The sequence below is a fragment of the Triticum aestivum genome, chromosome 4A (genome assembly GCF_018294505.1).
Source record: "Triticum aestivum cultivar Chinese Spring chromosome 4A, IWGSC CS RefSeq v2.1, whole genome shotgun sequence".
NCBI lineage: Eukaryota > Viridiplantae > Streptophyta > Magnoliopsida > Poales > Poaceae > Triticum > Triticum aestivum.
In genome coordinates this window covers 690,092,153-690,164,241 of record NC_057803.1, presented here as the reverse complement: position 1 = coordinate 690,164,241, position 72,089 = coordinate 690,092,153, and positions in this window count along the sequence as shown.

Below are 72,089 nucleotides of genomic sequence, written 5' to 3'. Positions count from 1 at the left end.
AAGACTTTGGAATTGTCAGATTCCATTAGCACAATACAACGATATTTGCCAAAGACGACAACCATATCAAGATCAGAAAGCATTGAGACACACATGAGGTTGAATCCTAAGGACTCGACAAGCATGACTTTGTCCATGTGCATATCTTTTGAGATTGCAACCCTACCTAGGCCCAATACCTTGCTTTTTCCTTTGTCAGCATAGGTGATATGCTTCAGATGCGATGGAGGTAAAGCAGTGTCCATCAATAAGTTCTTGTCACCAGTCATGTGATTTGTACATCCACTGTCGAGGACCCACTCGGTAGCGTTGGGTTGATCATCCTGCAGATGAATTAGTGCAACTTACGAACCCATATACTTCATCAGTGAAGAATATGACATCAATTTCATGAAGCAGTACAACAGATATATCAGTATGAGGACGTGAGAAATGAGTAATTCATTTCTTCGTGATTAGCTTGCATCCTTTCAAGCATATTCAGGTCTCCAACAAATTCTTCAGACGTTCAAGTTCGTCTGGAGACCTGACCCTGCACAAGAGATTAGTTGTTTTTCTTCACCACCAACATCTTGAGGGATGGCAAAGAGTTCATCATTTTGCGAGCTCCATAAGAGAAAGGTGGCATTGAAGCCAGTGCACTTCGTTTCACAGAAGTGGGGTTAGAGTAAGCATATGAATAAGTGGAGAAATTCTTCGAGGACTTATGAACATAATGATTTGAAGAATAATGCACATATTCATAGACTTTAGATTTTCCCTGCGAAACAGAAGTGTTAGCACTATGATGTTCATATGAGGATTTGGATCCATGTGAGGAATTTGATCCAAATGAAGAATTTTGTCCATCTGAGGACTTGGATCCATATGAAGAATTTGATCTGGGTTCCTATTCTTCACAGGTGGTGTCATGATGACATTCACCTGAATACTTTCAAGGCACCTTTTGGGAACCATGATTTTCTTCATAGGGGGGACGTTCCCGCAGTTAGTTCCAACATATCGAGCAAACACTTCACCATTTTGATTTTTGAACAGTTTATAGTTGGAGTCAAATGACTCATCAGAGGAATATGAAGACTCACAAGTAAAGCCAGATAAAGTGGATGGATCTATGGGAGGTCCTTTCACAGCAACCCATGAGGTTTTGGCATATTGCTTTGGTTTCCAATAGGTCCCATCAGCATTGAGTTTCCTCTCAAAGGCAATACCCTCTTTCCTAGGGTTCCTATTCAAGATATGCTTTTTGAGCACATCGCAAAGAGTCTGATGCCCTTTGAGGCTTTTGTATATGCATGTCACATATAATTCCTTCAACCCTGCATTATCGTCAGTGATACTTGTGGTATCCTCAGATGAGGAATTTGTGACCATAGAGGCAATTGAATAATTTGTAGTAATAGAAGCATTTGAACATCCAGGTGAAGAATTAGCAAATTCTCGCTCAATGCATTTCAAACATGGTGGAATGAATTCTTCCTGAGCGGAACTAATCTGTTAAGCAAGCAATGAATCATTTTCCTTCTGAAGATCTTCATAACTCACCCTTAACTTCTCAAGATCTTGCTTTCTTGGAAGAAATTCATAAGAAAGCTTCTAATGATCGGCTAAGAGAGAGTTATGATGACTCTAAAGATTATGAAACTTAGAGTGAAGTCGCTAAAGATTACTAGTCAGAGTTTGAGTTCGATCCGATTCCTCACCCAACAGGTCATTGCTTTTTTTCTAACATATTTTGAACCTTTTCCAATGCCTTTTGTTGTTTAACGGCAATCTTAGCAAGTTTGGAATAGCTAGGTTTGAGATTTTCATCAGATTCATCCTCACTAGATTCAGAGGTGGAATATTTGAGTACCTCGGCACCTTTTGCCATGAAACAATAGGTGGGAGCATAGTTATCGACGCCGTCCTCAACAGTGTTGGGGAAGTCATTTTCTTCAACATTGAAGATGGACTTGCTGACATAGGCAGTAGCAAGGGCTAGGCTCGGCACACCAGAGTTTGACTCCTCAGGTTCCTCCTCTTCCTCATTTTCCTCAGATTCAGCTTCAGAGTCCATTTCCTTGCTAATAAATGTCCGAGCCTTTTTGTAACTTCTCTTCTTGTGAGATGAAGAATTTGAAGGTTTGGAAGATGAGGACTTTGTAGATTTATTCTTCTTCTTTGAGTCATCAAAACTTTCATCCTTTTACTTCTTCTTCTATGATTCCTTCGCCCATTGAGGACAATCAGTGTTGAAGTGGCCAGGTTTCTTGCATTTGTGGCAAGTCCTTTTCTTGTAATCACATAATGAGGAATCAGATCTCACGTCATCACTTGTTGAAGACTTTCCAAAGCGACCACACCTTGATAACTTCTGGAATTTCCTCGAGCATTGCTAGCTCGTGGCTTAGTTCTTCAGGATCACCAAGGCTACTACCAGAATCTTCACCTTCAGATTCAGAGACTGCCTTGGCCTTCAGAGCGCGTGATCTTCCATAGCTTGGCCCATAGAGGCCTCTCTTCTCAACAAGCTGGAACTCATGAGTATTTAGCCTCTCGAGGATATCAGCAGGATCTAGTGACTTGTAGTTTCCTCGTTCTTGAATCATCAGTGCAAGAGTATCGAATGAGGAATCAAGTGATCGCAACAATTTCTTCACCACCTCATTGTCGGTGATGTCAGTGGCATCAAGTGCTTTAAGCTCATTTGAGATGTCAGTGAGGCGATCGAAGGTTTGCTGAACATTTTCATTGTCGAGTCTTTTGAAGAGGTTGAAGAGATTGCGAAGAACGTCAACTCAGGAGTCACGTTGAGTAGAGACTCTGATATGTCTCCAATGTATCTATAATTTTTTATTGTTCCATGCTATTATATTACCCGTTTTGGATGTTTATGGGCTTTACTTTACACTTTTATATCATTCTTGGGACTAACCTACTAACCAGAGGCCCAACCCGAATTGCTGTTTTTTGCCTATTGCAGTGTTTTGAAGAAAAGGAATATCAAACGGAGTCCAAATGGAATGAAACCTTTGGAAGCGATCTTTTTGGAACAAACGTGATCCAGGGGACTTGGAGTGCAAATCAAGAAACAAGTGAGGCGACCACGAGGGTGGAGGGCACGCCCCCTAGGGCTGGGCGCGCCCCCTGTCTCGTGGGTCCCTCGATCATCCACCGACGTACTTCTTCCTCCTATATAAACCCATGTACTCCGAAACCATAAGGGGATCCACCAAAAAACTATTTCCACCACCGTAACCTTCTATATCCGTGAGATCCCATCTTAGAGCCGTCGCCGGCACTCCGCCGGAGGGGGAATCCACCACGGAGGGCCTCTACATCAACTCCAAGGCCTCTCCGATGAGTTGTGAGTAGTTTACCATAGACCTTCAGGTCTATAGTTATTAGCTAGATGGCTTCTTCTCTCTCTTTGATTCTCAATACAAAGTTCTCCTTCCTCTTCTTGGAGATCTATTCGATGTAACTCTTTTTGCAGTGTGTTTGTCGAGATCCGATGAATTGTGGGTTTATGATCAAGTTTATCTATGAGAAATATTTGAATCTCCTCTGAATTCTTCTATGTGTGATTAAGTTATCTTTGCAAGTCTCTTTGAATTATCGGTTTGGTTTGGCCAACTAGATTGATCTTTCTTGCCATGCAGAAGTGCTTAGCTTTGGGTTCAATCTTGCGGTGTCCTTTCCCAGTGACAGCAGGGGCAACAAGGCATATATTGTATTGTTGCCATCGAGGATAAAAAGATGGGGTTTATATCATATTTCATGAGTTTATCCCTCTACATTATGTCATCTTTCTTAATGTGTTATTCTGTTCTTCATGAACTTCATACTCTAGATGCATGCTGGATAGCGGTCGATGTGTGGAGTAATAGTAGTAGATGCTGGCAGGAGTCGGTCTACTTGTCATGAACGTGATGCCTATATACATGATCATGCCTAGATAATCTCATAATTATTTGCTTTTCTATCAATTGCTCGACAGTAATTTGTTTACCCACCGTAATAATTATGCTATCTTGAGAGAAGCCACATGTGAAATCTATGGCCCCCGGCTCTATCTCTTATCATATAAGCTTTCAATCTACTTTTATTTGCATCTTTAATTTTCCAATCTATATCATAAAATACCAATAATATATTTATCTTATCATATTATCTCTATCAGATCTCACTTTCGCAAGTGGCCGTGAAGGGATTGACAACCCCTTTATTGCGTTGGTTGCGAGTTCTTTGTTTGTTTGTGTAGGTGCGTGGGACTTGTGACGAGCCTCCTACTGGATTGATACCTTGGTTCTCAAAAACTGAAGGAAGTACTTATGCTACTGTGCTACATCAACCTTTCCTCTTCAAGGAAAACGAACGCTAGCAAGAAGGATTTCTGGCGCCGTTGCCGGGGAGGTCTTCGCTCAAGTCAAGACATACCAAGTACCCATCACAAACTCATCTCCCTCGCATTTACATTATTTGCCATTTGCCTCCCGTTTTCCTCTCCCCCACTTCACCCTTGCCGTTTTATTCGCCCTCTCTTTCCCTTTCTCCTCTCTCTTTCGCTTGCCTTTCGTTTGCTTGTGTGTTGGATTGCTTGTCGTGATGGCGCAAGATAATACCAAATTGTGTGATTTTTCCAATACCAATATTAATGATTTCCTTAGTACTCCGATTGCTCCTCTTAATGATGTTGAGTCTTGTGAAATTAATGCTGCTTTGCTAAATCTTGTTATGAAAGATCAATTCTCCGGCCTTCCTAGTGAAGATGCCGCTACCCATCTAAACAACTTTGTTGATTTGTGTGAGATGCAAAAGAAGAAAGATACGGATAACGATATTGTTAAATTGAAGTTATTTCCGTTTTCACTTAGATATCGTGTTAAAATTTGGTTTTCATCTTTGCCTAAAAATATTATTGATTCATGGAATAAGTGCAAAGATGCCTTTATCTCTAAATATTTTCCTCCCGCTAAGATCATCTCTCTTAGGAACGATATTATGAATTTTAAACAACTTGATCATGAGCATGTTTCCCAATCTTGGGAAAGAATGAAATTGATGATTCACAATTGCCCTACTCATGGTTTGAATTTATGGATGATCATACAAATTTTTTTATGCCGGATTGAATTTTGCTTCTAGAAATCTTTTAGATTCGACCGCGGGAGGCACGTTTATGGAAATCACCTTAGGGGAAGCTACTAAACTACTTGATAATATTATGGCTAATTTTTCTCAATGGCACTCCGAAAGATCTACTAGTAAAAAAGTGCATGCTATAGAAGAAATTAATGTTTTGAGTGGAAAGATGGATGAACTTATGAAATTATTTGCTACTAAGAGTGCTCCTATTGATCCCAATGATATGCCTTTGTCTACTTTGATTGAGAATAATAATGAATCTATGGATGTGAATTTTGTTGGTAGGGATAATTTTGGTAACAATGTTTATCGAGGAAACTTTAATTCTAGACCATTCCCTAGTAATTCCTATAATAATTATGGCAATTCCTACAATAATTCTTATGGTAGTTTTAATAAGATGCCTTCTGATTTTGAAAATAGTGTGAAAGAATTTATGGTCTCTCAAAAGAATTTTAATGCTTTGCTTGAAGAAAAATTCCTTAAAGTTGATTATTTGGCTAGGAACATTGATAGACTTTCGCTTGAAGTTGATTCTTTGAAACTTAGATCTACTCCTCCTAAGCATGCTATCAATGAGTCTCTCAAAGCTATGAGAATTTCCATTGATGAGTGCAAGGAAAGAACCGCTAGATTGCGTGCTAAGAAAGATTGCTTTATTAAAGCATGTTCTTCTAGTTTCCATGAAAATAATGATGAAGATCTAAAAGTTATAGATGTCTCCCCTATTAAATCTTTGTTTTGCAATATGAATCTTAGTAATGATGGGACTGGAGATGAGTCAACTTTAGTTAAAAGGCGTCCCAATGATTCGGAGTTTTTAGATCTTGATGCTAAATTTGGTAAAAGTGGGATTGGAGAGGTCAAGACTTTAAATAGCATTGAACCCACTATCTTGGATTTCAAGGAATTTAATTATGATAATTGGTCTTTAGTTGATTGTATTTCCTTGTTGCAATCCATTTTGAATTCTCCTCATGCTTATAGTCAAAATAAAGCCTTTACCAAACATATTCTTGATGCTTTGGTGCAATCTTATGATGAAAAACTTAATTTCGAAGTTTCTATATCTAGAAAATTTAATGATGAGTGGGAACCTACTATAAAGATTAAAACTAAATATTATGAGTGTTATGCTTTGTATGATTTGGGTGCTAGTGTTTCCACAACTCCGAAAACTTTATGTGATATTCTAGGTTTCCATGAACTTGATGATTGCTCTTTAAATTTGCACCTTGCAGATTCCACCATTAAAAAGCCTATGGGAAGGATCAATGATGTTCTTACTATTGCAAATAGGAACTATGTGCCCATAGATTTTATTATTCTTGACATTGATTGCAATCTTTCATGTCCTATTATTCTTGGTAGACCTTTCCTTAGAATGATTGGTGCGATTATTGATATGAAGGAAGGGAACATTAGATTCCAATTTCCATTGAGGAAAGGCATGGAGAACTTTCCAAGAAATAAAGTCAAATTACCTTATGAATCTATCATGCGAGCTACTTATGAATCATGTGCCAAATATGGCACTAGTTAGATCTATCCTCGCTTTTATGCCTAGCTTGGGGAGTTAAACAATAGCGCTAGTTGGGAGGCAACCCAATTTTATTTTAGTTTACTTGTTTTTGCTCCTTTTTAGTAATAAATTTTGAATATATTTTATGTTTAGATGTGTTTTCTTGTTTTAATTAGTGTTTGTGCCAAGTAGAACCTACAGGATAACCTATGGTATGAGTTAATTTGATTCTGCTGAAAAACAGAAACTTTGCGCTCACGAGAAAAAATTCAATAAATCACAGGAACGTTGTTTTGTGTTGATTCTTTTTTCTGTAGATAAATAGACAAATTTCCTAGGACGTCCTATTTTGGTAGAATTTTCGGAGTTCCATAAGTATTCGAAAGTTACAGATTGCCACAGACTGTTCTGTTTTTGACAGATTCTACTTTTCGTGTGTTGTTTGCTTATTTTGATGCATCTATGGCTAGTATGTAGGGGTATGAACCATAGAGAAGTTGGAATACATTAGGTTTAACACCAATATAAACAAATAATGAGTTCATTACAGTACCTTATGTGGTGGTTTTTCTTTCTTGCACTAATGGAGCTTATGAGATTTCCTGTTGAGTTTTGTGTTGTGAAGTTTTTAAGTTTTGGATAAAGATTTGATGGATTATGGAATAAAGGGTGGCAAGAGCCTAAGATTGGGGATGCCCATGGCACCCCAAGGAAATATCAAAGGACAACCAAAATCCTAAGCTTGGGGATGCCCCGGAAGGCATCCCCTCTTTCGTCTTCGTCTATCGGTAACTTTACTTGGAGCTATATTTTTATTCGCCACATGATATGTGTTTTGCTTGGAGCGTCGTGTATGATATTAGTCTTTGATTGTTAGTTTACCACAATCATCCTTTCTGTACACACCTATTGAGAGAGAAATACTTGATTAGAAATTTATTAGAATACTCTATGTGCTTCACTTATATCTTTTGAGCTAGATAATTTTTGCTCTAGTGCTTCACTTATATCTTTTAGAGCACGATGGTGGCTTAATTTTGTAGAAATTGTTGATCTCTCATGCATCACTTATATTATTTCGGGAGTCTTTTAGAACAGCATGGTATTTTCTATGGTTATAAAATTTGTCCTAAAATGGTGGGCATCCAAGTTGGGTATAATAAAAACTATCATAGGAAGTGAATTGGATGCTATGCTCAACTTGATGCTTAATAATTGTTTTGAGATATGAAGGTGGTAATATTAGAGTCATGCTAGTTGATGTAATTGTGAATTTAAGAAATACTTGTGTTGAGGTTTGCAAGTCCCGTAGCATGCACGTATGGTAATCGTTGTGTGACAAATTTGAAGCATGAGGTGTTATTTGATTGTCAACCTTATGTGTGGCAGTCGGGGACGAGTGATGGTATTTTCCTACCAATCTATCCCCCTAGGAGCATGCGTGTAGTGCTTGGTTTTTGATGACTTGTAGATTTTTGCAATAAGTATGTGAGTTCTTTATGACTAATGTTGAGTCCATAGATTATACACACTCTCGCCTTCCATCATTGCTAGCCTCTTCGGTACCGTGCATTGCCCTTTCTCACCTTGAGAGATGGTGCAAACTTCACCGGTGCATCCAAACCCCGTGATATGATACGCTCTATCACACATAAACCTCCTTATATCTTCCTCAAAACAGCCAATATACCTACCTATTATGGCATTTGCATAGCAATTCCGGGATATATTGCCATGCAACTTTCCACTGTTATGTTTATCATGACACGCATCATCATTGTCATATTGCCTTGCATGATCATGTAGTTGACATCGTATTTGTGGTAAAGCCACCATGCATAATTTTTCATACATGTCACTCTTGATTCATTGCCCATCCCGGTACACCGCCGGAGGCATTCATATAGAGTCATACTTTGTTCTAGTATCGAGTTGTAATTCATGAGTTGTAAATAAATAGAAGTGTGATGATCATCATTATTAGAGCATTTTCCCTTAAAAAAGAGAAAGGCCAAATAAAAAAAGAAATGGCCAAAAAAAGAGGACAATGTTACTATCTTTTTCCACACTCGTGCTTCAGAGTAGCACCATGTTCTTCATATATAGAGTCTCATTTGTTGTCTCTTTCATATACTAGTGGGAATTTTTCATTATAGAACTTGGCTTGTATATTCCAACGATGGGCTTCCTCAAAATGCCCTAGGTAGCAAGCAAGTTGGATGCACACCCACTTAGTTTCTTTTGTTGAGCTTTCATACATTTATAGCTCTAGTGCATCCGTTGCATGGCAATCCCACTCCTCGCATTGACATCAATTGATGGGCATCTCCATAGCCCGTTGATTAGCCTCGTCGATGTGATACTTTATCCCTTTTTGTCTTCTCCACATAACCCCTATCATTATATTCTATTCCACCCATGGTGCTATATCCATGGCTCACGCTCATGTATTGGGTGAAGGTTGAAAAAAGTTTGAGATTACTAAAGTATGAAACAATTGCTTGTCTCGTCATCGGGGTTGTGCATGATGAGATCATTCTTGTGTAACAAAAATGAAACATGACCAAACTATATGATTTTGTAGGAATGAACTTTCCTTTGCCATGTTCTTTTGAGAAGACATGATTGCTTAAGTTAGTATGCTTGAAGTGTTATTATTCTTTATGTCAATATGAACTTTTATTTTGAATCATTTGGGTCTGAACATTCATGCCACAATAAAGAGAAATACATTGAGAAATATGCTAGGTAGCATTCCACATCAAAAATTCTGTTTTTATCATTTACCTACTCGAGGATGAGCAGGAATTAAGCTTGGGGATGCTTGATACGTCTCCAACGTATCTATAATTTTTGATTGTTCCATGCTATTATATTACCCGTTTTGGATGTTTATGGGCTTTACTTTACACTTTTATATCATTTTTGGGACTAACCTACTAACCGGAGGCCCAGCCCGAATTGTTATTTTTCCCCCTATTTCAGTGTTTCGAAGAAAAGGAATATCAAATGGAGTCCAAACGGAATGAAACCTTCGGAAGCAATCTTTTTGGAACAAACATAATCGAGGGGACTTGGAGTGCAAGTCAAGAAACAAGCGAGGCGGCCACGAGGGTGGAGGGTGCGCCCCCTTTCTCGTGGGCCCCTCGATCGTCCACCGGCGTACTTCTTCCTCCTATATATACCCATGTACTCCGAAACCATTAGGGGAGCCACCGAAAAACTATTTCCACCACCGTAACCTTCTGTATCCGCGACATCTTATCTTGGAGCCATCGCCGACGCTCCGCCGGAGGGGGAATCCACCATGGAGGGCCTCTACATCAACTCCAGGGCCTCTTCGATGAGTTGTGAGTAGTTTACCACAGAACTTCGGGTCCATAGTTATTAGCTAAATTGCTTCTTCTCTCTCTTTGATTCTCAATACAAAGTTCTCCTTCCTCTTCTTGGAGATCTATTCGATGTAACTCTTTTTGCGATGTGTTTGTCGAGATCTGATGAATTGTGGGTTTATGATCAAGTTTATCTATGAGAAATATTTGAATCTCCTCTAAATTCTTTTATGTGTGATTAAGTTATCTTTGCAAGTCTCTTCGAATTATCGGTTTGGTTTGGCCTACTAGATTGATCTTTCTTGCCATGAGAGAAGTGCTTAGCTTTAGGTTCAATCATGCGGTGTTCTTTCCCAGTGACAGCAGTGGCAGCAAGGCATGTATTGTATTGTTACCATCGAGGATAAAAATATGGGGTTTATATCATATTGCATGAGTTTATCCCTCTACATCATGTCATCTTTCTTAATGCGTTACTCCGTTCTTCATGAACTTAATACTCTAGATGCATGCTGGATAGCGGTCAATGTGTGGAGTAATAGTAGTAGATGTAGGCAGGAGTTGGTCTACTTGTCACAGACGTGATTCCTGTATACATGATCATGCCTAGATAATCTCATAATTATTCACTTTTCTATCAATTGCTCGACAGTAATTTGTCCACCCACCGTAATAATTATGTTATCTTGAGACAAGCCACTAGTGAAACCTATGGCCCCCGGGTCTATCTCTTATCATATAACAATCTACTTCTATTTGCATCTTTACTTTTCCAATCTATATCATAAAATACCAAAAATATATTTATCTTATCATATTATCTCTATCAAATCTCACTTTCGCAAGTGGCCGTGAAGGATTTGCCAACCCCTTTATTGTGTTGGTTGCGAGTTCTTTGTTTGTTTATGTAGGTGCGTGGGACTTGTGAGGAGCCTCCTACTGGATTAATACCTTGGTTCTCAAACACTGAGGGGAATACTTATGCTACTGTTCTGCATCACCATTTCGTCTTCAAGGAAAACCAATGCAAGCTCGAGACGTAGCAGACTCCTTTGTTGACCTTGGACAGCCGTCCCAGATAAGCTTTGATGTTTCCAAAGCACTCACTCTACTGTACTGTCCTTTGCTCATATGGCCACATATGAAATTTTTCGCTTGAAAATCGAGTTGCTTGAATCTCTTCACATCAGCAGCATTCACGGAAGGAGTGATAGAGGGAACACCAGTTTCCACAACATACCAGAGATCTTTGTCAATTGCCTCAAGATGCATGCGCATCTTATTCTTCATGTAGGGGTAGTCCGTCCCATCGAAGGTAGGACACCCAGCTGAGACCTTGATCATTCCTATAGTCGACATAACTAAAACTCTAGGTGGTTAAACCAAAATCACACAGAACAAGGGAGTACCTCGCTCTGATATCAATTGAAAAGTGTGTTATATCGACTAGAGGGGGGTGAATAGGAATTCTTTTACAAATTCGTCACGGAGGAAATTCTAAGTGAGGAATTTCCTAAGCAACGAAACACTAGCAGCAGAATAAGTACTGAGGTACAAGCATAACAGAGCAATAGCATAGTCATCATGATGAAATGAAATATACACAGAGTACAGAAAACGTGAAAAGTAGGATAAGCAGGCTGAAGACAAAGTGACTGAAGAATTATGATTGAGGAAATTGAGGAAGTCTTCAGTCAAAGTCTTCAAACAGTAACGATCAGGTTCATCAACACATGAATGAAGAAATGCAAGGGTTGAGGGGATAGAACTAGTAGCTTGGTGAAGACGATGATTTGGTATACCAATTCCAACTGCTGCAACAGTTGTACATCTGATTGGAGCGGCTGGGTATTTAAACCTAAGGGCACACAGTCCTCATCGTATTCTCCTTGAGTTAAAGTCACACAGACCTCTCCTAATCACTCATGGTAAGTCTTCAGGTGACTTCCAAACCTTCACAGACTTGGTCACTTGGCGATCCACAATTCCTCTTAAACGCTCTAGACCATGAAGCCTAACCGTCTGGAGGATGCACAATCCTCAAAGGTAACAAGCATCGGTTCCACACAGGAACAATCTCTTCAGTGATGCTGAATCACTTTGGGTTGTAGGTGTTTGGGTTTTGGGTTTTCCTCACTTGATGATTTTGCTCAAAGTCCTCGGAGGATGGGATGCTCTCAATAACAAGTGTCAGTTTCTCTCGGAGTAGCCAACCAACTAGTGGTTGTAGGGGCGGCTATTTATAGCCTAGGGAGCAGCCCGACATGATAATACATAAATGCCCTTCAATGATACGGCCGTCAGGTGGGTAGGATACTTTGGACAACTGGCGCGTAGCACAACAGCGGTCTGAAATTTGAGCTCTCAAATTCCTCAGGGCTATCATGTTCCTCACTTGTAGGCAATCCGCACTGGCGAATTCCTAACTCCCCAGTCAGAACAAATTCCTCAGAGAACAGAAGATCTTCGACTCTGTCACTGAAGAAATTGACTGAACTGTATGAGATTTTCAATGGCTTCACTCGAAAGGATTGGGTAGGTGTAGGCTTTGAGATGAGCATCACTTGGAAAGTGTTTCCTTAGCTTTACCTCGCCCCCCTTTAATAGTATGGTGTTTCCTATGACTCAAGAAAGAGAAAATGAAACTATGAAAACAAAAGTCTTAATGCTTCATAGTCCTCGCATGAATATCCAAGTATTCAAGGTCACACCAATTTTCTCACTTTCAAAGTCTTCAGAAAACCAAAGTCTTCAAATGAAGACATTCATTTTGAGTGGTCGATTTTCATCATAAATATCAAACTCCTCATCGACTTATAGAGTCTGTGTACACTCAGAAACACATTAGTCCCTTAACCTACAAGTCTTCAATACATCAAAATCACTAAGGGGCACTAGATGCACTTATAGAGAAAAGCCACGGGTAGATCGCCACCGTGGTTACGGTTTCTAGAGGGGTTGGTAGTGTGAGAACGATGGGTGGAGAGGAGGATGAAGCCAACAATAGTTTGAATTATGGACGTGGAGGCGGAGGGCAAGGGTGGGAGGCGAGGTCCTCACGGTGCAGAGGATCAGGGTGAGCGAGCGAGCACGCTGCCAGGAGGGTGGAAGTACGGGGCTAGGGAGGGGCTGCCCCTTCGTCCTCTTCTCGGGGATCCCTTCATCGCTGTGTTATTGGAGCGACATCACAGATGGGTTGTGCTTGGCTCAATCAACCACGGGAGTCAAAAAATGCCACCGGAGTAGCTGCCCAGCGGACAACAAGCCCAGGTCGACACCAGTTAGCATGAAAGCAGCACCCCACGTGCATCCAATGGACACAAACAGACAGATCATCAAAATGGACGGTCAAAAAGGCGAATCGCTGAGAGGGGTGGGATTAGGCTTAGCTGTACTATCCTAGAGACTGTATTTGGATGTCATCCCCGATTGCCAATGACTCCATCGCTCAGTTCACGAGAAAGCGCCCATATCTGAGGAGTAGCGGCTCATTTGACGTTGGTTGGCTGATTCATGTAGCACAACAAACGAGGGTAACGACGTTGTGCAGGATGACAAAACGATCTGGTGTATTCATGAGCCTGATCAAGAGGTTGAGGGCGTCAAAATGTTGTGGGACGGTTAATTAATTACATTGGTATTTTATTACTCGCAAAAAAATTACATTGGTATTTATGGTGCTATTACTTATAATCTAGACATGACATTATTTTGAAACATCTTTCTTTTAGGAGATTTTTTTGAAACATCTAGACTAGACTCTTGGATAACTGCACTGGTACCGGTCAAAATAATTTATGAGGCTATATGGCCGGGCAATATATAGAGCAGCAACTAGGCGTTTTGCCTGCTAAAGATTGAGTCAAACACACTTGAGAGGGAGCTCGTATTGGGCCGCCCCTATATCTCGCTTCCAGCAAGTCCAGCTTCCGACTCGCTGAAGGAGCACGCAAGATGAGCCGGCCCACACACATGGCAGGCCACACCTCTATTTTTTCTCTTTTTTGCTTATATATATTACAAAAATCACTCTACGAAACACATTTGCAAAATGTTTACAGATATTTAAAAGTATTTGAAAAATGTTAATCCAGCATTCGTAAAATTGTTGGACAAGTATTTCAAAAAGAGAATAAGGCATTTGAAAAATATTAAATGTGTATAGAAAAAAAGTTGACTCCATATTAATAAAATACTGAATTTTTTTTATCATGTATATAAAAATCTTAGTCAAGCATTTAAAAAAATGTTGAACAAGAGTTCAAAAAATGTTAATCAAGCGTTTCGAAAATGTTAAAAGTGTATAGAAAAAATGTGGACCACGTATTAAAAAATGTAAATATTTTAATTTGAAACTGTTAATCAAGCATTCAGAAAGGTTAAAAACGGTTAATATTTTTATAGAAAAATATTGACCAGCTATTAAAAATATTGACCATTTAATAAAAAAGGTTAATATTTTTACTTCAAAACTGATAATCAAGCAAATATATAGACAAATTGTCCACCATATATTAAAAAATGTTAATCTTGTATTTGAAAAATATTAATCAAATATTTGAAAAAGCTTTAAAATGTATTGAAAAAATATGACCACTTTTTACAGAAATGTTTAATTTTTACTGAAAAACGGTAGACGGCTATTGAAAATTAAGTTAACATATACAAAAAGATGTAGAAAAATAACCAAAAGAACAAAGAAAATCGAAAAAAGAAAAAAAGAAAAAGTAAATAAAAAGAAGAAACAAAATGCAAAAGAATGAAAAAAATAAAAAGAGAGAAAAGAACAAAAGAAACTCAAAAAATAAAAATAAAACGAAGGAATACCTGCTCGAACCGCCTCAACTAGGACGCGCCTCTAATACTTACCATGAATTGTACCTGGGAGGAGTGACTTGCAAGGTAAACCTTGAGCGAGAGCTGTTACCATCTCGCTTACTGCAAGACATAATGCTCACACTCATATTGGATGCTCTTTGCGTCCATTAGTGGCACGCCTCAAAGGGCAGCCTGGCTTGAAATCTGAACAAATATAATAATATTTTTTGAGACCATGAAACAAAATTAATTTCTGATTTTTTAAAATTCTAGACTTTTGCTATAAAATAAAACCTTTTCTAAAATCGGAATAAAATTTGAAAAATATGAACTTGTTGAAATTTTCGGTAAAAATAAAATTTGTGATATAATAACTAAAAATAAAATGATAAATAATAGATACTAACAAAAACAAAACAAAAACTGACAAACCATGAAAGAAACAACAAAACGAACTGATTCAGGATGGTGCAGTACGTGTGCTCCTCCTGAAATGGGCTGGCGCGATAGAAACACTCGTGTGTTTCTGCGCCAATTTGACACAGTGCGCCGAATAGAAAATGCCTACTTGAGCGGCATTGGAGGAGCTCCCATCAAATGAATTGTTCGGCTCCATGATGTGTTCACTCCGGGAGGAGTTTTCCAGCAACTCCTTCGGCGAAATCACAAGTTAAGGGCATGTACATTAGTTTAGACACCTGTTGTCTATAATAATCATTCACGTCATATCTCTACTCTTAATATAGCAGTTGAAGAATAGTTCACCGGGTTTTTTTCGCTGGTTTTATTTCGTCTACCCACCCGCCTCTGTCACATCGCTGGTTTTTATTCGTTAATAATCATCCACGTCATATCTCTACTCCTAATATAGCAGCTGGTGAATAGTCCACCGGTTTTTTTCGCTGGTTTTATTTCGTCTACCCACCCGCCTCTGTCGCATCACTGGTTTTTATTCGTCCATCGCCCCACCAACGCGAAAAAAATCCATGCCAAAAAAAACCATATGATTGATGCGTCGTGCCCAGACCAGATCTTCCGCCTCCGCCAACCTCCCCTTCGATAGCCCGATCCACCCCCTCGCCCCCGCCGGACATCCTTACCTTTGCCGCTGCCGATCCCAACTTTCGCCTCCACCGCCCTTCAGCGTTCGGCGCCGTGTTCCCGTTTAGGAGGCGCCGGCGATCACGCACAGGAACCGACGGCGATTCCCTTCTGGACACTACCGGCGCTGATCACTGCCGGCGCTGATCCCAGTTCCTGAGTACGTATTACAACATAGGCGCTTACAGTACCTAATTTCTACAGATCCGCGCATTGTTCATATACATCCATTGTTTCAAATACATCGAATGCATTGACATCCAACTTCCGCTCCTGGAGCATGGGAGGCCAGACACCAGACTGCCTGCCACAAAATATAGACTTGCACTGATTTGCTAAGGAGCTGCTAATTCCATAAATGATCTGCCTGACGAACTGTTTATGCAAGATGCCATACAACTATTCAGCACGTTGTCACCAACTGTAGCATTTTTGCAAAAGTGATTCTGTTGCTTGTACTTACTTGACCTGGTTAGTGTGCTGCTTGTTCTTCTAACTTTTGTACAAGTGTTTTTCTGCATAGAAGAAAGATTCTCTCATTTCACAGAAAATTTTAAATGTCACATATATAAGCTAGCACAAGCAAGCCTGTTATGCAAGCCAGTTTGTCACTCTGTGCAGAACAATCAACTAACAATCGTGCTACAAACAATCATGCTATGCAGGTATATGTTCTAATGGCATGCTGGAAAGCATGTTATTTCTAAAACTTCTTAAATGTTGGCACTGGATGTATAAATGTACAACAAATCAACAAGTTGTGCACCAAAACAGCATAGAGAAAAGATATGCAGCCCTTCATTCCTATTAGCACATAAGTACACGAGCAGATCATTTTTGTTGCCACAGAACCATCAACTACTCAAATGTTTTAATGGCATGCTGGAAAGCTTGTTTTTTCCAACAAGCCTTGAACTCTAAATTTAAAACTGATGGTCTAGATGGGCGAGCAATGTTGATAAATCAACTATGGTAACATGAAAACTTTAAGTGATGTTGCTACAGCTCACTAAAATGAAGGGGAGGTAAATCTTGAGCTCGTCGTTCCTTTCAAATTAGAATAACAAGTCAAATTGTGTTGCTTGTACTTACTTGACCGGGTTAGTGTGCTGCTTGTTCTTCTAACGTTTGTAGTAGTGTTTTTCTGCATAGAAGAAAGATTCTTTCATTTTACAGAAAATTTTAAATGTCACATATATAAGCTAGCACAAGCAAGCCTGTTATGAAAGCCAGTTTGTCACTTTGTGCAGAACAATCAACTAACAATCGTGCTACAAACAATCGTGCTATGCAGGTATATGTTCTAATGGCATGCTGGAAAGCATGTTTTTTCTAAAACTTCTTAAATGTTGGCACTGGATGTATAAATGTACAACAAATCAACAAGTTGTGCACCAAAACAACATAGTGAAAAGATATGCAGCCCTTCATTCCTATTAGCACATAAGTACACGAGCAGATCATTTTTTTTGCCACAGAATTCTTAGATACGATCAAAATCCAAAAATCAATGGAATTACACCGCGCGCTTCTGTCAAAACATTGAACTAGTAAGACATCAAAAGATTTTTTTTATCCACCATGAAAAACACTCAAATGCCAACTACTCAAATGTTTTAATGGCATGCTGGAAAGCTTGTTTTTTCCAACAAGCCTTGAACTCTGAATTTGAAACTGATGGTCTAGATGGGCGAGCAATGTTGATAAATCATATATGGTAACATGAAAACTTTAAGTGATGTTGCTACAGCTCACTAAAATGAAGGGGAGGTAAATCTTGAGCTCGTCGTTCCTTTCAAATTAGAATAACAAGTCAAATTGTGTTGCTTGTACTTACTTGACCTGATTAGTGTGCTGCTTGTTCTTCTAACGTTTGTAGAAGTGTTTTTCTGCATAGAAGAAATATTCTTTCATTTTACAGAAAATTTTAAATGTCACATATATAAGCTAGCACAAGCAATCGTGCTATGCAAGCCACTTTGTCACTTTGTGCATAACAATTAACTACTCAAATGATTATACTGGATGCAGGTATATGTTCTAATGGCATGCTGGAAAGCATTTTTTTTCTATGACTTCTTAAATGTTTATACCGGATGTATAAATGTATTACAAATCAACAAGTTCTGCACCAAAACAGCATAGTGAACAATCAACTACTCAAATTAGCACTAGACCAGACGAGCAGATAATTTTTTTTGCCACAAAACAATCAACTACTAAAATGATTAAACTGGTTGCAGGTATAAGTTTTAACGGCATGCTGGACAGCAAGTTTTTTCCAACAAACGCTAAGTGATGTTGCTACATCTCACTAACATGAACAACATAAAATCTTGAGATCGTCATTCCTTTCAAATTTGAATAAGAAGACAATATTCAGTTGGATCGCAAACCTATTAATATATCACAATCAAGCTTGGTTTAACATCCTTGGTTGCCAGCCCGAATCTAATTGAAATATCTGCAGATCAGGAAGAAAACAAGAAGAAACTTAGCAAAAGTATTTCATAAATTTAGTTCACAAGCCATCGTTAAGAGTACATAATGTGTGTTTACAGGTACGTATGGGGAATCCACAAAGCAAAGCAGCGGAACATATGACATCGTCGGATTTACCTCCAGGTAGATATTTTTCTATAAATCTTGCTATACATGTCAAACTATATCCCGATTGTGATTTCATGTACTGAAGTGGTTGCAGATAAGTTGGATGGGACATATGATGTTGAAAACTACCCAAATACGCCAAGTATGCCAGTTGGAACCACCCCGTAGCCGTTTGTGTCGCATACTGATATTGTGAGTACTGAAGTTGTTGCAAATGACATGGACGGGGCAATGCTTGATGATAAATACCCTATTAGTCAAGGTATGAGTCTGTGCGGAGAGAGTACTCATGATTTTGTTGCCTTAATGTGATTAACTGTATTTCATTCGCTTGTACCAACCAACTTCAGATCGGTCCTCATCAAGTCAGAATGCACAACCGGATGTGCACGGAACCACTGATGGCGATATCACATATATTCAGCAGGCTTCCCACCTAGTCTCAGGTGAGTATTACACATAATTAATAATCGACGATCTTCGGTTAGGAGTAAACTGACTTGTTATGTCCACTATCGGTTATGTTTACAACTAGCAGAGAACCGATCAACCTCCTTCATATTGAATGACGCTTCGTTTGTGCCTCTCAGTTGTCTCTCAGACGCGTCTGACACAGCCATAGCACAAAGTTTAAATGGTATTACATGATTCGTCTTTAGTTGTGAACCTTATCATGGCTGAATAGGTTGTGTTGCATATGTACAATAATCATGTTGCTTTTGTGTTGTTCCAGAGAGTCGTGATGTGTCTCATACAGATGGAATAAGCCAAGTATACATTAATGCAACTGCTCAGGTTTTACCCCCATTCCGATTCAACATGCAAACACATGACTACAAGATCTCTCTTGAATGTCTCCAATCAAAATAAGATTGTTATCTTATCTGACGAGAAAAAGGAGCAGATAAACGCCAAGAGGCGAGCTGCTTATCTGGAAAAAAAAAGTTGAGGAAGCAGACAAACTAGAGCATGAATATCAACCTTCCGTTACAATGTCTGGTATGATTGTTTGATTTTTAATCAATACAAGTAACAATTATTACAATGTTTATTCCTAGGTTCGCTAATCTCACATCTTGATGTTTCAATCAGTATTTGATAAGAGGGAGCTAATAAACGCACGGAGACGGGCATCGTATCGTAAGAAGAAAGAGAATGCTGACGAAAACAAGGAGCCATTTATAGCTCCGAGTCGTGGTGGACATCGAAAGAAAAATGAGGAGCCGCCAACAATCATCTCCATGAACATCTGCCTGCCCTTATCTTAGCAGGTACGAGTATGCTATATTACAGCAGTACGACGAACGTATATACAAAGTTAAACGTTTACGACACCTTCAATGAAAAAGCATGTATGTAAAATGTCCGGCGGAGCGCTCTTGTAAATATCACTATGACATCGTCAGAAGTATCTCCAAGTCAATGTTTTTCCTGAAAAACTAGCTATACATATCTTTTTATATCCCGATTGTGATTTCATTTGGTGAAGTGGTTGTAGATAAGTTGGATGTGACGCTTGATGGTGATAACTACCAAAGGATGACAAGTATGATAGATGGAACAACCCCGCAACCGGTTGTTCCTCAACAAACTGATGTTGATATCACATCTGTTCATGGGCCTTCCCATTTGATCTCAGGTGAGTATTAAACATAATGAAGAATCGACGCTCTACGGTTAGCAGTAAACTGACACATTATGTCCACTACCGGTTATTTTTACATGAAGCAGACAACCCGGCAACCTCATTAGGGGGTAATGACGCTGCGTTTGTGCCTCTCAGTTGTCTCACACACGATTCTGGAGCCGCCATTGTACAAAGTTTGAATGGTATAACCGGTTTCGTATTTAGTTGTGAACCGTATAGTGCTTAAAGATGTTTTGTTGCAGATGTTCATGACTCATATTGTGTTTGTGTTATTCCAGAGGCTCTAGATGTGTCTCCTATAGATGAAAGAGGACACGCGTACATTAATGCAACTGCTCAAGTTTTACCTCAACCCGATGCAACATCCGAGCAGATCACTACAGGATCTGTTGTTAATGTGTGCAAACTAACTAAGAAAGGTATCATGTCTGATGAAAAAGGGAACAGATAAACGCCAAGAGGCGAGCTGCTTATCACAAGAAAAAACAAGAGGAAGCTGAGAAACTCTTGCATGAATATCAACCTTCCCTTACAATGTCTGGTAAGATTGTTTGATTTTTAATCAATCAAATGAACAATTAATTCAATTTGCATTCCTGCGTTTAGTACTAACACATGCTTCTTAATTGACTAGATGACAAGAGGGAGATAATAAACGCGCGGAGATGGGCATCGTATCGTAAGAACAAACTGGATGCTGACGAAAACAATGAGCCTTTAAAAGCTCCGATGCGAGGTAGTTATCGAAAGAAAAATGTAGAAGCCGCCAACAAGCATCTCCATGAAAATATGTCTGCCCTTGACATATCGGGTATGATTACTCTATAGTTGAGCACTACGGCTAATGGAGATACTCCCTTTGTTGCAAACTTTATGATTGTTATCGGAAGATAAATGAGTACATCACCTGAGATCATCATGCAGGTACCCAAAGTGTTCCATGGAACGCTCTAGGTGATATCACTAATGGGGATAAAACATCGTCGATAATCCTTGAAGATAGAAATATGATTATAAAGGCAAAAACTTGAGCTACCGTTAATCACCAAGATGAAAATCTTCCTGCCCTTACGACATCAGGTTATGATACTTTATTTTTTGTCTGCATTTTATAGTACATAGTCATAATGTTTCCCATTAAGTATGGTTAATGTATTTTCATGCAAGTCAAACGTTTGAACTTCAATGTTTTAACGTTCACTCATTTCAGATTCAACTAAGCATTGCATATATACATTACATAATTCATTGGTACCTTTGGTACCAATGACCAATTAATTCAGTACTGATTATGTTTGTACACTGATGTATAACCAGCCGACCCAACTAGGTCCATCCATACATCATTTACACAAGGTGATGCGTTATTGCCTCATTCCACTACAACCATGTCTGATGACATTCATGATTACCACCTAGCTATGAGGCACCGTGTTAAGGAATGCAAATGTAACTTAACATTAGATCAAGTGGAGCAATCAAACGCGAGGAGGCGAGCAACATATCAGAAACAAGTGGACGAGGGATCGAAAGATCTTGAAGAAAAAAAATAATAAGCTGCGAGAATGGAGGTCATGCAGCAAAGAGAAGGGGCTGTTGAGTGCAAAGAGAAAGGCAACTTATGCTTAAAAAAACACCCCGTGCAAGGAATCCCTCGCACTCCCATGTCCAGACCTAGCAAACTCAACATCTTTATGTCCATCATCCACCTGCCGCGCAATACCCCTCTCTCTGGCCTCCGAAGATGATTCATCTGATGGCGACCCTTCGAGGATCATGCCGAATCACATTGTTGGTATTAATGGTATGAAAATGCTATGGTTACGTTGTTATGATCATTCTCAGCAACCCTCTTCTGACATGATATCGTCCATTGACACATTCGCCATGACGAAAATGCAGACGACACTGATGGGTTCCGAGACCGCATCATGGGCGATCAGCCAATGCCATCCTAGTTGATGGATGAGGAGTACTACATGTTTCATGACCAAGGTATGGTCAACTAACATCTATGAAGTTGTGGAGCTTTTTTTTAATTATAGTTATTAGGAAATAATGTTTTGAACATCATGTTTGAACAAATGCCCGTAGGATCCGATAATGACACCATGGAGGATGACGAGGAAGCGAGCATGTCGTCTGCTATACCTAGGAGGTTGATCCATTAGATTTTGTCTACACAAACATCCCAGACACCACTCACATCCTCAAGCTCGCCGCAAACTGCAAACACTGCAAGGCCAAAAAGTTTGAGTCTGAGACCGACGGGTTTTGCTGTCTTAATGGCCAGATCGAACTTATGCAACCGGAACCAATCCCAGAGCTGATGAGGCTATGGTCCAGCATGGATGCAGATTCTAGACATTTTCGTGAGAACATACGGTTCTTCAACGGGCATTTCGCCTTCACAACCCTTGGCGTCAGCCTTGATGAGAACTACCCAAACATGAAGTCTAGGGTGTACACATTCAGGGCACACGACACCATCTACCACAATGTGCATTCTTTCGGGCCTAGCTCACGTCCAGAACATCTGCAGTTGTACTTCTATGATGACGACCCAACCATAACTCATCGTAAGGCGGCCACCAAGCAATTAGACCAGGATGTCGTGAAGAAGTTAGTACACATACTCAAACAAAACCCGTACTCCCAGCAATTTAGGAGTTTGGGTGCACACAAGGACAACCTCGACGATTATAGGATAGACCTAAACACCGATAAGAGGCTTGACCAAAGAAGATATAATAGACCGTTGTCATCTGAGGTCGCTGCAATTTGGGTTGAGGGCAACGACCTAGCAAAAAGGTTTGATCGCAGGATAACACTTTGCGGCAACAACAATGAAAGGCACAGTATACATGTGACCTCTGGAGCATATGACCCATTGTCTTATCCCCTATTCTATCCAAGGGGGGAACTAGGTTGGCATCCGAAGCTACCTAAACGTAATGTTCCTTGGGAGGTTGTACTAAATCCTCAATTGGGCCTTGATGATGACGATGATGCAGGTATGTCATATGCGTCCCATTTTGTTACAAACAATATCGTATTTCTCTAATATATCCTCATTTTGATGGTACTCGATCACGTGGAGAGGGGAATAGTAGGTTGTACGTCTCTGTCAGAGACTACTACTGTTACATGCTGCAGACACGGCCTGCCATTTTCAATCCCATACTCTGTGGAGCACGCCTGCTGCAGCAATGGGTGGTTGACATGTATGTCAAGATTGAGAGTTGTCGGTTGAGGTGGTTCAGGAAGAACCAGACGCAGATTCGGGCCGACTTGTATAAAGGAGTTGTTGATGCGATCACATCGGGCGAGACGCGAGCAAGCGCTGTTGGGACAAGAACAGTGCTCCCTGGAACATACCCTGGTGGTGACCGCGACATGAAAAAGAGACATATGGATGCCATGGCAATTGTCCATACATACAGGAAACCTGACATCTTCTTGACCATGACTTGCAATCCTAAATGGGAAGAGATAACAAATGAGTTGCTGCCTGGTTAGACGGCGCAAGACCGACCTGATATTGTGGCTCGCGTGTTCTACGGCAAACTAGAGGCTATGAAAGACATTTTGTTCAAGAAGCATATTCTGGGTGTTGTTGTTGCTTATGTATACGTAAACGAGTTCCAAAAAAGGGGCCTTCCCCATGCACATTTTTGTTGATCATGGACTCAGCATATAAGCTTATCATCTCGGAGCAGTATGACCGACTCATTTCCGTAGAGCTCCCAGACAAGCATAAGTATCCGGAATTGTATGCAATGGTGGTAAAACATATGATGCACGGACCATGCGGTGCTCTGAACCCAAAAAATGTATGCATGCAAGAAAACGGATGCAAGTGTAGATACCCGCGGCCATTTAATGAAAACACATCACAGGGGAAGGACTCCTACCCAGTTTATCGGCAGAGAGACGATGGTAGACGTGCTAAGGTCCAAGGAAAGATGTTGGACAACAGATGGGTTGTGCCTTATAATCCATACCTTCTTGGATGTTCAATTGTCACATCAACGTTGAGGTCTGCTCTAGCATAAAGGCCGTCAAATATCTTTACAAGTACATTTACAAGGGCCATGATAAGGCTTCTTTCAGCATCGACCAGCCCGATGCCGATTGTAACATTGATGAGATCAAGAGGCACGTTGACGCAAGGTGGGTTACCCCTCCAGAGGCTATGTGGAGGATATTTGGCTTCGCACTTTGCGCCAATCACCCGCCTGTCTTGCAGTTGCCTCTTCATCTCCCAAATATGCACAGGGTTGCATTCAATGCGCAGGCTGACTTGAAGAATGTTGTCGCCTCCGAAAATGCTTCAAAATCCATGTTAACGGAGCATTTCAAGGCTAACCAGGAACACCCTTGGGCTAGGCATATATTGTACAAGAATTTTCCCGGAAGCTTCACGTGGCAGCAGAAAAATAAGTCTTGGAGGCCTCGGGTCGAGCGTTTTCAAATAGGTCACATAGTGTCTGCCAATCCTGCCGAGGGGGAGCGATACTACCTGCGTGTGTTGCTAAACCATGTTGCGGGCAAACCATCCTTTGACGACTTGCTCACCATTGACGGCGTGCTATGTGGGAGCTTTAGAGAGGCTGCTGAACAGTTGGGTCTCATTGAGGCAGACAACACGCTTGACGACTGTCTTAGTGAGGCTGAGCAGTGGGCGATGCCATGTTCTCTTAGGAGGATCTTTGCTACCATATTGGTGCACTGCGAGCCAGGCGACGTGCATGGTTTATGGGATAGGCACCTCGAGTCTATGTCAGATGACTATCGTTGAACACGCACGTCCCCTGACGAGGTGGAGCAGATGGTGTTGCTTGACATTAGGGGTATGTTGCAGTCCATGGGTAAAGACATTGTTGATTTCGCTCTTCCAAGCATAGATGATGTGTTTGACCCAACAGAGGGCGAGGCAAGAGAGATCATCGAGGAATGAACCGTTGAGTTTGACATGGATGACACTAAATTGGCATCTTCCCTGAACTTGGAGCAGAGGGCCGCATACGACGGGATATTAGGGGCTGTTGAACGCGGTGATGGGGGTGTATTCTTTGTTGATGGCCCTGGAGGTAGAGGGAAGACATTCCTATATAGGGTGATGCTTGCCAAGGTGAGGAGCGAGGGCAAGATTGGTATCGCTACCGCGACGTCGGGCGTCGCCGCTTCTATCATGCCTGGCGGCAGGACAACCCACTCAAGGTTCAAGATCCCATTAAGCTGCGGTGATGGAGCCTCGTGCAGCTTCACCAAGCAGAGTGGGACCGCCAAGCTACTAAGGATGGCGTCATTATTAATATGGGAGGAGGCCAGCATGACAAAGCGACAAGCGGTCGAGGCATTGGACAATAGCATGCGCGGCATCATGGGAATACGCGACCGACCCTTTGGAGGAAAGACTGTTGTTTTTGACGGGGACTCTAGGCAGGTGCTTCCGGTCGTCAGAAGGGGGTCACGGGGCCAGATAATTGATGCAACCCTCCGAAGTTCTGACCTATGGAAGCGTATGCGGCAGCTTCAGCTCATCACCAACATGAGGGCTCATAATGACACGTGGTTTGCAGATTATTTGCTAAGGGTCGGCAATGGCACTGAGGATGTCGACGATCAAGGCAACATACTACTCCCTGAAGACATTTGTCTGTCGTCTTCAGGCCTGGAGAAGCTTATTGACCACGTGTTCCCGAGTCTAGATGACAACATGTCTGATTCAAATTACATGACATCTCGAGCAATCCTTTCCACTACAAACGACAATGTTGACAAGATAAACATCCGCATGATAAAGCGTTTTCATGGAGATGAAGTAATCTACCATAGCTTTGATAGTGCGGAGAACGACCCGTATGGCTACGACCCATATACCATTGATGCGGAAATTGTGATTGGACAACACGCTGGCAGGAGGGTCTTTCTTCCTCGAATACCTCTATGTCCATCTGAAAACGACATGTTTCCATTCAAGTTTAAGAGGAAGAAATTTCCTATAAGGCTTAGCTTTGCTATGACCATTAACAAGGATCAAGGGCAGACCATCCCGATTGTTGGTGTCTACCTACCCAATCCCGTGTTCTCTCATGGTCAGCTATATGTTGCTTTGTCTCGAGCCACCGCGAAGAGAAACATAAAGATACTCATTCAGAAGGAGAAGCCGAAGGAGAAGGCCAAGAAGCAAAAGGACAATCCAAAGAAGCGTAAAAGAACGACCTTGTCCTTACTGACCTCGATGAAGAACATAGTCTACAAGGAAGTCCTTACTGGGTGACGTCCAGGCTTTATATTTACCGGAAGGTTTTGTAATGACAGAGCATTTACTTTTGCGTTGGTCAATATATGATGTAATTCAATTTTTTACATAAATCTTTATATTTGGTATTTTTATAGTTGGAGGAATACCCCATTTACTTGAGCTACTAACTGCATTTAAATAATCATCCGTCATATTGGCACCATCATCATTGTTATAGGTTTTGTACTATCGCAATGTTTCTGGAAATTTACATTTCACACAGCATTTTTGATCTCGACGAGACGCAATTCAGATCTGGACGGCTAGACTGCAGAGCAGTTAGGGGCGCAACGAAGACCGAAGTGTGGGAAGTTCTAGCTTGTCGCTGTCGAATACCCTGGAAAGGTGCGCGAAGAGACGTGGTTAGATTTGTTGGGCCCCCACTGATTGATTGTCCATGTGTCCTCCTCTGGTTCATTGTGCATTGTTGGGTTGTCTCATTTTTTAGTTTGGAACACATTGCCGTGATTTTTTTTAATATTGATATCGTCGTTACATATTGGTACCGGTAGATTTGATTTATTGTAGCTACGTTCTCACGAGCAGGCCTGATTATATAGATGTTTAGTGCACCTGTTTTGTTCATTTTACAGATGTTTCTCTGAATTTATGACAGGTAAACTACACTAATAACAAATCAGATGTCATCTCTCATGTTGCTGATTCTACCATAGAAGATATGGTAGAAGGGGGAATGGAGATAGTAGGAGTGGAAAACAACTCAGCCTATCCGGGTGGAAGGGATATATATGCTGACATGTCACCGGTGCTGGGCACTACAGGCAAGTGCTGTTTAGTTGTGTCCCACTCATGATTTTTATTTAATTCTTTGGGTTCTTGGATAGATGCTTTTGGTTTGTTGCGTCATTTTTCAGGTTCAATATGCTAGCTAGCGCCGAGCCTCACTTCATTAGTTGAAGAAATTATTGCAACGGTCCCCAATAGGTCTGTTAATAAAACATGCCCGTCTTCACAAGGATGATGTAACTTGCAGCCATACTCAGGTTTATTCTCTGTTATGTACAATTTTTTTAACCGCAATATGTTTTAGCCACTCGATGGAAAATAGACATGCTCCCTTAGCTTAATCAAATTTTTAGTTTCATAAGGATGATGTAAGTTGCTGCCATAATGTTTATTTTCTTAACTTATTATGAGGCTTCCATCAATCAAAGAAATCATGCTCCCTTGGCTTGATCAAATGTACTTATGTTTGCTAATTTATTTTTAGCGTGAGTTTCTTCCTACTATCTTATTTTTCATCTGGAAACTAACGAGTGCGATGTAGCAACGCGCTGGCCTTCCAAAGTCGATGCCATTAGTTGAATATTAAGTTTTTGTCCTACTATTTAGCATGCATGTTATATTTTAATGGCATGTTTAAAACAAAACCTCATACCGAAATAGGAAATAACTTAATTTTAATAAATGCAGACTTAATAATATATATCCAAAATATAAGCAGCCAAAATACAGATATAATATCCAGAAACAAATAATGTTTTATTGGCATACTTAGTATTTATTACGGCAGGTGATCATATCCGGTTTTTATATAAAGGCATGTTCGGTGTTTTTCCTTGTAATATACTATTGTGTTGATCACGCCGAATAACAAATCTGAATCCATTAAATATTCTGTGATTGTGATCAACAGATTTTATTCATTTTCCGACTTGAAATTATTGTTTCCTTATAAACATCTATAAAATGCTGCACCCTTGAAACACCCAAACCCAAACCAGACCGCTCTAACACTCTTGCCACTACAGCTAACTTTGACATGTCGTCATCCAACAACATCGATGGGGCTGATGATAACCATCAAGATAAGGAAGAAACGAGGAAGCTACACACTGATGATCTTGGTGAGGGATCTGCACCAAGATGTAAGAAACTAAAGATGCATCATCACGTCGAGCCTATTAACCTGCCTATTAGTAGAAGATATGCCGTTAGGAAAGACGATAGGAAAGAAGGTTTGGGGGACGGTTGGGGAACTAGAAACGATCAAATTCTGCAGGCAATCAAGGAGAGCAACAAGCTGATGCAAACTCTCGTAAAGAAGATCAATCAGTTGGAACATATGGTTGTGAAGCACATGCAAGCATGCGACAAGTAGATGGAAATGCCTTGAAAGGAGCAATCATGAGGAGTTATACAATATTCTTTACAGCTATTTATGTTTTATGTTTCAATGCTCCTTAAGAGCATTTTGCATTGTAATCGATTTGGAGTCAAACTATGAAAGTATGAATAAAGAACAGATATTGTTTCATGCTTGCTTTCTTACTCTATGTTTTTGATCTTCCCTTTGAGTTTTGTCGCCTAACATGCTATATATTTCTTTTTCTTATATGAATATGCGGTACAAATGCTGTAATCCGTACTTCCATCGAAACTTTCATTTTATTAGTAATGGCATTGACTGTGTTTGTGTTATATTAACTAACTTACGTCACAAAATGCACAGGCTTCTCAATTAACCATGCTGGTTTGGTAAGTGCGGCTGTTACTACAGTCTGCATACAGAATCAAATTAAAAAAGAGACGCTAATTAAAAAACAGATCGAAGTTAGCTTTTCACGCGCATACTCAATTGTGCATGCAACCGCGACCAACGAATCAAGCCATCAAAGACCGACTGTACAAACTATTACTTTTGCTAATAACTTTGATTTAATTTTTTGTTACTATTTTAAAATGCCCGTAAAATAGTCGTTTCAAAGTAACACAATGACGTCTCATCACGTGTAATAAAACCAAATATTTTGGGATTTTATAAAAAACATATTAGTATAATAAATGCTGAGTAAATATTCGATTTTTTAATTGATTACATGTTGGTAATTAATGGTAATATATTTAATCGACGAAATATTGGTGAATCCATGGTAATATATAAATTGCGTGACTACACTTACCTTAACGCACTATCACCTTAATTATTTTGATATATCCAATTATTGCGTTTCTAACTAAAAATCGAATATTAAAATTATATTCCCGCAGTTTGTTATATTGATTATAGCGTATTCACATGCGAAAAGGAATCTCATAATTGACATGATTTCGATCAGATTAAGAATCTCAAATACCTATAAATAATTAATTGATTCAAATAGTTTTAGTAATAAAATTTTTGGTGCCAAAGAACTCTCATAACTTACTATTTATAATAGTTTTGATAGTAGAGGTTTTTTTTCGCTAGACGACCACATGCAAATATTGAAAGAATGTTGATTTTCCTGCCTGTTGCCCCCTTGGACTATATATATAAATGCCCCTCTATCTTTCTTTAACACTTCATCCATTAGCTCCCTGACCATGGTGATATTGTACAGCTCGGGGCCCTCGAGGAGGGTGATGGCGAATCCACCGGATCCCATCATGCCTCTGACTACCATCCCTCCGATGAACAGGCAAGTGTACAGATCTTCATGCACGCTTATCTGACATCACCGTTTGTTTATCCCATCATTTCGTATTATTTTATGAAGGTACCTGAATTTTCAAAGTGTACAGATGGAACATATCTATCACAGATGTTGGATCATTCGAGCCAAGGTGATGTGGAAGGTCCATATCAGGGCGCATGCAATGGGAAACCCATACTTTCGTTGCATACTTCTGGACCAGGAAGTATGAGATTAGTGATCACTAAATATAGCAACCTTTTTTAATGTATAAACACATGTGTTCTAAAGTCTTGTTATCTGAATTTTAAAAAATTTCTAGGGAACAAAGATTGAAGCAATTGCCTTCAGCAACCAAGCTTATCGATTCAACGCCATTCTGCAGACCGGGCTAACATATGACTTGAGTAGCGTTGAGATAAACCCCACGGAAATGGTAGATGGTCACTTCTGGTATCTATGCATGGAGTTTGTCATTGAACTAAATGCTATAACCATGGTTAGGACATCGGTGCACAGTATTGCATCGACAATCTGTCCACCTTTTTTCCCACAACTTGGTGCCATATCCTTGCTACGGGACAAAACCATTACCAGTGCAACATCTTTTAGTTTGTTTTTGCATATTTATCGATTTAACATTTTGTCTCACCCAGACTTATTTTTTTCCAGATGTTCTTGGTATTCTTGTCTATGCTGGTAGGATACAACATAGGTGGGATTCAGTATATAGACGGCAGGTCCATTTTGTTGAGATAGGCATCATGAATTTTTGGTAAACTCCAATCAGTACTTGAGGTTTTATATGATTATTAATATTTGATAGTTGCCTAACATCAACATATCTTTATCATTCCAGACGGGAGATACTTTTTATATGCCTAAGTCAAGAGCATGCTGGTCGTCACTTGTACCACTTGTAGCGCACTAAAAATTTGTTCGAGAAAATTGCAGTTACGTACATACAGCTAAACCGGAGGGATAAGTGCATGGAGACTATGAGGGAGAGCACATTCTTGTTCTCCCTCGACATTAATGATGATGTTCATCATCTTGAAGGTAAGTTCTATAAACTATTTTGAATTTTATGGCTACTTGTTCTTTTCTGTATTATGATGTTATAAGTACTAACAAATTGATTTTTCATAGATATCCATGAAGCCTGCTTAATGACACGTGACGAAACACTATCATACGTCAATGCTGCGGTTGTAGCCAAGAAAAATGGACAGCAGATGACTTTGTTTTTCAACACGGCTCGTTAAATAGCTCGTTTCCCTCGGTCCTTTTACCAACATTTGGAATAATAATGTGTTCACACAGAACAATCATTTCTGTTAAAGTGTGTTTTCTTTTTGCTTGTCAACTCTACGTGTAGCCATTATGGCAGTATGTATTTTTTGTACGCGTACTTAATTCGGGATTTCTTGTTTTATACCAAGGTTGATTTTTTTCGATACGTTGAGATTGAACTGTAAATATGGCATGCCTTAGGAACAAAATATTCAACTATAAAAAAGGAGAAAGATCTGATACGCCCTTGTCCGGTATTTTTATAATTAGAAAGAATCATCTACGTCTTAAAAACGACTTGATATATTTGGCAGGCAATAAAAAGCATTAAAAATATATCCGTTTATATATATGTTGCATCGACATCCTAATTGCCAAGACACATCAGTGAACGATCACTCATGCGTATCGATCAGGGATGGAGCCCATCATTGGAAACAATGCGCCGGCGATCCAGGTTGTGGCAGCGCGCACTTACCAGGAGGTTTTTGTGCCCAGGCCCCTGGATGCCGCTGCCCCCGACCCCAATGAGGCTGCCCTCCATCTCCACGATGCTGTGGCCGACCCCCAGGTGGATTTGCCCGCACCCCTGCATCTTCTGCCCCCACCAAGGCATTTCGTGGAAGATGCACTCGAATATATATTCGGCTTTATGAACGGCGTTCATGATGAGAAGACACTAGAGTAAGTTATGCTATTGTATGTTTATTTTCTCTAAAGAAATCTCATTAGAACTAGGTCGTACACAGCAGACTCTGTTTGATATAGGAGTATGATATTGCTTGTTTTGTTTTTCTTTAGATTAAATCTTACTTTTTGCGGCCATCAGTACAAAATTATTTTTGTTAAATGTTTTGGCAGTATTTCCGTTGCACATCAACCGTATGTAATGAATAACAAAATTCTAATATTATTTGCAGTACAAATGTTGATAAACTTAATGTCCTTACTATATTGTACAACAATTTAATATTGTTTTTGAACAGCCAGCAAACTTGGTATAATGGGTGCTACCTAAATTATCCTACTCTTAATTTCTAATAGATTAATATTGTTCTTACAGAGAAATTATTATTTAATTTTAGCTTTTGCTAGAAGGTGCTGCAAAAATTTTCATGCTCTATAGTTTTTCAAAATATTATGATCTTCTCGTGAAATTATTATTATTTATGTTTTAAAGTACCACTCAAAGTGCAAACCTTTTTTATGTATTTTTACGTGCAGCTCAATCTGGATAAGAAGCAATACACCGTACCGGATCGAAATTAGCCTCAGAATGCTGAAGGCCACACTATTTGTAACGTCAGCAAGCCTACATCCCGAATGCTTCAATCTCGCTGTTCGTAAGCTTGCGAGCGCTGAAGTAGAGAGGCATGCAGGCACCAACATGGTTGGAGGAAAACATTATTTTGACTTGCAGTTTCATGCTCAATCATGAGCTCTAAGGTATTCCTGGATGCCGCTAGGGCAACGCACCTCGACGCTGATCAACAATGCTGTTCTACAGCCCTTTCCTAGATATGATGTGTTCAACTCCACAATTGTAAGAGTCTTTAATTCCTAAATTAAATTTTCTTTCTTGATAGCAAATAACCTGTGTTGACCTTCTGTAGTATCTACTTGCGTTGTCTATCCCGGACTCCTCGTATGGTCTACTTGTGGTAAATCAGATGAGGAGAAAGGTTATCGTATTTAATCCATCACTAGACGTACGACAAGTGGGAAATAGCACTCACAACAAAGAGATGATGAAAGAGATCACTATTTTGGAGCAAGAACTCAATGAAGTGTTGCAGGCTAGGGTCCTTGGATGGAACATCGAACTCATGGATTGGCGACAAGACAACATGTCATTCAATTTTCGATGGTAATTTAATAAATTTTTCAGATGAATAAGATGCAGTATATAGAACTCTCAAGTTTTTATTCTGTTTGTCACAACAAATACTTGGGTTTCTTAGTTCTACAAGAGATGGCCCACCAGCTAGGTTCTTTGCGTAGCATGACCTGGGTGAACACTACAGTAATTATCTTTACGAAGAGTTTTAATGTGCCATTTATAATCCAACCACTTCAGCGTTTAATGGTGAATTTCTTTCATTGTTTCTAAGATCCAAATATGCTCAGGAGCCAAGTGGTAGTCCAGATGCTCATGGTGAAAGACAATCTAGCTGCTAGAAACATCCCTCAGGAGATTACGGCGGCCTTGAGGGTTTTGAACAACTAAATATGCTTCTATGCATGCACAACCGTCAGGAATACTTCAATCATCTTGTCATGTTTGGTTATGGATGGAAACTATAATTTTTGTTTTTGGGTTTAGAATATTTAAGAAGTATTTGGAGTTTTGGTACTACTACAAGTTGGTTTCGCTATTATATTTATTGTTTTGGTGATTTCTGTTTGTCTGACGTCAATGATCATTGAGCCACTTTTGATAGCTGTATTAGTCAAGATGATATGAATTTGTTTCATAGTAAAATCGTTACACTAATGAAAGAAAGAAATTGCAAAAAACAGGCCGAAAATCTACTACACATATATAAATCGAACAGCATCCACAAGGTCACGATATTAGGCCGTGCGTTATGTCATCTCTTTGCAATTTACTTGCATCCAATCGTTTACAATGTAGACATGGTTTTTTATCTTATACAACGTGGAACTCTAATTTTTTATGGAAAAAACGAAAAAAACAAAAATTATAAAAATTTCTGGAGTGTGTGTGAAAATATAGTCTGTGTGGTCGATCAAACAACCTATGTTGATTAAATTTTTTATAATAAACACGCGCATTGAAATTGTATAATTATTTTCCAATTTCATAATTATTTGCTGTAGGACCGATGTGTCTAAAATAGTGTCCTCGCAGATGAACGACAGTTAAATATTTCCGAAATATGTCCATGGAATCAATGAATGCTCATTGGATCAACAAGTAGATCGTTATTCCCCTTATTTTGACCTTCGTGAATATTCCATAAATTATGAATTAATTGGTATTTTGTTTCTATATTTTGCTTCGTATAATTAAGGAATAATGAGACTCTGTTTAGGAATTATTAAATCCGGCGTTGATATGTTTGCCGTGTGCATCATGCAATCATGATAAATTTCTGCCATATTATGAACAATTATTGTTATGGAAATAAATGTGGCACCTCCCAACCTGGTGCCGCACGAATGGATCTGCCCTTAATCTGTACTCAATAAACATTCATACGGTCCGGCTGTGATTACATCGTCGTCCAGTTCCACCTGTCGCTCTCCACTACGTGCTACGACTAGATTTACAAATCCATCACACCTCCACAAACCCTACGTGCTACGTGCGGTAATGGATCTACTGGCCAATTTTGGTGGTGTTAATCACGCGGTGGACTACATTTACAATTTCATCACGCTTTCCTCTAACGAAGAACAACTAGAGTAAGTTCGTCGTATAATCCCACTGCCCTCTACATCAATTGTTTCGGTTTGATTATTATTGCAAAATCATTTGTTTTTCGATTGCGCTACTTATTTATTGTATGATTTATGAAATAGGCTATATCAAAGGTTTGTTTAATTTTTCCTTTACTATATAAAGTATTAAATGTCATAATTAATTACCACAGAATAATGTTTTATAATCATGGCGAATGATTTAGCTAAAAGTCATGCACTACAAAAGATAGTTTAACTGCTTACAAACAGTTTGCAATACTATTCAATGTAGCCCAAAAATTAGAAGGCCGCTTAATGACTATAAAATTTTGCACAAATAATGTATATTTTGCGAAAACAGTTTGAAAGACTATTCTTTTTAGCCCAAATCAGTCTTTAGCTTAAATCATTTTAGCACATGCAATTTTTTTTAGTATTATCGTGAAGTTCTATGCTATTGCATTATATTAAAATACAGTACATATTACAATTTATTTTTGGGCATATTTTGTGAGATATGCAGTTGTGAAAATATCCATATATTACACACCGAGATAGTTGACCCCTTTGATTTATTTTAAGATTAAAGCCAAGTTGGTTCTGAACCTTGTTATGCATTTTTACAACACAATATGGATAAAGAGTTCTCATCCATTCCCTATCGAGATTAGCATACGGATTGTCCGAGACACCATCAGAGAAGATGGAGTTGTCCATCCTTTATGCTTCAATCTTACAGTTCGTAAGATTAGAAGTGACGCAGCAGAGAGGAGCGCAGGCACCAACTCTATTGGAAGGACACACTATTTTAAATTGCAATTTCATATGCAAGCACGGGCACTAAGGCAGACCTGGTTAACCCAAGAACAGCGCACCCAGACTCTTATTGAGACCGTCGTGCTTGAGCCTTTTCCTAAATATGACGTGTTCCATGCCCCTACAATTGTAAGTGTTCTCGTTCATACAAATTAGTTTGGTTACTAGCTACATCATTTATTTATGTCTACCAAATGCAGTACCTTCTCCCACTGGCACTCGTGGATTCATCCTACGGGCTATTTGCAGTGCAAATGGATATGGACAGGAATGTCATTATCGACTATTCAAACCAGGCATTATTTGATTTTGAGGAGGACTTTATTGACATAGAACTTCAGAGAGAAGCTCTATTAATTAAGCAAGAATTCAATGTTATTCTCCAATAACGGGCCCCTGATAGGAACAACCAGATTTTGGAATGGCCCGAACAAGTTAACATTCATGTCTCACATCGACGGTAATATTCAAAATTCTCATGAACTTTTGTTATTTTACTGAAATTAGCTATTAATGTGTGATGTTTTTCCAACAGCATGGACTCTGGATTTAAAGTTTTACAGGAGATGGCCAACCTGTATGAAACTATGGGGTATGACATGGTGCAAAATATGCCCAGGACCGAGGTAGGTTTTGAACTTAACCAGTTTATTGGTGCAAACAATATTTATATTTGTTGACATTGGTTATTCATAATTTGAAGGATCCAGAATAGCTGAGGAAGAGTTAAGGAGAATGAAGCAAATGCTAACATTCCAGATCAAGTTAGAGCAACATTGAGATATATTAGCGGCTAAGGAGGACTGCTTCCTTAATAAAAGTTTTTTGGTTAGGGATGGAAACTATAATTTTGCTTTTTGGTTAAGAATTTGTAAGATTTTTTCGGTGTTTTTGTATTACCTAAAATTTGGTTCGCTATCATATTTGTTGCATTACTAATTTTCATTATGTATGATGGCTTTTGATTATTATAAGAGATTAGTTCTTATAGTTTATAAGTTTATTTATTCACTGCCAGTTGGCACCTACTACATATGTTGTCAATTTAATATTAACTGGTTTTGTTGGCTATATAGATGGCGTATGCTAGGCGCCATCCTGATGTCCAGTTAATTAACGCCGCCACAACTGTAGCACCTAGCAACTCGTTCGGCATACACGACAGGCCATCAAAGTCGTCATAGGACTGGCTCCCAACAAGGACATCCTTCATATAAACTCAGAAGGCCTCACTGTACGGCAGCGCCGTCGCATCACATTGTTGGATTTACTATTCAGAAAGGCGATATCAGGCACTCGCCTTTGCGCGGTTAAGCGCTGGGCATTGGCCTAGCGCCTAGCTTTCGCCCTAGACGCTCAAAAAAACGGGCAACCATGTCCTTTGGAGACAAATCAGCTTAACCGGTGAGGGGTCAAGCAAATCAGCCGAAAAAACAATCTCACCCACAATCATATCTCCTGCCCTATGAGGATTAAACCGCTCCGACGACAAAGCAACTTATTCCGGCGAGGGGTCTAGCTTCTCAAGCTAGAAATCGAGCTTCACATTCCGGTTCCCGATCAGTGTTGCAATCGAGAGAGGATGAGGGAGAGAGGCGCCATGATGCATCAAGGATAGAGGACAAGGGGGAGAGGCGGCATGAGTAGACTATGCACATACCGATCTTTAGTAGGATAACCACAATATGTCCCTATGTTTAAGTGGGCCAAGGCAGACCATCTGGGCTATTTCTTCACACTAAAGTACTAAAGACTAACGCTTGTGACGTAGAGATCTAAATAATTGCTGGCCAAATGCATGATTAGCGCGTAGCGCTTTCCTGATCATTTTTTTTCAGGGAATTATTTAAGTGAACAAATAAATTCATTTATATTTCATCATTATTGTACACGTCGTTAATTTTCTTTTTCTGTATCTAATCTCGTATCGTATAACTTCATCCATACACGCACTATTATACGATACGATGTATACATTTAAGCCAGCAATCGAATGGTCATAAGGCACGTACCTTCAATTATCACCAATCTTCAAGTTCACATAGGATCCACATTTCTCTGTCATGCTCAAGATGTTTCTGATAAAGCATTGATTATCTTGTATGTGTTCCTGAATATAGTAGCCAAAATTAGTCCCCGCCAAAGTGTTTTCTTATTGACTACATAAAGTACAAGTCTGTCCCGGGATGTTCCGTCAATTATTATTCGTTACCAACATTTTTCAATTTTAGTTGGTGAGGAAGAAAATTATTATTAAGTTATCCTAAGGGAGTCACATCTTCATCCAATATAATATAATTCAAAATATGATGTGTTCTATGTATGAACTTTAACTAAACAGAATAGACATATGGGGTAAGTAAAATTAAATTAAAAGAGGCACTAACGAATGATTCATAGGATGAAAAAAAAGCAATATGCAACTCAATTGGTGTTATATAAAAAAGAGTAATCTCAAGATTTGTTAGCTGCTTTATATCGAATTTTGTATTCTTCCTATTTTTCGGGCACAAGTAAGATTATTATTACGTACTTTGTAAACTATTTATTGTTGGGAAAACATATCAATATGTTTATTAGCTGTGTACATTTTGAAATTATTATGCAGGGACTTTCTAGTCAGAAAGAAGCAATTTGGCATTGAATTAATGCTAAGTAATTTAATTGTTTGGTAAGTTAATATCGTTGACATCTTTTCTAACTTATTAATAGGTGTGTATTTGATATGAAAAGGAAACAGATCCTTGCCATACAGAAGTATGAACGGCATGACTGGATCAAGGCATGATCTGATACCCAGATGTCCTCCGCATGGCATACTATATATATGTTAACACTAAAATACTATGCCATCCCTCCTCTCCCTCCTTACTGTCCCTTCGCCCAGACCAGGTGGATGATTTCCGAGGACTACGTTGTGTAAGCAAGAACCATCAAGAATTGGAGTTCCTCTCGGTATGTCACTTTCTGGATCTTTGTCTTATATAATAGCGTGTAATTTATTAGATTAATAGTTTTTATATGTTTAGTTATACCATCAAATCCCAGATAAAGAACACCATTGCAGATTATGCAAGCTTATATAACGATCATAACCAATTAAATTGTTTGTAGTGGGCTGGAACTACTTATAAATTGTTTATACATATATTTTAGCCTATGAGTCTATTATTTATATTACAATTGTGCCACAGACCTAGGTTTTGTACCGATGAACAGTTCTCACTGCCTAATTTTGCAATGCAAATTAAAATTCATAATCTTAAATACTTTATATGTTGGAATACGGTTCAAGTTTAACAACAAGCTAGGTAAGCATAACAATTTACTAGATATTCCTTTCCATTTTATGACCTCATTGTTTTATCCATGCCTGTCTTCTAATTCCATCTTACTGATTCCATTAAGTAGCTGTCAGCCATAATATGTAGGCCTTGGGAATATCTCTCACGAGAAATGTAAAACTGTTATGGTATGTACATGTCTTCACTAGGCACTTGCATGTATGTAAATAGCTACAAGTAATAGAAGAAAACACCTGTTAAGTTTTCCTATTGGAAAATATAAAATATTTTAAAAATGTCCAAAGAGAGACAATTGTTTGAATTTTTACATGCAAAAACGAATTTTATTTGTAAGAGTCATATTCCGAAGAGATGTTTCATGCTGATTCACATGGGTCATAGGGAAGAACAAATATTGATGATGATAGTATTACCAGGTCGTACATAATACACATATCAATTGCTAGCAAACTATATTTTCACAATCATGTGAAAAGGTAGGCAATGTATACTTTCAGTAAGAGATACAATAGTGTGGAATCAACAAAGTTTATGTAACCATTCAAAATGTCTGTTAGAAAGTATATTTATTTTATTTATCCATGGTAATCATCAAATGTAAACTTAATATTTTGTTGCTGGTTAAATGTTAAATGGTTTTAAATTACAAGAAGATCAACAGATTATTTCGTGCACTCAACTTCTCCAATATTGGTCCATTCTCTTTCTTCCCTTTGCACTGTTCAGTCCCTTCATGAAAATCACAGTTAGTAGGAAAAAATAATTAGTAAAGTGAAGAAGCTTATGTCGAGAGATAATTTATGCATGTCAAAATGCAGTACTTTAAGAAAAACTTGCAATTGAAATAATAGACTTTGAGTTATGTACAATAGCAACACGATTTTTTTAAAAAACTGACCAAAACTGGGTGATTGTCTCTCAACGCAATATTTAAGAATGTTCTTTTAATTACAAAGCAGAACTACCATCACATGTAAGTTTTAGACCCTCGTGCAAAAATCATCATGATTCATAGTTAAGTTTAGTATTGTTCAGACTACCACAGATATTCCAAACAAAACAACAAAAAATTCAACTCGTCAATTTTTTGAGTGAGCAAGTCATAGTTTGGCAGTATAATTTTAGTAAGAACTGAACTACTGTGAAACCACTATATTTTTATTTGTGGGCAACAAATACTCTGGATGCTAAAAAACATACATTTTTTTAGTACTGTCAAGTCCACCGAAGTGTTTTGCTGGTATTGTTTTCCTATAGTTTTTTTCAGATAACTACTTCGTGGCCAAATAAATTAGCATCTGCTTACTTAGCTTCACCTAAGCAACATGCTGGAAGGATTATTCAGTGTGTGCTAACAGATTCCGGCTTAGTCAAAAAAACCAAAATACTTCACTTCCAAACGCACCCTAACTGGACTTCAACACACATAGCAGTAAATGTACTCCATCATCGTTACACCCTCACATAGCATAGACAAATAATGAAATAGTTATTGATAGTTAACCAGACACGCGACTGTATGAAATCAATGTGAACCGGTCATTTAAGTCGATATTTTGTTCTCACGTACCTGCTCCCATGCCTTTTAACATATTGGTGTTGTAGGAGTTATAATTGTCGTCCCCCGGCTCCATCTCTCTGCTCTCAGTGCTTGTTCTCAACAACGCATGACACACATCTCGGCTCACACACAGATTTTTTTTGATTAGTTTCATTGATAGGCAGATGATCAATAGATATTTAAATTGAGAGATTTTAAAATAGCATTGTTATACATAGATTTCTCGAGTTTAAACGGTCAACATTGCTACTGTAGATACGGAGGAAGCTAGCATATGTACGTTTGGGACACAAAAAATAAGCTTGATTAACAAATTTAACTAAATCATTTAAACCACATATTTTTTTGTGTTTTTTGGAAATGAAATTTTACCATTATACATATACAACCAGATTATACAACCAAATAGCATTATACAACCAAATAGTATGCATGTATTTTTTGGAAACAATTTAACTTGAATAGCAAAGTAATTAAAGCAAATTATATTTTTCAAAAGGGCGCAAAATCTGACTTATGCAAACTGCCAACATTAACAGAAATGTAACTCAATAAGAAAGAAACAATTCTGTATCATGCTCATATTATTGTTGCATGAGGTTGACACATCTTGAAACAAAAATATAATAATCATCTATCATGACCACAAATATAAATTATATCCTCTTCTTGCCTCACAGAATTACACTAGACTAAGAACCTAACTATTAAACCCTGTTCCCAAACATTGAAGAAAGCAGTTTGCTAATTTTGCTAATTACAAGTCAGATCAAAATATAATGTTTAATCCAAATGAAAAATCTTGTGGAAGATCTGATCAAGTATTTTGTAGACTGCTGCATGTACAAATACTATATCACATACTATATCACAAAATATAATGTTTAATCCAACTGAAAAAAATAATTAGTAAACTGAAGAAGCTTATCTCGAGAGATAATTTATGCATGTCAAAATGCAGTATTTTAAGAAAAACTTGCATTTGATATAATAGACTTTGAGTTATGTACAGTAGAAACACAAATTATATTTTTTTCAAACTGACCAAAACTGGGTGATTGTCTCTCAATACAATATTTAAGAATGTTCTTTTAATTACAAAGCAGAACTACCATCACATGTAAGTTTTAGACCCTCGCGCAAAAATCATCACGGTTCATGGTTAAGTTCAGTATTGTTCAGACTACCACAGATCTTCCAAACAAAACAACAAAAAATTCAACTGGTCAATTTTTTGAGTGAGCAAGTCATAGTTTGGCAGTATAATTTTAGTAAGAACTGAACTACTGTGAAACCACTATTTTTTGATTTGTGGGCAACAAATACTCTGGATGCTAAAAAACATACATTTTATGAGTACTGTCAAGTCCACCGAAGTGTTTTGCTGGTATTGTTTTCCTACAGTTTTTTTCAGATAACTACTTCATGGCCAAATAAATTATCATCTGCTAACTTAGCTTCGCCTAAGCTACATGTTGGAAGGACTATTCAGTGTGTGCTAACGGATTCCGGCTTAGTAAAAAAACCAAAATACTTCACTCCCAAACGCACCCCTAACTGGACTTCAACACACATAGCAGTAAATGTACTCCATCATCGTTACACCGTCACATAGCATAGACAAATAATGAAATAGTTATTGATAGTTAACCAGACACGCGACTGTATGAAATCAATGTGAACCGGTCATTTAAAAAGATATTTTGCTCTCACGTACCTGCTCCCATGCCTTTTAACACATTGGTGTTGTAGGAGTTGTAATTGTCGTCCCTCGGCTACATCTCTCTTCTCTCAGTGCTCGTTCTCAACACCGCATGACACACATCTCGGCTCACACACAGAAAATTGGTCTATCTTTTATGGTCATGCATCCTAGAAGAGTGGTCTATTTTTATTGAATCTCGAAAGTAGTGATACACATATTCATAGTGTTGAAACCAAAAGATGTAGAGTTGATAATGATAGTGCAACTTATTTGTGGCACTGCCGTTTAGGTCATATCGATATAAAGCGCATGAAGAAACTCCATACTTATGGACTTTTGGAATCACTTGATTATGAATCACTTGGTACTTGCGAACGGTGCCTCATGGGCAAGATGACTAAAACGCCGTTCTCCGGAACTATGGAGCGAGCAACTAATTTATAGGAAATCATACATACTGATGTTTGTGGTCCAATGAATATTGAGGCTCGCGGCGGGTATCGTTATTTTCTCACCTTCGCAGATGATTTGAGCATATATGGGTATATCTACTTAATGAAACACAATTCTGAAACATTTGAAAAGTTCAAAGAATTTCAGAGTGAAGTGGAAAATCATCGTAATAAGAAAATAAAATTTCTATGATATGATCGTGGAGGAGAATATTTGAGTTACGAGTTTGGTTTACATTTGAAACAATGTGGAATAGTTTCGCAACTCACGCCACCCGGAACACCACAACGAAATGGTGTGTCCGAATGTCGTAATCGTACTTTACTAGATATGGTGCGATCTATGATGTCTCTTACTGATTTACCGCTATCGTTTTGGGGTTATGCTTTAGAGACGGCATCATTCACGTTAAATAGGGCACCATCAAAATCCGTTAAGACGACGCCTCATGAACTATGGTTTGGCAAGAAACCAAAGTTGTCGTTTCTTAAAGTTTGGGGCTGCGATGCTTATGTGAAGAAACTTCAACCAGATAAGCTCGAACCCAAATCGGAGAAATGTGTCTTCATAGGATACCCAAAAGAGACTGTTGGGTACACCTTCTATCACAGATCTGAGGGCAAGATTTTCGTTGCTAAATTCAGATCCTTTCTAGAGAAGGAGTTTCTCTCGAAAGAAGTGAGTGGGAGGAAAGTAGAACTTGATGAGGTAACTGTACCTGCTCCCTTATTGGAAAGTAGCCCATCACAAGAACCGGTTCCTGTGACAACTACACCAATTAGTGAGGAAACTAATGATATTGATCATGAAACTTCAGATCAAGTTTCTACTGAACCTCGAAGGTCTACCAGAGTAAGATCCACACCAGAGTGGTACGGTAATCCTATTCTGGAAGTCATGTTACTTGACCATGGCGAACCTACGAACTATGAGGAAGCGATGATGAGCCCAGATTCCGCAAAATGGCTAGAAGCCATGAAATCTGAGATGGGATCCATGCATGAGAACAAAGTACGGACTTTGGTTGACATGCCCGATGATCGGCAAGCCATTGAGAATAAATGGATCTTTAAGAAGAAGACTGACGTAGATGGTAATGTAACTGTCTATAAATCTCGACTTGTTGCGAAAGGTTTTCGACAAGTTCAAGGGGTTGACTACGATGAGACTTTCCCACCCGTAGTGATGCTTAAGTCTGTCCGAGTGATGTTAGCAATTGCTGCATTTTATGATTATGAAATTTGGCAAATGGATGTCAAAACTGCATTCTTGAATGGATTTCTGGAAGAAGAGTTGTATATGATGCAACCAGAAGGTTTTGTCGATCCGAAAGGTGCTAACAAAGTGTGCAAGCTCCAGGGATCCATTTATGGACTGGTGCAAGCATCTCGGAGTTGGAATAAACGCTTTGATAGTGTGATCAAAGCATATGGTTTTATACAGACTTTTGGAGAAGCCTGTATTTACAAGAAAGTGAGTGGGAGCTCTGTAGCATTTCTGATATTATATGTAGATGAAATATTATTAATTGGAAATGATATAGAATTTCTGGATAGCATAAAGGGATACTTGAATAAAAGTTTTTCTATGAAAGACCTCGGTGAAGCTGGTTACATATTGGGCATCAAGATTTATAGAGATAGATCAAGACGCTTAATTGGACTTTCACAAAGCACATACCTTGATAAAGTTTTGAAAAGGTTCAAAATGGATCAGGCAAAGAAAGGGTTCTTGCCTGTATTAGAAGGTGTGAAGTTGAGTCAGACTCAATGCCCGACCACAGTAGAAGATAGAGAGAAAATGAAAAATATTCCCTATGCTTCAGCCACAGGCTCTATCATGTATGCAATGCTGTGTACCAGACCTGACGTATGCTTAGCAATAATCTTGGCAGGAAGGTACCAAAGTAATCCAGGAGTGGATCACTGGACAGCGGTCAAGAACATCCTGAAATACCTGAAAAGGACTAAGGATATGTTTCTCGTATATGGAGGTGACAATGAGCTAGTCATAAATGGTTACGTTGATGCAAGCTTTGACACTGATCCGGACAATTCTAAATCGCAAACCGGATATGTGTTTTATTAAACGTTGGAGCTGTAAGTTGGTGCAGTTCTAAACAAAAGCGTCATGGCGGGATCTACATGTGAAGCGGAGTACATAGATTCTTCGGAAGCAGCAAATGAAGGAGTCTGGATGAAAGAGTTCATTTCCAATCTAGGTGTCATACCTAGTGCATCGGGACCAACGAAGATCTTCTGTGACAATACTGGTGCAATTGCCTTGGCAAAGGAACCCAGATTTCACAAAAGGACCAAGCACATCAAGAGACGCTTCAATTCCATCTGGGACCAAGTCCAGGTGGGAGACATAGATATTTGCAAGATACATACGGATCTGAATGTTGCAGACCCGTTGACTAAGCCTCTTCCACGAGCAAAACATGATCAGCACCAAGACTCCATGGGTGTTAGAATCATTACTATGTAATCTAGATTATTGACTCTAGTGCAAGTGGGAGACTGAAGGAAATATGCCCTAGAGGCAATAATAAAGTTATTATTTATTTCCTCATATCATGATAAATGTTTATTATTCATACTAGAATTGTATTAACCGGAAACATGATACATGTGTGAATACATAGACAAACATAACGTCACTAGTATGCCTCTACTTGACTAGATCATTAATCAAAGATGGTTATGTTTCCTAACCATAGACATGTGTTGTCATTTGATTAAAGAGATCACATCATTAGGAGAATGATGTGATTGACATGATCCATTCCATTAGCCTAGCACTTGATCGTTTAGTATGTTGCTATTTCTTTCTTCATGACTTATACATGCTCCTGTAACTATGAGATTATGCAACTCCCGTTTACCGGAGGAACACTTTGTGTGCCACCAAACATCACAATGTAACTGGGTGATTATAAAGGAGCTCTACAGATGTCTCCAAAGGTACATGTTGGGTTGGCGTATTTCGAGATTAGGTTTTGTCACTCCGATTGTCGAAGAGGTATCTCTGGGCCCTCTCGGTAATGCACATCACTATAAGCCTTGCAAGCAATGTAGCTAATGAGTTAGTTACGGAATGATGCATTACATAACAAGTAAAGAGACTTGCCGGTAACGAGATTGAACTAGGTATTAGATACCGATGATCGAATCTCGGGCAAGTAACATGCCGATGACAAAGGGAACAACGTATGTTGTTATGCGGTTTGACCGATAAAGATCTTCGTAGAATATGTAGGAGCCAATATGAGCATCCAGGTTCCGCTATTGGTTATTGACCGAGAATAGTTCTAGGTCATGTCTACATAGTTCTCGAACCCGTAGGGTCCGCACGCTTAATGTTACGATGACAGTTTTATTATGAGTTTATATGTTTTGATGTACCGAAGGTTGTTCGGAGTCCCGGATGTGATCCCGGACATGACGAGGAGTCTCGAAATGGTCGAGACATAAATATTGATATATTGGAAGCCTATATTTGGATATCGGAATTGTTCCGGGAGAAACCGGGATTTTTTCGGAGTACTAGAGAGTTACCAGAACCCCCCGGGGGTTATTGGTCCTACATGGGCCATGAGGGAGAAGAGGAGGGTAGGCCGCGCGCCCCCTCCCCCCCTAGTCCGAATAGGACAAGGAAGGGGGGGCGGCGGCGCCCCCGTTTCCTCTTTCCCCTCCCCCCTTTCCTTCTCCACCAAGGCAAGAGGGGGGAGTCCTACTCCCGGTGGGAGTAGGACTCCTCCAGGGGCACCCCTAGGGGGCCGGCCGCACCTCCCCCTCCCTCCTTTTTATACGGGGGCAGGGGGGCACCTCTAGACACACAAGGTGATCTTCGTGATCGCTCCTTAGCCGTGTGCGGTGCCCCCCTCCACCATATTCCACCTCGGTCATATCGTTGCGGTGTTTAGGCGAAGCCCTGCATCGGCAGAACATCATCATCGTCACCACTCCGTCGTGCTGACGGAACTCATCCCCGACACCATACTGGATCGGAGTCCGGGGATCGTTATCGAGCTGAACGTGTGCTGAACTCGGAGGTGCCGTACGTTCGGTGCTTGGATCGGTCGGATCGTGAAGACGTACGACTACATCAACCGCGTTGTCATAACGCTTCCGCTTACAGTCTACGAGGGTACGTGGACAACACTCTCCCCTCTCGTTGCTATGCATCACCATGATCTTGCGTGTGCGTAGGAATTTTTTTGAAATTACTATGTTCCCCAACAACAATCTTTATACCACATCATGTCTTGACCATATCACATCACAACATGCCCTACAAAAACAAGTTATACATCCTCTACTTTCTTTGTTGCAAGTTTTACATGGCTGCTACGGGCTGCTAGCTTGAACCGTACATACCTACGGCACAAAAACCACCACGGTGATTTATCAAGTTTGCTGTTTTGACCTTCACAAGGACTGGCCGCAGTCCAATTCAATTCAACTAAAGTTGGAGAAACAGACACCCGACAGCCACCTTTATGCAAAAGTAGTTGCATGTCTGTCGGTGGAACCGGTCTCATGAACGTGGTCATGTAAGGTTGGTCCGGGCCGCTTCATCCAACAATATCTCCGACTCAAAATAAAACATTGGTGGTAAGCAGTATGACGATCACCCCCCATAACTCTTTGTGTTCTACTCATGCATATCATCTACGCATAGACCTGGCTCAGATGCCACTATTGGCAAGCATAGCATGCTATTTCAAAAAAATTCCTATGCTCATGCAAGATCTATCTAGGAGATGCATAGCAACAAGAGGGGGAGAGTGTGTCCACATACCCTCGTAGACCGAAAGCGGAAGCGTTAACTTAACACAGTTGATGTAGTCGAATGTCTTCTCGAATCAACCGATCAAGTATCAAACATATGACACCTCGAGTTTTGCACACGTTCAGCTCGATGACGTCCCTCGAACTCTTGATCCAGTAGAGGCACAAAGGAGTCGATGAGTTCCGTTAGCACGATGGCGTGATGAGGTGTTGGTGAAGTGATCCACGCAGGGCTTCGCCTAAGCACTAAGACAATATGACCGGAGGAGTAAACGATGGAGGGGGGCACCACACACGGCTAAACAATTGATGTGCTTTGGGGTGCCTCCTGCCCCCGTATATAAAGGAGGAGGGGGAGGCCCGCCGGCCCTAGGGGCGCACCAAGTGGGGGGAGTCCCAATAGGACTCCTAGTCCTAGTCGGCTCCCCCCTTCCTTCCAACGGAGAGGGCAAAGAGGAGGGAGGGAGAAGGAAAGGGAGGCCGTGCCCCCTAGCCCTTGTCCAATTCGGAGTAGCTTGGGGGGCGCGCGCCACCTCTTGTGGCCTGCCTCCTCCTCTCCCCTATGGCCCATGAGGCCCATTAACTTTCTCGGGGGGTTCCGGTAACCTTTCGGTACTACGAAAAACCCCGAACCTCTTCGGAACCATTCCGGTGTCCGTATATAACCTTCCAATACATCAATCTTTATCTCTCGACCATTTAGAGACTCCTCATCATGTCCGTGATCTCATCCAGGACTCCGAACAACCTTCGGTCACCAAAACACATAACTCATATAATACATATCATCATCGAACGTTAAGCGTGCGGACCCTACGGGTTCGAGAACTATGTAGACTTGCCCGAGACACCTCTCCGGTCAATAACCAATAGCGGAACCTGGATGCTCATATTGGTTCCCACATATTATACGAAGATCTTTATCGGTCGAAGTGCAATATCATGAGACATCCGTCACGGATTAACAAATTTCTTGTAGTGTTATATAGATACCGGAGGGGATTAGGGTTGTACATAGTCGGTTACAGAGAAAGGAATCTTCATATTCGGGCGCCAAGATTGCCTTCCACGCCAAGGAGAGTCGCATCTGGACACAGGTGAGAGTCTTCGGTCTTGTATCTTCACAACCCATCAATCCGGCCCATGTCAATAGGCCGGACGCCCAAGGACCCCTTAATCCAGGACTCCCTCAGTAGGCCCTGAACCAGTCTTTCAATGATGATGTGTTCGCCGTGCAGATCGTCTTCGGCATTGCCAGGCGGGTACCTCCTCCGATTACTTCAAAGTACCTGACTTAAAGAGCACTATTCAGCTTTCCATTTAATGTCTCGCCCATCGTCTTCCACACCTTCATGACTTCAGCTTCCACATGTCGAGCGAATACGAGAGGTCAGGGTATTTATGCACATATCACCCTGACCATGTAATAAAGGCGTCTATTTAAAGAGATTGGGATTTTCAGATCCATTCCGCACCAAGCGAGGAATCCTTAGAGCTTGCTAGGAGAAACCATTCCAACATGGTCAGCGCTCCCAAGTCTTCCTCATGTCCCCACGGCCCCGGAAAAGGCGATTGGGAGAAATGTCGGCTAGTGAAGCTGCAGAGACAGGGATTTCTTCCCTCCGCAGATCTAGCTCCCGTTCAAGCAGGATTTATTTCCTTCAGCGACGAGGCTCAGGCAGAGAATTTCCCTAATCCATACAGGGGGGAACGAGTGTGCTTTGTTCCCTATCTGCTAAGAGGCGTTGGATTTACAATCCACCCATTCCTCCGAGGACTTCTGGAGTATTATGGCCTCCAACTGCACAATTTCACTCCTGCATCCATCCTGCACATCGCGGGTTACATTGCTCTTTGTGAGCTATTCCTGGGTTGTGAGGCCCATTTTGAATTATGGAGGAAACTATTCTGCCTCGTCCCTCGTAGCCAAGAGGGATCAATATTTGAAGTGGGATGAGCCGAAGTATGGCACATCGCCGGGACCAGATACCTGTCCAACATGCCAAAGAAGCCATCGGAAGACTGGCCTTCTGAATGGTTCTATATCAAGGACGTCGCCCTTCCCGACCCATTCCGAATTGGGTCTTCCCAAATTTTCAAGCGTTTCGTTGAAGAAACGCCACAGCTGGCGCCCTCGGAGCCTTGAGGAGGAAGATAGCGCGGAAATTCGTCAATTGATGAGAAAGATAAAGACGCTCGCCCAGTTCGAATTATCAATAATTGAGGTAATGGTGACTTCCATAGTATGAGGGGTCCAGCCACTCCAATATAGAGGGCATCCCATGTGGCACTATAATGGGGAAGATGATGCATCCCGTTGCGGTCGGAAGGGTCCGGACTCCCCCGCTGCTTTGACCAAAATACTGGCCGAACTATACAAAGGGGAGAAAGAGGAATTCACTCGTATTAAGCGCCGAGATGGACTTTCCATGTACAATCCTCCTAGCTGGGTGAGTTCCAATCCCACTACTCTACTCAATCTACTCACTGAGTCAGTTTCCCTGGACATTAATCTGTCCATTTATAACAGGAATGGCATAAGATCACCAAGGGGCTCCACAGCCCCGCCCCACAGCCAGAGGGCCACAACCGGGACCTTGACCCCGGATTCGAAGAGGATCCAGACATATTCGTGACTCTGAAGGATGGGGTGTTCTACTAGGCGAGCTATGACGACACGGAAGTAGCCATCACCGCCGACTATCCCGGTCTTCTCCCTGCCTCACATATAGGTAATTAGGAGACATCTCCTTCGAAAGAGCTTCCTCATTCTACCGCACCCACCGCACTATCTTGTGCTTCAAAGGGGAGGCGCTCGGCGCACCATCCTGCACCAGAGGCGACTCCAAAGAGAGCGGTGCCCACACCGGGCAAGCTCTCGATGAGGAAGGCAAGCAAAGACACGTCGGAGCCGTCATGAAAGAGGTATGGCTTTATAAATATGCCCTCTGGCGGTCACATCCAGCTGTGATATTATCCGTTTGTGTCTTATCAAGAAGAGCGTTCGCCGGACTATGTGCAGGAGTCCTGCCAGTCACACTCCCAACAGCCAGGTTCTAGACCCTGCCGGAATGACAAGGGCTGATACGGCAGTGCCGCGGATTGTCCTTTGGCAGGGGATTCAGATGATGTGTCCGTGACAAACTCGGAAGTGGAGAGCATCATGAACCATCGGCGCTGGAGGGCTACTCTTTGCGACCCCGACTTTACCAAAGAGGCATTCAATGCCTTCAACTCGGTTGATGCATACACCCGAGCTGCTCGAGACGGGCTCGCTAGAGCCACAGACCAACATTTGAAACATATGCAGGTGAGCTCACATTGTATAAACCTGATAATTATATACCAGTAGCCCCCCGAGACTTGAAGTAGTTGATTCAACTGATTTACGGATCATTGTAAAACCCGGTGCTTGCGAAGAAGAACAACCCGTTGTCTCAAGAGGTGGAAAAGTGTTGGACCCAGCTAGCCTCTGCGACAGCCGAACTGGAGAAATCCAAGAAGGCATTGCCTGCTAATGTGTCCCTCCATCGAGAAAAACAGAATTATATACCAGCAATGCTAACACAGTTGTGTATCTTATGGCAGGATCGTCAGATCATCCAAGAGAGGCACCAGAAGTTGCACAAGCAGGTGAACAAGAAGCCAAAAGGCAATGGGCCACAGGGGAACGTATACTTACACGGGTGAGGGAGGAGAAAACCAAACTCCAGGATTCCAACACCCAGCTGGGCGAAGAACTGAAAGATGTGCGGGCCTAGCTAGCTGACTCCATGAAGGAAAATAAGAGGCTGTGAGGCGGCATATTTAGTATGTGTTCAAACTTACCTCCGCGTAATTCGGTGAGGAAAGGAACTGACAGAGTTATGTCTGTAGGTATGCTAACTGGCCATTCCGAAGGGGAGATGTCCGGATCTTCGTGCGATCTGCTACAAGAGTTGTCGCAAATGCACGAGCGAGCTAGACAGGCGATGCGAAGTGTTGCCAAGGCCTTATGGCCATCTGCCCCCTCCCTCCAGGAAGTATGGAGGAGCTTGTACAACTATTTAAGGGAGTGCGGCAGCGTTTCTGATTATGGAAGATATCGGCCTATCGGGAAGGTGTGTGAGAGGCCTGGGCCATGGTGAAAACACGGTATTCCAAGCTTGATCTGAATCATATGGCCCGGGTCGGACCTTTAGGGTCAGATGGAAAAGAAATTCCCGTTAGTTTGGTATATGACCAGGTAAAAGTAGCCACAAAATATTCTCAACAGGACTGTAAGCCAGACAACCTGTTGGACGACATAGAAGAGGAAATTTTTTAGTCCAAGTGACTATGTACTTTCCTTGACATATTTGTCCCTAGCCGGATTGTAAATTGTCATGGCAGACCTTTTCGCTTCGACCTCTTGACCCGAAGGTGCAGAGTGTTTCCGAATACCTGAGCGGCTAAATAAACTGGAGTATGCGTGGAAACCAGGCGTAGGGGTCATAGTTGCTTGAAAAGACAAGTTGTATCTGGCTAGCTATGTTATATTACATTGTGATTGTAAGAAACATCTTCGAGAGAGAGTGGTTACATTAAGGGTTCCTTTCCCTTGGTGAGCATGCGTTAACGTGCATGCCCGAACTGTGATTGAAAAATCGCAATATATGTAACATCTGGGGGTTCATAGTGTAATGAGTAAAAAACATCTTTAGTCCGCCGACCGAATATTCCCTTAAGAACGCTAGCTTTCGGCTTCACCCAGTCCGAGGTAGACATCCGGATGATCCGGCAGTAACAATTGCAGAGGTGCTCCCTTTATGCCCTAGCCGAACTAACGGGAACGTAGGGCATAAGCACAGGAGCCACGCAACCCAGATTGGCCAAAACTTAAGTCATATCGATGCATATAATGGCGAACAAAAGGTACATACGAGTAAAAGACACATATGTGATGAGCTTAATGCTCGGAAAATAATAATAACCTACTGTACAAGAAGGCCCCAGGTATAATGGACGTACATATTTGGGGATGTGTACGTCGTAGGTGAGCGGTTTAACTTCACGAAATCTTTAAGGCTAAAAAAAGGAAAAGCGAAAAGAGAGGGAAAAAATAAATAATGGAAACAAAAGGGAGAAGGAGACGAACAAAGAGTTCGGCGCTAGGCATAGAATATTCAGAGTCTGGCCGCGTTCCATGGGTTCGGCTCTAGGCGATTATCTGATGCATCACGTAGGCGTTACATTCCTCAAGTGAGAACTTCGTCAATGATGAAGGTACCCTCCCACTTGGGCTTGAGTTTGTCCTTTTTCTTCTCCGGCAATCGTAGAATGAGTTCGCCAACATTATAAGTCTTGGCCCGCACTTCTCTGCTTTGATATCTGTGGGCCTGTTGTTGATAAAATGTGGAACGGGCTTTTGCGACGTCGCGCTCCTCCTCCAGGGCATCTAAGCTGTCCTGCCGATCAAGCTTGGCCTCTCTCTCTTCATACATGCGCACTCAAGGTGAGTGATGAATAATGTCGCAGGATAACACAACCTCTACACCGTACACCATGAAGAAATGTGTATATCCGGTAGTGCGATTGGGCATGGTCCGCAGCCCCCAGAGTACGAAGTCGAGCTCCTCAACCCACTGCTTGTCTTATTCTTTCACAGACCGCACTAGTCTGGGCTTAATGCCGCTCATAATAAGACCATTGGCTCGTTCGACTTGATTGTTTGTTTGCGGGTGTTAGACGAAGGCGTAATCGAGCTTAATGCCCAGATTAACACACCAGGTTTTCACCTCATCGGCTGTGAAATTGGAGCCGTTATCGGTGATGATGCTGTGCGGAACACCATAATGGTGCACAACACCGGAAATGAAGTCTATCACTGGTCCGGCTTCGGCCGTTTTAACTGGCTTGGCCTCTATCCACTTAGTGAATTTATCCACCATGACCAACAGATATTTTTTCTTATGGCTTCCTCCTTTAAGGGGTCTGACCATATCAAGCCCCCAGACCGCGAAAGGCCAAGTGATGGGGATTGTTTGTAGAGCAGTGGGTGGCTTATGGCTTTAGTTGCCGAAAAGCTGGCATCCGACGCAACGTTGGACAAGGTCCTGTGCATCTGCTCGGGCCATCGGCCAATAGAAACCTCTACGGAAGGCCTTGCTTACAATTGCCCGAGCCGCAGTGTGGTGACCACCAAGACCGGCATAAATTTCAGCCAAGAGTTTCCGCCCCTCTTCCTCGGAGATACATCTTTGAAGTACTCTGGTAGCGCTTTTCTTGTAGAGTTCTCCGTCGTGAACTTTGTAGGCTTTCGAGCGCCGGACAATGCGGCGCGCCTCATTCTGATCCTCAGGGAGTTCTTGCCTATTAAGGTAGGCCAAGAAGGGTTCGGTCCATGGGGCAATGACTGCCATGATAAGATGGGCCGATGGTGTTATTTCGGTGACTGAGGCCCCGATGATATCAGTGTGTTCGGAATGTGGGGTTATAGTCAGATCCCGACTGGTGTTGCCGCTCTCCCCTTGCCACACCACGGATGGCTTGAAGAGCCTTTCCAGAAAGATGTTAGGTGGGAAGGGGTCGCACTTGGCGCCAATGCGAGCAAGGACATCCGCCGCTTCATTACTTTCTAGGCCACATGGTGAAACTCAAGACCCCTCGAACCGAGCCGACATTTTGAGAACGGCGTTACGGTAAGCCGCCATTTTCGGATCTTTGGCATCAAAGTCTCCATTTATTTGAGATATTGCAAGGTTTGAATCCCCGCGCACTTCCAGGCGTGGTATGCCCACGGAGACAGCCATCCGAAGACCATGCAATAAGACCTCATATTCGGCTGCATTGTTGAAGTCTGTGTATAATATTTGGAGTATGTACTGAACTGTATCTCCACTGGGGGATGTTAGGACAACGCCTGCTCCTAAGCCCGCCAGCATTTTGGAGCCGTCGAAGTGCATGACCCAGTTGGAATATGTGTCGTACTCTTTAGGGAGTTCGGCCTCTGTCCATTCAGCAACGAATTCGGCCAGTACTTGGAATTTAATTGCCCGGTGCGGTCTGTATGTTATGTCGAATGGGAGGAGCTCAATGGCCCACTTGGCAATCTGGCCTGTGGCATTGCGGTTATTTATTATGTCATTGAGTGGTACTTTGGAGGCCATCGTGATTGAGCACTCTTGAAAGTAGTGTCGTAGCTTCCGGGATGCCATGAAGACCGCATATGCTATTTTTTGGTAATGAGGGTACCGGGATTTGCATGGTGTGAGGATAGTGGATACGTAGTAGACCGGCTTCTGAAGAGGGAATTTATGTCCGTCCTCCTTTCATTCGACGACGAGCACCGCACTTACGACCTGGTGTGTTGCCGATATGTATAATAACATGGGTTCACCGACGTTCGGTGCGGCCAGGATTGGGTTGCTCGCTAAATGAGCCTTTATTTCTTCCAGTCCGGCCGTTGCTGCGTCCGTCCACTCGAAGTGATCGGTGTGTCAGAGAAGGCGATAAAGTGGCAATGCTTTTTCTCCTAGTCTGGAGATAAAGCGGCTAAAGCTGCCACACATCCTGCTAGTATTTGGACTTTTTTAAGGTCTATTGGCGTAGCCAACTGTGACAAAGCTTGGATTTTAGCTGGGTTCGCCTCAATTCCTCTATTGGTAACGATGAAGCCCAGCAGTTTTCCAGTGGGAACGCTGAAAACACACTTTCCTGGATTGAGCTTGATGTCATATGTACGGAGGTTGTCGAATGTGAGATGAAGATCATCTATTAATGACTCGACGCGCCTAGTTTTGATGACGATGTCATCTACATACCCTTCAACTGTCTTGCCGATTTGTTTCTCCAGGCATTTTTGAATCATGTGTTCGTAGGTGGCGCCGATGTTTTTAAGTCCGGAGGGCATAGTGTTGAAGCGGAACGGCCCATATGGGGTAATGAATGTTGTTGCGGCTTTGTCGGATTCCTTCATTTTTATTTGATGGTATCCGGAGTATGCGTCGAGGCAACACAATGAGTCGTGTCCGGATGTAGCATCAATAATCTGATCGGTGCGAGGGAGGGGAAATGGATCCTTAGGGCTGGCCTTGTTGAGGTCTTTGAAATCGACGCATAGGCGCCAGGATTTATCCTTCTTTGGCACCATCACCAGGTTTGCCAGTCAGTCCGGGTGTTTTATTTCTCTGATGAATCCGACCTCGATTAACTTGGCTAGCTCCTCCCCCATAACTTGTCGTTCGGGTTCGGAAAAAGGGCCGCAGTGTTTGCTTGACCGGTTTATATCCCTTCAGTATGTTTAGGCTGTGTTCAGACAACCTGCATGGGATTCCCGGCATGTTAGAAGGGTGCCAGGCGAATATGTCCCAGTTCTCGCACAGAAACTCTCGTAGTGCAGCGTCAACCCTTGGGTCTAGCTATGCCCCGATGGATGCTTTCTTCCTGGGGTCCATCGGGTGGACTTGAAATTTGACTATGTCATCTGCTGGTTTAAAGGAGGCGGATTTGGGTCGCTTGTCCAGGATCATGTCGTCCCTATCCACTGTGGAGCGTAGTTTGGTTAACTCTTCGGCCGTGAGGGCTTCAAACAATGCCTCGAGGGGCAGGGCTGCGGTTTTGTTTTTGGCGCGGAGTGCTATGTCCGGATCACTGGCAAGAGTGATAATACCATTGGGCCCGGGCATCTTGAGCTTCAAGTACCCGTAATGAGGTATAGCTTGGAAGTGTGTAAACGCATCTCGCCCTAATAAGGCGTGATATCCACTGTTGAAAGGGGCCACTTGGAAGGTTATCTCTTCGGACCAATAATTCTGTGGCGTGCCGAATACCACATCGAGTGTGATTTTTCCCTTGCATCGCGCCTCCTGACTGGGAATGATTCCTCGGAAGGTCGTGCTACTTTGCTCAATGTGGCTCCTGTCTATTTCCATTTTGCTGAGAGTTTCCTCGTAAATGAGGTTTAGTCTGCTGCCGCTGTCCATGAGCACTTTGGTAAGCCAAAAGCCGTCCACGATTGGACTGAGGACCAAGGCGGCTGGTGCCTAGACTGTCCTGAATTTTGGTTCGTCATCGGCATTGAAAGTTATGGCCGTGTCATCCCAGGGGTTTATTGCTGCTACTTGGCAGATTTCAGCAAGGTCAAGGAGTGCCCTTTTGCGCCTATTGTTTGTGGCGAAAGTCTCGAAGATCGTCAATACTCTGAGGTCGTCGTCTTCCGTGGGGTGTAGCTCTGCGGTATTTTTTGTGAGGAGATCCTCACCACTCTTGGCCACTTGCCAAAGTATCCAACATGATCTAAGGCTGTGGGTTGGTATGGTATCCGGTGTTGTGTGTATTTTGCATGGCCTTGATGTCTACTACACAACCTTCTTCTTGTAGACGTTGTTGGGCCTCCAAGTGCAGAGGTTTGTAGGACAGTAGCAAATTTCCCTCAAGTGGATGACCTAAGGTTTATCAATCTGTGGGAGGCATAGGATGAAGATGGTCTCTCTCATTTAAGAATTTCAGATCTTGGGATATTATTCAAACAACAAGCAAAACAAATAAAAACGACATTTCAAGGATAACACTCGTCATGTGAAGAAGGAAAAATTTAGGCTCAACCGATACTAACCGGTAATTGTTGAACAAGAAAGGTGGGATGCCTACCGGGGCATCCCCAAGCTTAGGTGCTTGAGACTTCTTAGAATATTATCTTGGGGTGCCTTGGCCATCCCCAAGCTTGAACTTTTGTGTCTCCTTAATTCCTCTCATATCACAGTTTTCCTAAATCTGAGAAACTTCATCCACACAAAACTCAACAAGAACTCGTGAGATAAGTTAGTATAAACCAATTCAAAAACCTTATCATTTTCTACTGTAACAAATCACTAAAATTATTACTCAACATTGCATACTAAATGCCTCTGCATATTTAATACTCCTATCCTCAAATAGAATCATTAAACAAGCAAACATATGCAAACAATGCAAAAATAACAGCAATCTGCCAAAACAGTACAGTCTATAAGGAATGCAAGATTCATCATACTTACATAACTCCAACAATTATGAGAAAAATACTAGCCTGTATAAAATTTATCAGAGCTTATTTTTCAAAAAAAATTCAACAATATATCAAATTCTGAATTTTCTAGGGAATTTTTGCAACATCGATAAACTTTCTGTTTTAAAACAGCAACATGTATACTTGCAAAATAAGCATGGTAAAGGCTATCCTTGAAATTTTTATTGAAAATAAAGATGCAAAACATTATTCTAAATAACAGAAAGAAAATCCTAATAAGATGAATTGACGCTCAAAGTAAAACACATATCATGTGGTGAATAAAAATATAGCTCCAAGTAAAGTTACTGATGAACGAAGACGAAAGAGGGGATGTAATCTAGGGCATCCCCAAGCTTAGGCTCTTGGTTGTCCTTGAATATTACCTTGGGTTGCCTTGGGCATCCCCAAGCTTAGGCTCTTGCCACTCCTTATTCCATAGTCCATCGAATCTTTACCCAAAACTTGAAAACTTCACAACACAAAACTTAGCAGAAAACTCGTAAGCTCCGTTAGTATAAGAAAATAAAACAACCACTTAGGTACTGTTGTGAACTCATTCTAAATTCATATTAGTGTAATACCTACTGTGTTAAAACTTCTCTATGGTTCATACCCTCTGATACTACTTATAGATTCATCAAAATAAGCAAACAACACAATGAAAACAGAATCTGTCAAAAACAGAACAATCTGTAGAAATCTGTAACTTTCGAATATTTCTATAACTCAAATAATTCTGAAATAAATAGGTGGTCCTGAGGAATTTGTCTATTAATCATCTGCAAAAATAATCAACCTCAAAGCACTCTCCAGTTAAAATGGCAGCTAATCTCGTGAGTGCAAAAGTTTCTGTTTTTTACAGCAAGATCGCATAGACTTCACCCAAGTCTTCCCAAAGTTCTACTTGGCACAAACATGAATTAAAACATAAAACCACATCTAAACAGAGTATAGATGAATTATTTATTACTAAACAGGTGCAAAAAGCATAGAACAAAAATAAATTTGGGTTGCCTCCCAACAAGCGCAAACGTTTAACGCCCCTAGCTAGGCATGATGATTTCAATGATGCTCACATAAAATATAAGAATTGAAAAATAAGAGAGAATCATGAAGAATATGACTAGCACATTTAAGTCTAACCCACTTTCTATGCATAGGGATTTTGTGAGCAAACAACTTAAGGGAACAATAATCAACTAGCATAGGAAGGCAAAACAAGGAAATCTTCAAGATTTTCAACACATATAGAGGAAACTTGATATTATCGCAATATGTAGAAGCATATGATCCTCTCTCATAATAATTTTCAGTAGCATCATGAATGAATTTAACCATATAACCAGCACATAAAGCATTCTTTTCATGATCTACAAGCATAGAAAATTTACTACTCTCCACATAAGCAAATTTCTTCTCATTCGGAATAGTGGGAGCAAACTCAACAAAATAACTATCATGTGAGGCATAATCCAATTGAAAATTAAAATCAAGATGAGAAGTTTCATAGTTATGTTCATTTTTATGGCATACGTATCATCACAATAATCATCATAAATAGGAGGCATGCGTTCATCATAATAAATTTTCTCATCAAAACTTGGGGGACAAAAAATATCATATTCATCAAACATAGCATCTCTAAGCTTGTGACTTTGCATATCATTAGCATCATGGGTATTCAAAGAATTCACACTAATAACATTGCAATCATGCTCATCATTCAAAGATTTAGTGCCAAACATTTTAATGCATTCTTCCTCTAGCAATTGAGCGCAATTATCGGAATCCTTATTTTCATGAAAGATATTAAAAAGATGAAGCATATGAGGCACCCTCAATTCCATTTTTTGTAGTTTTCTTTTATAAACTAAACGAGTGATAAAACAAGAAACTAAAAGATTCGATTGCAAGATCTAAAGATATACCTTCAAGCACTCACCTCCCCGACAATGGTGCTAGAAATTAGCTTGATGTCTACTACACAACCTTCTTCTTGTAGACGTTGTTGGGCCTCCAAGTGCAGAGGTTTCTAGGACAGTAGCAAATTTCCCTCAAGTGGATGACCTAAGGTTTATCAATCCGTGGGAGGCGTAGGATGAAGATGGTCTCTCTCAAGCAACCCTGCAACCAAATAACAAAGAGTCTCTTGTGTCCCTAACACACCCAATAAAATGGTGAACTGTATAGGTGCACTAGTTCGGCGAAGAGATGGTGATACATGTGCAATATGGATGGTAGATATAGTTTTTTGTAATCTGAAAATATAAAAACAGCAAGGTAGCAAGTGGTAAAAGTGAGCGTAAATGGTATTGCAATGCTAGGAAACAAGGCCTAGGGTTCATACTTTCACTAGTGCAAGTTCCACAAGTGTAGAACCGGGCTTTAGCGCCGGTCCGTAAGGGCCTTTAGTGTCGGTTCCAAAACAGGCACTAAAGAGTGGAGACTAAAGCCCCCCCCCCTCCCTGCTTTACTACCGATTCGGCACGAACCGGCGCTAAAGTGCCACCACGTGGCACGAGCCAGGCCCGGGTGCTGGTAGACCATTAGTACCGGTTGGTAACACCAACCGGTACTAAATATTTGGGGGGTTTTGGTTTTATTTCTTATTTTCCATTAATTTTGTGTTTTCCATTTAATTCTTTTTTGTTTGCTGGTATTTTACGATACTACATATTGTACACGTTATGCATATATATAAATAGATTTTCTCGTAGAACCGCATATATATATAAATATATATCATCGAATGTCTCACAACCAACACCATTAATTTTTCACACATACACATGTATATATATATACAATTTCTCCTACATGTCGCCTTGGTGCCTTTGGAGCACGATGACAAGTGGTTCATGGGGGCGGTAGCGGGTAATAGTATTCTCCTTTGGGATCTATGACCTGCTCGAGCAAAAATCCCACTATTTCCTCTTGAAGTGCTAGTATGCGGTCCATTGGTAGGAGCTGCTCCCGCACCTCTCTGAACTATTAAGAAGGAGATCAATATGCATGTGTATTAGTTGTGTGACTAGATATTGATAATTGTGTGAATAGTGTTCTGACAAACGTACCCAGTCCTGTCTTTGAGATCTGCTCCTTTCGGATGCCATCATGCGAATGTTCTTGCAAACGTAGTATGCACACAGATCATTTCCCTGCGCCTGCTTCAGGGCCTTTACGAGAATGGAATTGAATCAGATAATGATTAATCAAGCATGATAATTAATTAATGTTATTGAAACAAGAATTAAAGAGATGGTAGCTAGCTAGGTAGCTAGTACTACTTAATTACTTACCTTTGGTCGATACTAAAACAACTTTTTTGCCCATTTGCCTGGAGTCACCTTGATGAACTTTGCCCAAGAGCCCTGCCCACCGGCAAAGAAAATTAATAAAGGGGTTATTAAATAGTTCATATAACGAAATGACGAACTAAATAGGCCGAGATATGGTTAATTAATAATGATTGAAATTACATGTTGACTATCCCCTTCACGATGGTGTAGTCACTGTCTTCTTTAAGTAGTGAGTCCAGTACTTCAACTTTTCCTTCCCCAACTTTAATGTCTAACAAGATCCAGTGAAAACTGCATGTGCACACGTTTGCATGTCATAATTAAGCGGGCATGTGCATAACACTAATCAACTACTGTAAACCCTATACACTTAATTATTAACATTTAGCTAGCTAGTAAGCAAAAACAGAATTTGTAGTACAAGACAGTGTGACTCACAGGAAGTTGTAAGAAAGTAGTATATCTTCATTGGTATTGAGACGCTTGAAGAACTCTAGCATGCTTTCCTCTAAACTTGGTCGATAAGTTGGAAGATTCCATGTGTACTCATTAAATGGCATCGGTCATCATACATCCATTGTCGTCTCATCTTCGTTACACAACACCAAAAAGACCAAATTAATACAAGTTCATACATAAAGTTCATACATATATATATATAGTTCATACAACACTTAAATGCAACAAACAAATAACTCTCTAGCTAAACCATTTAAATGCAACAACAAATGCGATCAATATTTCAACTAAGGTAATAATTGATCCAATAGCATAATGATACCAAGCCTCACTATCAATGGCATATTTTCTAATCTTTCTAATCTTCAAGCGCATTTTCTCCATCTTGACCTTCTGATCATCTACGACATCGGCAACATGCAACTCCAATTCCATCTTCTCCCCCTCAATTCTTTTCAATTTTTCTTTCAAATACTCGTTTTCTCTTTCAACTAAATTTAACCTCTCGACAATAGGGTCGGTTGGAATTCCTGGTTCACATACCTCCTAGATGAGCATAATTTGTCATAAACACGAAATGAAACAACTAGTTATAAAAGAGAATATACCACATCCGAATCATAACAAGGACGAGGGCTGACAGGGACGGATATCAAAACCATGGCACTATGTATAACAAACAACGTACGGGTAAGATAATTATACGAGTAACTATATATCAAAATCACACCAACATCAATTTGGTAATGTAAAACATTCATGAACAAGAGCCTCACCACAAGGTGGTGCCGGTGACGGGACGGTGCGGGCGATCGACGGTGGTTACGACGGAGATTTAGAAGGCACTAAGTAAACCACACCTACATATGCAAACTAAGTGTTATTTGTGACCTCAAATTGCATATAAATCAAATACTAGCACATATAATTCCTTCCAAATTACTAAACTCACAAATTAATCACTATACAAAGCATTGCAAGAGCTAATCTAGCAATGAGAGATGAAAGGACAAAGTTGCTAACCTTTGTGATCATTTGAATGGATGTGGGCGTTCAAATCTTGACAAATTTTGGGCAAAATGTGTGATGAGCTCGAGGAAGAGGGGAAGAACAGAGGAGAAGAGGGAAAGGGGAAGAACAGAGCGAGCTCGGGTGAGCGAAGGGTTTATGTAGGACGACCTTTAGTACCAGTTTGTAACACAAACCGGTACTAAAGGTACTGGAGGGGCCCCAGACTAACAACATCCTACCACTACTCACTTCAGTACCGGTTCGTGGCACGAACCGGTGCTAAAGTTTTGCCACGAACCGGTACGAATGAGAGCGGCCGTCTAGCCGTTGCAACCGGCACTAATGGACACATTAGTGCTGGCTAAAAATCAAACTGGCACTAATGTGCTTCACATTTGACCATGTTTCCACTAGTGTTCTCTCAACAATAATAACATAATTGGATCATATAACTATCCCTCAACATGCAACAAAGAGTCACTCCAAAGTCACTAATAGCGGAGAACAAACGAAGAAATTATTGTAGGGTACGAAACCACCTCAAAGTTATTCTTTCTGATCAATCTATTCAAGAGTCCGTATTAAAATAACACGAAGCTATTCTTTCCGTTCGATCTATCATAGAGTTCGTACTAGAATAACACCTTAAGACACAAATCAACCAAAACCCTAATGTCACCTAGATACTCCAATGTCACCTCAAGTATCCGTGAGTATGATTATACGATATGCATCACACAATCTTATATTCATCTATTCAACCAACACAAAGAACTTCAAAGAGTGCCCCAAAGTTTCTACCGGAGAGTCGAGACGAAAACGTGTGCCAACCCCTATGCATAAGTTCACAAGGTCACTGAACCCGCAAGTTGATCACCAAAACATACATCAAGTAGATCACGTGAATATCCCATTGTCACCACAGATAAGCACATGCAAGACATACATCAAGGGTTCTCAAATCCTTAAAGACTCAATCCGATAAGATAACTTCAAAGGGAAAACTCAATCCATTACAAGAGAGTAGAGGGGAAGAAACATCATAAGATCCAACTATAGTAGCAAAGCTCGCGGTACATCAAGATCGTGCCAAATCAAGAATACGAGAGAGAGAGAGAGAGAGAGAGAGAGAGAGAGATCAAACACATAGCTACTGGTACATACCCTCAGCCCGGAGGGTGAACTACTCCCTCCTCATCATGGAGACCACCGGGATGATGAAGATGGCCACCGGTGATGGATTCCCCCTCCGGCAGGGTGCCGGAACAGGGTCCGCATTGGTTTTTGGTGGCTACAGAGGCTTGCAGCAGCGAAACATCCGATCTATTGTGCTCCTGGGTGTTTTCGAAGTGTATGGGTATATATAGGAGGAAGAAGTAGGTCGGTGGAGCTGCGAGGGGCCCATGAGGGTGGGGGCGCGCCCAGGGGGCAGGCGCGCCTCCCTGCCTCGTGGCCTCCTCGCTTCTTTCTTGACGTCCACTCCAAGTCTTTGTCGCATAAATCTTTGATCTTGTCTTTGACAAGGAGGAATTTGGCTCAAAAGTGACGAACCGTTTCTTGAGACTGTTGTCGTATGTACATAAGATCGCGTGTATCTGGGTGGGCGGGTGGATTTAAGTCCGAACCCTGACCCAATTTGGGATCCGGAGTTTGAGAAACTTCCGAACTTGATAATTCGGGCTCCGGTATATCAACTGATTTTCAGGCCCATTGTCCAATTCTAGGTTCGGAGGGCAGGGTGTGTTGTTCCGTGGACAGGTATCCGGCTCTTCAAGGCCGGAGATCCGAACATAGTTCGTCGTCAACATAGAGGGGGAGTTGTTGTTTCGCTCCTCGATTACCGCTACCTGATGGGTGATCGGTGGAGATTTGGTTTCTCTCTGACCGGTTTAAGCCCGATCCGATCGTAGTCTGTGGCGACCCCTAGGGCGGCGATGCGATCAAGGAGTTCGTTTAAAGACGACAACTTCGTTGGATCCATCCATTTGGAGTATTGGGAGTCAACACGGAGGCGATTTTTGATGACCCGAGAAGTCATCATTGGCTTGACGGCCGAACGGGCAGTCATGGTAAAGCCGCCCAGCCGGAGGGTTTGACCTGGGGCCAGGGCTCCTCCGGAGGTGATACTGTCCTTGACAACAAGGCGAGCCATCAATCCTGTCATGGACGTCACAACGGAACTCTCAATGAAAGCACCAATGTCGGTGTCAAAACCGGCGGATCTCGGGTAGGGGGTCCCGAACTATGCATCTAAGGTTGATGGTAATAGGAGGCAGGGGACGCGATGTTTACCCAGGTTCGCGCCCTCGATATGGAGGTAATACCCTACTTCCTGCTTGATTGATCTTGATCAATATGAGTATTACAAGAGGTGATCTACCACAAGATCGTAATGGCTAAAACCCTAGAAGTCTAGCCTGTATGATTATGATTGCCCCTATGGACTAAGCCCTCCGGTTTATATAGATACCGAAGGGGACTAGGGTTGTACAAAGTCAGTTAGAGATAAAGGAATCTTCATATTCGGGCGTCAAGCTTGACTTCCACGCCAAGGAGAGTCCCATCCGGAAACAGGTGAGAGTCTTCGGTCTTGTATCTTCACAGCCCATCAATCTGGCCCATGTCAATAGGCCGAACGCCCAAGGACCCCTTAATACAGGACTCCCTCAACTTGTTCCTCAAGTAATGTTACCTTTGCTTTCAAATTTGACTGTTACAAATGTGTGGTTGGCCATTGGCTGGACCGCATGTCTAAAATGATTATTTCTCATCTAGGAAGGCTGGGGTTATAAATAGCCACCCTGCACCGGCTTTGTCTGGTGGCTGCTCTGTTTGATTCCGAGAAGATCGTTGAGCAACCCCCTCTTCAGAGTGATTTGAATTTAAAATTCACCGAGAGAAAAAAAAACCAAAGCCGAAAAATTAGATAGTGGTTTAGCATCACTCGAATCTAAGTCTAGTACGTTCCACCTATTAATCTTGAGAGCTGCAAACTCTCAAAGGTTAGGTGTCATTTTCTACAGAGACCAAGAGTGATCGTGGTTCATGAAGAAGAAGTCTATAAAGGTTCAGAGATCACCTCAACACTGGTACGCGTCGGTGATATACAAACGGGTTAAAACCCCTTTCCGCGACGGCATTTGGAACCGTCACCTAGTGAGTATGGGCGATTAGGGGGTCCTTCCCACACGACCCAGAAATCGTCGGGGATAGGGACCCTAATACTCCTTTTTCATTTGTGGTCGCATTGCCATCGCAGTCGGTATTCTGTGGTGCTACGTTTACGAGGCTCGGCCCATCACAAACGGTTCACTATTATAAAACCTGTATGATAAGCATACAATCACACACATTCGCTTTTCACAAACCATATGCGATAACTAATTAAGAAGATTAGCTAATCATCGTACGAGTGTCAGATAGGATTACGAAACGTTGGACCGTCGTACACGACAACTATCGCACACGCTATTCTGTGGTGCAACATTTACGATGCATACTTCATCGGAAATAGTTCATGGTTTTCAATCGTGTACGATAAGGCAACTATCGCACACGCTATTCTGTGGTGCAACGTTTACGATGCATACTTCATCAGAAACAGTTCATGGTTGTGAATCGTGGATGATAAGGCAACTATCGCAAACGGTTAGTTTGCCAGCACCGTTTGTGATATTATCTGACATCGCACACCTTTGCAAAAGGCAAGTGTGTGCATGCTTGCACACGTTTCATCGCCGTGAACCGTCTCGGATTATGATGTATATCGCAAACATTTGTAATTTACCAACCGTGTGTGCCGTAACAACATGGAGAGTATAATTTCACCGTAATTTAATTGCTGCTAGATGCGGCCCAGGAGGTCGGCGATGAGGGACACCGAGAACAGGTCATACGCGTCGGTGAAGAAGCCCATGCCGGCGACGACGATGGTGGTGAAGTGGTAAAGCTGTGTCCCGGCGATGTCGAGGGCCTCGAGCACCTTGACCTGCTTGCGAGCCCGCCACGTCTCGCATTTCGCCGACGTCACCGCGTCCAGCACGCGGTACAGCATGGCGCTCCCGGTGCCATGGAGGTGGCAGAAGAGGGAGCTGCACGCGTGCCTCCTCACAGGCCAGGTCGTGAACATTTTAGTAGTAGTCTTTGCGAAAAAATTCCTCTGGAAAACCAAGTGCCTCATGTTTGCCATGTTGGCTTTTGATCGTTGCTAGATCAAATCACCGGGATACGCTAACGCCTACGTGCAAAGCTAGCTTCGAAGCTAACAAGGTAGCAGCTTGTTTGATCTTCCTGGAGCAGTGCACGTACACACGTCTAGCCGGAACCGTACGTAGAAGCTGGCTCGTAACTAGCCCGATCGATTGGGTCGATCTGCTTCGGCTCTCTGGACGACAGAACTTTACGCGAACGAGGAAAATGGATCGATGGATTTTTTGATAGCTACAGGCTCGTGTCGAGCCTGCTACTTTTCTTTGTATTGCTTTTTCTATTGTGTTACAAGGGCAGGGTACAGGCACATATATATGCGTAGGACAGCCTAGCAGCTCACCGAAATGTACTAGTAATACTAATCCTACTCGGTGTCATATATGCTGTACTACTCGAATACTAGGATGTCAAAGTAGCAGGCTCGACAATCCATCGATCCGTTTTCCTCGTTCGCGTAAAGTTTCGTCGTCCAGAGAGCCGAAGCAGATCGACCCAATCGATCGGGCTAGTTACGAGCCAGCTTCTACGTACGGTTCCGGCTAGACGTGTGTACGTGCACTGCTCCAGGAAGATCAAACAAGCTTCTACCGTGTTAGCTTCGAAGCTAGCTTTGCACGTAGGCGTTAGCGTATCCCGGTGATTTGATCTAGCAACGATCAAAAGCCAACAATTGGTATCAGAGCCTCGACAATCTACGATGACGGATAGCGACACTGAGTCCGTCAAGTCCGGCAGTGGCGGTTCCAAGGCGGTCAAGTCCGGCAACGGCGGTTCCAAGGCGAACAAGATCGACGGCAATGTGAAGAAGGGCGGCAAGTCAGCAACTAGTGGTGGCGGAACGGGCGGCGTCAACGTACAGGCGCATCGCAATATCCCCATCCAGTACCCGATGCTCACCGACGCCAACTACGGCGTGTGGGCGGTGAAGATGAAGATCATTCTCCGAACCCTTCGAGTGTGGGAGGCCATCACGGACGACGACGTCGACAAGGAGTGCGACGAAGGTGCCATGGCCGCCATAGCCCAGTCTGTGCCGGATTCCGTGCTGATGACATTGGCGGAGTTCGAGACAGCAAGAGAGGCGTGGAACGCACTCAAAGAGATGAGGATCGGAGAAGATCGCGTCACCAAGACTCGGGCACAAGTACTGAAGCGCCAATTTCACAAGTTGCAGATGGAGGAAACTGAATCGGTGAATGAATATGCCATGCGTCTGACTACTTTAGTGGGAGAGATCCGCGCGCTTGGTGCAAAGCTCGAGGAGACCGAGATTGTGGAGAAGTTTTTCAGTTCGGTGACTGATAAATTCACGTACATCATCGGCACGCTCGAGCAGCTTTACGACATCGATGACATGACCATAATGGAGGCGATCGGACGCTTGCGGACATGGGAAGAGAATGCTCGTGATTGTCGGAAAGGCAAAGGAGGAGGTGGTGACCAACTCATGTACTCACGCGCAGATTGGGAGTCCCCAAGTAGCAAAGGCGCAACATTGGCGAAGGCTCAAGAAACGCGAAGCGCGGCGGACAAACCGAAGAAGGCAAAGGAAAAGGCAAGCCACAAGGTCGTGGTAAGGCGGACCGATCTAAAGAGCGGAAGCCACAGAACTTGGATATGTCCGAGGTCAAGTGCTATAACTGCAACGAGATGGGTCACTTTGCGAAGGATTGTCCGGAGCCTAACAAGAGGGAGATCAAGGCAAATTTGGCGAAGCAGGAAGACGAACGTCCAGGTCTTCTGATGGCCGAAGTTTGTGATCTCGTGGAACCTAACAAGCGGGAGATCAAGGCAAATTTGGCAAAGCAGGAAGACGAACGTCCAGGTCTTCTGATGGCCGAAGTTTGTGATCTCGTCCAAACGATGGTTGCAAAGCCAAACCAGAAGGTGCTACTTCATGAGAAAAAAGTAACACCAAAGTTATCCGGAAGCCAGAACGTGTCGTGGTATCTAGACACGGGTGCCAATAACCACATGACGGGGTGCAAGGAGAAGTTCCTCGAGCTAGAATTGCTCCAGGTGATTATGATTCACTGTTTATTTTAGCGGTGTTTATGTTTCGTCACATGTAAAAGTGATTTGGTGTCTTCCACAGAGCTGCTGAATTTGGTCTTCTAATAGCTGATACATGCATCATTTATTATCTTTTGTGACCTATTTAAGATTTAGTCTCCAATATATTAGAGCTACACCTTTGTGTATATGATATTAATAGTTGCTTCCTTCATCTGAGTTGGTCCAAAAAAATGTGTAGACCATGATTATTTCTTTCTAGAATGGGAAGGTAAAAGGAAGAGGAATAGTACATCTCTCGATTGCACGGTTCATGGCAAATCCGTGGCAAAGTTATGTGTTTGCTGATGTTTGAACAATCAATGATTTGGTACAACTTCTATTGTTACTTTTGTAGAATATATGGTTAGCCAAAAAAATCTTATATTTTGAGAGAGTGGGAGTAGTTGTGGGGTTAATATTCCTACACCGTCTGGAGACCATTTACTCTTGAAACAGGCTCTTGACCTGCTTTATATATAAAAGGAACAACACCCAAGTTACACGGCGAAATAATACAATATGGTGAGGTAGCCCAATGAAACAGCAGACCCCAAAATACTGGGACAACACAATTGCACAATGTAAAACAATTTAAGAAGCTCCTAATTCTCTTCGTTGAAATCGGTTAGCGAGGAGTGGTCTCTGCAAAGATTGTCTCTGTGTATGCCACCACATTTATGAAAAAAATATCAGATGTTGGGTTGCAGGGACCACTTTTTATTGTAAACAAGATGATACCCCGCGCATTGTTGAGGGAATATATGCTAAAAAAATAATAATTTAATACTACTTTAAATAAATGTTCAGATAAGTAAACATTTTTGAGGAACCTATGTTCGAGGAAATTATGAAGCATGAAGCACATATAGTGATATACCTTAAAATCATGTTTAGTAGTAAAACACGAGTGTCGCGTGGCCATACAAAAAATTAGCTACTATAGCTAACATAGTATATTACACTTCGCACTGAATAAAACACATTTACCCCCAGCCCTCGTGGTATAGTGGGAGCTGAAAAAATTTCCTCCAAAACTCCATATCTTCAGGACGAGGTTTTTCTTAAGGGGGGTTGTATAAATTTTTACAGGACCAGCCATTTTGCGGGATCTGGAATGGCCTTTTCTTTCACCCAAAACCGTAAAATAGCGGTTATTTAACAGAATCGGGCCTTTTACGAATCTACTAGAGATGCTCTTAGGTGCACTGCAAAGTAGATTTTGTAGATTTTACTCCCTCCAAGACATTTTAGATCACTTGCAGGCAGTACCTTTTTTCAAACAGTGAGAATGACCATCCTTGATTGCACAAAAACATGCTAGGTTCGTTTGTAATGTTTTTGACTACTACTACCAGACTATCTTCTCTGTACACGTGAATTTTCACGTACACGCTTACTAGTAGTTCAAAAATACCAGTTGAGAGAAGTGTGTCGGACTAGTAGTTCATATTCACCAGGTTTTTGGGTTGGGCGTTTTAAGGATATAAGAGTTACCTCTTTAATGTTTGGGTGAGATATTTGGAGGCCATGTTGTTGCTGAAGTTTTTTAGTGTTCCGTCCTCAAATTCATGGGATTTCCTAATGCAACTGCAGTGATGTGCACATGGTAGGTGGCTAGCTTTACAATGCCGTTGAGGCATATCAAATATACTTATTTTTAGTATATAATGTTTCCTCAAGAAGTATCCTAGGCATCAAATTTGATTCAATATGGGCGATTTTGTAACGATCATTTTTTCTGTTAATATGCCCATGAAGTATATGTTAGCATGGATTTATATTTAAAAAAGTTTACATCACCAAATATTACACAATTTCTGTTAAAATGCCTCTATGCACTATACTTTTTCCCTAGACGATGTACATTAATTAGTGTTTTTTTAATAATTCATAGTTGATGCTTTTAGCACAATTTATAACTGATAATTTGTGCTTTTTGTAGTAAAATAATGTTTTCATACTTGAATGATTAATTAGGCTTTTAGTCCAACAGGCACACGTAGATGCACACAGCATTCCAGAATCTCTAGGACTCCACAGTCCACATGTTCACACAGAGGCAGGCCTTGCCCGATCCCCTTCGTCTCATTTCTCCTTTCCTTCCTTTTTGCGTTGACTCCCGTGTTGCCGCCCCCGGCTGACGTCCAGCTACTCATAGAGAAAAGACAACCTCCTTTTCTCCATTGACTGCCTGATTGATGCCGCCGGCTGATGTCCATCTACGCAAAGAGCAACATCGGTGTTATTGTTGAGTCATTGTGGGAATGTATCTCATGTCTCGTAGCCATATTGGATCCGGACTGAGTTCATCCTCCATAAGACACATCCATATTATTAAAAATCAGGGCCGGCCGACACGTCATATTCGTCCTCCATAGCGGTTGCCATCTTCGTCTTGCAGGTCCAACTTTTTTCCCTTTCATGTTCATGCCATATTTACCCCTTCTTATCCTTTTCCTATGTTTGTATTGTTGAACAGATGTAAATAAAGTAGTGTAAATATTAATTTGATTACGCCTATCCAATTTATTCGTGCTTGTGATGGCATTCACAGTTGCCGCCATACCCCTATTCACATTCAGGCTCTAAACTATATGTAATGAGCCTCAAATATCAGATAATATTGAGCATCAATGTTAGGTATGAATGAGTTGTTCCATCAAATGCCGATGCACACTTCCATTACTTATGCATATCAATAAACCATATCCATCCTGCCATGTCATGTTTTTTTTTGAACATCCTGCCATCTCATGTTAGCATTGATATGTTAGTTATTATCTTGAAGATAGTTTGTAGTATACAAATTTTGTATGTACTTATTCTTGTCTAATAAAAGGTCAATAGCAACATATTTGTTGACGAAGAACTATAATAAAAGTGTTTTTATGTGCCTTTTAAATATTTATTTATATAATATTACCCTTGGTCCACCCCTTTATTGCGACTCTTGAGAATGCTACGTATAGCTCTCCATGTGCAAACACATGTTTAGGCAGAGATAGGTCTAATTTTTTGGTCTGCGGGTCTCATCCCCCCTATTTATTTTTGGCACCGTACGATTGAACTAATAAACTAATTAAGGAAGTGTTGTTAGTGACTAATCTTCCAGTTCATGTTTTTGTACCACCATGTATGATGGCTGCTCTTGATCTTCACTCAATTGACTTATGGCCAAGTTACAAAATGATGGTAGTAAGTTATGTAGATTAAACACAAAGGCCTAGTGTTATATTCTTTATGCGCCCTCCACTTTTTTCTGGTCTTGGGACCGGCATTGGAAGTGTTAGGCCCCCTTACACCATTAATTTTGAACAAACTCCCAGAGACCGATTAAGCTTTTTTTATGGAAAAGATATAGTAGTAGCTTTTAACGTGAGATTTGGTATCTATTTGTTTTTCTCTTTTGTTTTGGGACGGCCGCCACGTGAAATCAGGGACACAGGGGACGATCGCTACGTGCGTTTTTGTTTTCTGAGGGACTGCTACTGCGATCTTTATTCTAGGAACCCTAAAGGAAGGTGAGATCCGTTAGTAGTTTTTTTTACAGGAAATGCAGCTAGAAAAAGATACATAAGTTGTAGTAGCTTTTTTAAGGGAAAGATATAGTAGTAGCTTTTTTGTACGTGAAAAGTAGTATCTTTTTTTAATCAGTTTTCTGTTTTGGTTAAGGGACATGAGATCTAGTGGTTTTTTTTTCTTTAACCAAATGTTTCTTATTATTGTGGTAATTTCTAGCTTATTTATCTAAGATGTGTACATAGGTGTGATCGCTCTTTTTATGGAAAAGATATAGTAGTAGCTT